The sequence below is a fragment of the Phoenix dactylifera genome, chromosome 1 (genome assembly GCF_051530095.1).
Source record: "Phoenix dactylifera cultivar Ajwa chromosome 1, Ajwa_hap1_PhDact_Kaust_v1.1, whole genome shotgun sequence".
NCBI lineage: Eukaryota > Viridiplantae > Streptophyta > Magnoliopsida > Arecales > Arecaceae > Phoenix > Phoenix dactylifera.
Window position 1 is genome coordinate 72,495,320 of NC_143190.1, and position 72,089 is coordinate 72,567,408.

Below are 72,089 nucleotides of genomic sequence, written 5' to 3' on the forward strand. Positions count from 1 at the left end.
TTAAGTAAATTGAGTATGCTTTTAACTAAGGGATGCGTAGATAAGAGTTAAGCAAGCAATTTATCTAAGTAAGTAAGTGAGCAAGTTAGATAATGACAAAAAGCATCACAAACACAACAAACATATAGTGGTTCGGTGCACCCCAGCACCTACATCCACTCCCCAAGACCTCTTGGGGATTTCACTATAATCCTTCCGATTACAGCCGGTTGTTTTGCAAGCTCACAACCCAACTTGTTGTTTTGCGAGATCACAACAAACTCGGTCGGTTTTCACAGGCTCACTGACTAGAACCAGCCGATTGTTTTTCCGGATTCACAATCAAACCCAGTTGGTTTTCCCAAAGGCTCACCAACCACAACCTTACAACGATTGTTTTCCGGGTTCACAATCAACCCAGTTGGTTTTCCCAAAGGCTCACCAACCACAACCTTACACAGTTGGTTTTTTCTTTTGGCTCACCAACAACCCTTAACCTCTTGATTCAATCTCTTGATTGAATCAAGTTACAAGATATTAGATTAAAAATTTAAAGCAAATACAAGCTTCTTAACTAAGCAAATATAACAAATATAAACAAATAGAGTAAAGAGAAGCCCTCAAACGAGTTTTGAAGATGAAGGAGCTCGGCTTCTTCTTTACTTGACCCTCTTCTGATTTGGCACGAAGTAGAGGATCACCGAGGCAGCACACGGATGGAGAGGAAGCTTTGGGATTCACTTGGATGCTCTTCTTCTCTCTATTTCGCTTTGAATGGTCCTTTTGTGCTTATGGAGGATTTCCCTTGTAATCTCTTTGAGATCTCTTCTCTAAATGTTCTCTCCCACTTCCATACCTTCTTTCCTAGCTTTCATCTTGATTTTATAGCTTTAGATGGCGTGGAAACAAGAATCTAGCCGTTAGAGACAAAAATAGAGCCGTTGGACACAGTCTGTACCTCCTGACAATATTTCCGTTGGGATCGGAGTCGACTCGCGCGATCTGGAGTCGACTCGCCTGTTGCAGGAGTCGACTCGTGCTTGACTGGAGACGACTCGGCCACTGTTCCAAATTTGAATTAATGTGCTCGCTTTGTCCTAGAGTCGACTCGGACCAAACTGGAGTCGACTCGCCAATAGTTGGAGACGACTCGGGCACTTGGGGGTCGGCTCATTCTCAGGAATCCAGAGGACATATTTTCTGATTTTCTTCCTCGAGTCGACTTGGATTCTCTTGGAGTCGACTCGGCTCTCAGAGCCCGAAAACTGATCCTCTGTCTTTTGGGGTTGCGCTGCCTTGGAGTCGACCCGACCTGTCTTGGAGTCGACTCGCCTCTCAGAGACGAAAATACCGTCTTCTATCTTTGGGGTTGCGCTGTCTCGGAGTCGACTCGGACTTCGCGGGAGTCGACTCGGCTCTCAGTGTCTGAAATTGGCTCTCTGACTTTTTGCTTGTTTTCCTCTGGGAGTCGACTCTAGCTTCCTTAGGAGTCGACCTACCAAGCCATCGGAGTCGACTTGAGTTCTTCAGGAGTCGACTCGGCTCTCAGGGTCCAAAATAGCTTCTCTGTTTTTTTGTCTGTTACTCTCTGGAGTCGACTCGTTCTACTCTGGAGTCGACTCGGCAAGCATCGGAGTTGACTTGAATTCTTCAGGAGTCGACTCGAGGACTATTCTTTTAAATTTTTCTTTGAATTTGCTTCTCCAACTTGAATCATTTGAACTTGGAACTTGGGCCAATAAATTGTAGCTTTCTTCCAACTTTTCTTGAGAGCTTTGGAGGCCTTCTTGTGTTCTTCCAACATGCTATGCTCCTTGCAAAATAAATATCTTTCTCCTTGCAACACAAACATTAGTATTTATACTTCAAGGTTTTGTGATCATCAAAATCAATCTTTAAATCAATCTTTGGGTCATCAGAAACCATGATGAATCATTCAGTTAATATGTGCCAAATTGTTAGAGCAAGATTAATACTTCACCAAAGCTTGAGATGGACAGCCATCTAATATGGACAGCTCTCTGTTCCCTTCAGGAAAGATGGGGTAGCTGATCAACTCAACCGTCAGAAAGCATGCAGTGGGCAAATGACGACCCAAACGAACAATCATGCAGCTTTAAACATTCACAAACATGGCCTGGAAAATAACCATCAAAAAGGGAAAAGTGGGGAGGCCTGGAAAATCAACTGTTGTTAGAACTCAGACAAAAATAGATAATAAAAACCTGCTTAAATGTGTTTATTCGGAGCTTAGTGAAAAATAAAAAGCCTCCTCAGCCTTGAATATGTAAAACTTAATTTAAATTACATCCACATTGCTATGGCGCGTACAATAACATTATTTGCAAGCAAATTCTCAGCCTCTCCTATTCTTGTTGCAAATTTCCTACACAGCCTTCAGTTACAGAAGCTATGCTCCTCAACTCATGTTGATGGCTGTCAGATGTAATGAACCAAAAATGAATCTACAGAAGAAAACCAATACATCAGACCTTTAAGATTCACATATTAGCTGAAAACAGATATCAATAACAAAGGCTGACGACAAGTGCTACTGTAAAATTCATATTACTTGTCTACAGATAAAGCAGTTTGTAGACCACTACCAGTGACACAATGGAGCTTGAAATGATGACTAACACAGTAATTTCCTAAAGTTTTTCTAAAAACTGCAGTTCAGTTAACTACAGAATATTTATTTTTCTTAAAAAAAAGTGCTAGCAATATGCCACTCATGCATGGATGATATTGACACCAAATTGTAAAGAATGATATTTATCCATATTGACATAAATATCAGATTCACCAAGGAACTTTTGTTTACCGGATAAAGCATCTGGAGTTCATGGCATTCATTGTGCATCCCATATTTGTCAGAAATGGCTGACTCAGAATTGCCAGTGGAACCAAAAGCATGATCTAAAAGATAGCAAAACTAGCCTCTTCCTTCCCGCAGCAGTTCCTTCATTTGGAAAGAGGTATGCTCACATGCCCCACTTGTCTTTATCTAATATTTGCTGGATGATAGGTGATGGTCACTCAATAGATGTAATGGATGATGCTTGGATTTCTCCACTTCCATTGGCCTTGTGGCTGACCATGATCAACAACCAATATACTATGAGGGATCTTAAGCTTAGAGATCTGATTTGTCTTGACAAGAGGAGGTGGAACGTCTCTCTCATGCAGTTGTTTGGAGAGGGCTTAGCTGATAGAATTCTATCAATTGCAGTGCCTAATAGTGACATGCCCGACAGGTTGGTGCGGGGTTTTACTTGTACTTCCTAAGTCAAGGCCAGTGAGCTTTATAAACTCTTCAATGCAGTCCCAGAAAGTAGGAAGAATTGTTCATGGCTATGGAAGATTTGGAAACATCCTCGAGTGGCATTATGTCTATGGAAGCTTGCATAGGATCGCATTCCGTGTAGTGGTGTTTTGGTAGAAGGGGTTTGAATATCCCTATCTATGACTCTTGTGAGGGAGTGCAGGAGACTGTAGATCATGTTCTCTTTCACTGCCTGAAAGCATTGTAGGTTTGGCAATTATCTGATATTCCATCTGTAGTTTTCACGACACCAGGCCCGACTGAAGCTCTTTTGCTTTATTTGAAGACAAACGGAAATGATGAGGGCACTAAGATCAAATGCATTCAAGCAGCATATATTGTTTATCACATCTGGAATACAAGGAATAGATGGGTTTTTGAGAATTGAGTCTCTGTCTTCGAGATTGATATTAGAAAAGGCAATCATACAAGCTACAGAAATCACTCAGTGCACTATTATAGGAGAACTAGAGAAAACAAGGGACACACGGGCCTCCCCTATCTCTTTATGCATTTAGAGTGGTATTTATTACCTAGGAGCCCCCACCCCGACCTATCTCAAGGTGAACTTTGATGGTAGTGTTACTGAAGATGGTGGTAGAGGAGGAGCTGGATCTATAATTAGAGGGCCTGATTCCCAGTTTTTTGAGGCTGGAGGAGACAGCTTTTTGATATTTCTGTTCCGGGGATAGAGTTGAGGACTGCTTGGGAAGGGATCGGGTATGCTATTCTCACTCTAAGAGCTAACCTTATCCTCCTTGAAAGTGATTCCGCTACAGTGGTTGGAGAGATTTCAAGATGCTCTCCATCAGTGAGCAAACATCCACTCATATTGGATATTTTGAGGCTGACTAGAAGGTGCACTCTCTTTCAAGCATCCCATATTTATAGGAAAGCAAATGGGGCTGTAGACTGGGTGGCATCTATGATGCAAATCATTCTGGCGACACTCTATGGACAAAATTTGCTTCTATCCCTTCTCTCTTCAGAGTTATTTTATTTATTAATTTTGTTAGATGCATCCATACTAGACATATGATTCATTCGTTTCATAAAAAAAAAGACAGTAAAATCCATCATACAACCATAAAAGTTGAGCCTATCAGTGTAATTGAGGCAAATTGATGGGGACATCAGAGCCCTTCATCCAGATGATCCTGAGCCCCCGGATTGAGTCAGACCCGTTTATTTGCATATTTATTTTATTATTTTATTTCTGGGCTTATTTGCATTTTAGGGTTTATTTGTGGTTTATTTTATTTCTGGGCTTATTTGCATTTTAGGGCTTATTTGTGTTATTTGTGGGTTTATTAGGATTTATTTCTGTATAAGGGGGGTTTATGCAAGTTGTGTATTTGGGCCCTATATATAGGGAACTATTTTCATGATTAGGGTTTAATGAAGAATTAAGAATTTCTTTCCCCCACGTTTTCCTCTTCTTCTCTTCTCCTTCCTTCTCCTTCTTCTCTTCTTCTTCCTCCTTCTCTTCCCCTCTTATTCTGCTTCCATTTAAAATTTGGTCCGGCATCAACTTGGTATCAGAGCCGTCGGCTTTGCCCCTGCTGCCAAAGCCACGACCTAGGTTATCTGCCAAAGCCTTGAGGTCTAGCTTCTCTCTCCCGGCTACTTCTTCCGAACCGAGAGCCAAAAAAAAAAAAAAAAAGAGAAAAAGAAATCCTTTCTTCCCTCTCTCAGTTCTCACACAAGGAACAGGGGAAGATCCCGTCGCCAGGTCCACCCCACCCGTCGTCACACCCGCGCCCACCGCCGCCACCAGTCGCCGCCAGCAGCGCCGAGCCACCGTCGGACGTTCTCGCCGCCGCCGCTGCCCAGTGAAGGCCCGAGCCCGCCGTCGGAGGAGCCATTTCCCCACGGAAACGTCGCCGCTCGGGTTCCCGTGCCTGTTGACGCCGCCCGTGGCTGCCGTGGTCAGCCGCCTCTTGCCGCCGCAAGCTCCGCCGCCGCAGCCGCGACCTCCACCCCGTCCCGCCAGCCACCAAGCCTGCGGCCACCACTCCCACGCTTCACCGTCGCTGCATCGCGCCACAAAAAGGCGCCACCGGCCGGATCCCGTGATCGGCCACCGCCCGTCGCCGTAGATCCTAGAGCCCCGGCCACCGCCATCGCCGTGAAGATCGGAGCCCTCTCCCGAAACCATCGGAAAGTTGAAGAAAGGATTAACGGGTAAGTCACAAAACCCGTTAACCCGAATCCGGTAACCCGGGTCCCCAAAAACAGCTCCGCACGTGACCGCACGTGCGTGCAAAAAAAAAAAGAAAAAAAAAAGAGAAAAGGAAAAAGAGAAAAAAAAAAGAGAAAAAAAAGAAAAAAAAAGGGGTACCTGTTCATCTTCCTCCGCGTGAGCACCCTCGCCACCGCCTTCGTCCGCCGCCACCGCCCGCCTTACCGCCTTCGCCACCCCCACCGCTTCTTCTCCGATCGCACGCCGCCCACTGCTGCCTCCGCCTCGCCGCCACCTTCCGAACTCCCATCGCCGTCCCCTCCACCAAAGCCCCTCGCCGCCTCCGGCTTCCCCTCCGTTTGCCGCTGCACCAGACCGCCGCCACCTGCCTGCCGCTTCCTCTGCTCCGCCGCCGGCCGTCCCCATCCCGAACCCCTGTCACCTGCCACCGCCCCTCTTCCCCTCAAACCCATTCCTATCGGGCCGATCCCACGCGCCTCCCACCCAACTTCTAAAGCCAACACGGGCTGACCCCAGGCCCACACAACAGTAGCCTGCCCCGACTTTCTCTCATAAGCCCAAGTCAGCAGGCCGAGCCACTGCAGAGCCCCTTTCAACGGGCCTTTTTTTCTCCAGGGGCCACACCACCCCTCCCTCCTCCGCACTTCGCTCCTGATCGTCGCCCTAGCCCTCGAGCGCACCACTCTGGTCGTCTGCTTTCCGACAGATGATAGGTTTCTACTTTTTCTGGCTTGTTCATTTAATTATGTTCTGGTTCTCTTGCATGATAGCCATATTTTGAAAACTTATATTGCTGTCAAAATTCAGAACATTAAACCTTTCACTTTCGAACCCATCCTATTACCCATTAAATCTTGATATTAAATTAGCACACCCTAGCAACAGGACGTTTCTCAACATTATTCGCTCAAATTACTTTAGGATCAGAACAACTGAACTACTTGATTGCAATCTAATTTCTTAAATTGAATAATCTTAATCCTTAATTCTGAATAACCGAAGTAAAAATTAGCAACATTTAAATTTTAAGTTATTATTGTGAAGACTTGCTGATTTCTGAAATCATAATAGATTGCATTAGTAAGTTGTCCTGCATCAAATTTGGTCTTGCATCATAGTTATTAAGGTTTCATTAGTGACACTGCATTTCACATCATCACCCAGTGTCATCATTGCATGCTAACCTGTAGTGATATGGAGTACTATCTCAATCAACCTAAAACCCCTGTAGCTACCATGAATTCCGACATTTTGAGGTCTATCAAGGAACAGATCGTTGCCATGCGGGCTGGATACAAGGAATTCACACAAGAGATCCGTGAGCTCGTGCAAAATTCTAGGACCCCTACACCGCCAACCCCTGTTGCAGCCCAACCTAAAATCGGTTTGGTTGCACCACCTGTAATCCTTCCCCATTTTCTTGGGCACCAAACCCAATGCTCAAGGTGTCAACAATTCGACCACATAGCATCCCAATGTTTCATTAGGACCTACCTGATTACTGAATCAGAAGCTAGGAGCCAAGAGGTCGAATATGTCGAAGAAGTCTATGAACCAAATATAGAAGACTATGAAGAAGACTTTGAAGACGAACCTATAGAATTAAATTTTGTCCAAAATGATTTCCAAAGAGAGACTATTGATCTAAGTACAACCAAGTCATTTCACATCACTACTGTGGAAGAGATAGTGACAGATATTGAGAGTCAGTCACCTGAATTGGCAGTTGTAGCTAAAGATACCCATGTGGAGTCCAATCTTGAACATTCCCCTATAGTAGTTTCCCTTTTAGAGGAGTTTAATGATATAGTCCATGATGATCTTCTGGATGCACTTTCTCCGATGTGTGATATCCAACACGCAATTGATCTAGTTCCCGGAGTATTTCTGCCCAACCTTCAACATTATAGGCTCAACCCAAATGCATATGCTAGGACCTGAGATTTAATATTACCGACAGTTGAGTTTGCATATAATAGTTCGGTTCATAAGTCCATAGGCATAAATCCGTTTGAAGTGGTGCATGATTACAAATCTAGGCAACCCATAGACCTATTTTTCATGTCTTATCAGTATAGAGTTTTTGAGTCTGCACAATCAATTGCATCTCATCCACATTCATTGCATCAAGAAATCAGCAATTGCAGTCACTTTATTAACTTAAAATATAAATCCCTTGCTGATTTAACCGGACGTTATAATGAGTTAAGTGAAAGAGATTACGTCATGATAAGAATTAGGTTTGAACGACTTTCTTCGGAAACGTTTAAGAAATTGCAAACTTGTAGTGCATAACCGTTCAAAATCTTAAAGAAAATCAGTTCGAATGCATATGTTGTGGATCTTCCTGATGACTATGGGATTAGTGCGACATTTAATATTGAAGATTTAGTCCCATACAAAAAGATAATATTCCTGCCTTCTGACCCCTTTATTGATATACCTGCCCATGTTGGATACCCTGACCTATTACCTGCTGTTGAGCTACCACCTCCCAAATTTCATGCACGCAGAGAACAAATAGAACATATATTGGATGAACAGGTTATTTCAAGCAGGAACGGTGGTTACCAATGTTATCTTGTTCGGTGGAAAGGTCGACCAAAGTCTGATGTGACGTGGATTTCCAGAGCACAGTTGCAGCGCCTCGACCCCGATCTTCTGGAGTAGTACGACAGCCGGCCAGACCTATACTCGACGGGGTCGAGTTTTTCTCACCCGGGAGGAGTTGATGGGGACATCAGAGCCCTTCATCCAGATGATCCTGAGCCCCCGGATTGAGTCAGACCCGTTTATTTGCATATTTATTTTATTATTTTATTTCTGGGCTTATTTGCATTTTAGGGTTTATTTGTGGTTTATTTTATTTCTGGGCTTATTTGCATTTTAGGGCTTATTTGTGTTATTTGTGGGTTTATTAGGATTTATTTCTGTGTAAGGGGGGTTTATGCAAGTTGTGTATTTGGGCCCTATATATAGGGAACTATTTTCATGATTAGGGTTTAATGAAGAATTAAGAATTTCTTTCCCCCACGTTTTCCTCCTCTTCTCTTCTCCTTCCTTCTCCTTCTTCTCTTCTTCTTCCTCCTTCTCTTCCCCTCTTATTCTGCTTCCATTTAAAATTTGGTCCGGCATCACAAATACTAATGTTTGCTAAGCATACTATACTAAACCAAGCCAATCATGAACAGCTTAAGATTGGCTAGATTATTAGCTTGTTCAATCAGTAAACAAGTGATGCTCAAATCCACTTTAGGCTCCATTGGTAAACAAGTCAAGATCAAAACTTAGCCAGTTCATAGAAATAATTATAAGCTCAAGCCAACTTGAGACTTGGCTTGTATATGGAACTTACAAACCAAGCATGAATAGCAATGGTTGAACCCATCACTCACTCGAGTTGAGCTTGACCGGTTGAAAGAAGCCCAGACAACCCAGGCCTCTTATGATGGATTTTCCGTCCATAAGGCCCGTTCGATATTCCTGCATGAATATCTTATAGGAAACGGGCATGTGGGCCCACCCAACCCGGCATCTTCTAAAGGCCCGCCAAAGTCCTAGCCTAAATCTCAGCTTGTAGACCTATTTGTCTGCAGGAAAAAAAAAGACCTATGAAGATCTTTTTTCCTTCCCATAGAATTCAGTTTATAAAAGTGTTAGGTTGGTAAGGGCCCTGCTCAAATGGGCTTCCCAGTTTGTGAATCCATTGGGAAATTCAGCCCAAATCCTGTTGGATTACCCAAAAGGGCCCTTAATGTCTTACAATATTACCTCTTCGTGGACATTATCACAGCCTAAAAGACTAGAGTACTTTATATATTCTAAGGGGCTTTGTATATGATGCATGGATTATTCATAAACTACATTGATTCTTGAATGCTACTTCTTTTGTCTCCGCATTTCTATTTTACCTTACATTCCTCTCGTAATTTTTATCATCTCTCAAAACATTTATACATTTTTCCCTGAAAAATTTGCTAAATTATGTGATCATTTTTTGTCACAATATTCATACTTCAACATTCCATTGGAAACAAGCAAGCATGCTATGAAAAGACATAGCACATAACGTTTCAGAAAAGACATTTAGCATGTGCAATTCATTTGGTTGAGAACAAACATACATATGTAGCAATTCTTAATGTATGCTAGAGTGATACCATGATTTATATGCAAACACTAACTTAAAAAAGAAAGAAAGTAAGAAAGAAAAATTTTGAAACTATAACCAGCATTTGAATCAACTGCATCACATCATGTTTTGTATCAGCCATCTCTGTAATGAACAATATGCACAAAGCATGCTATGACTAAAATTTTGCAGATTCTTTGCTAGGAGAGTGGCAGAAGATAGTCAACATTTATTGTCTATTAAGTCTTTGTAGGTAGGATGACTAGAATACATGAATTTAACCTTCCTTAACTAGACCGCACAAAACATATACTAATGCTAGAATGAAGACTAGCAGCAACTGTGTAAGCGATTCGTTCCAGCTTTAATTTACACAGAAAAAATTTGAGCATCCAAATCAGTCCAATGCACTCAGCTTGCTAAAAAAAACCTTTGATATGAATCTAAAGGAGGCTTGGTGCTAAGTTTATCAAGCAACTCTTTGACCAATACAACTCTATCTTGCCAACTAATCAACGCATAAAGGAACTTTTGCTGAATTTTAAATAGTCACACATCCAAATACTGTAAAACTCCTGCTGAAGAAGTCTATTTTAATTTGACCGCTACTAACCTCTGCCCCAACCAAAGAAAGAAAGAAAAGGAAAGCAAAACAAAAAATCTTCTCTAATGAAGCCCAATAAGATGCAACGGGCTTCAAGGAAAGACATCACTAACAAACAATGTTAAAGGAAGACTAGAGAAGGCATACAAGATCTCAGATTTGAGTTTCAGACTGAAGAGATGACAATCGATTTTTAGCTTCCTTGACTTTATCCCTCATCAAAATGTAAATTTCAAGATGTCAGAACTAATTCCAGCAGATAACTTTATCATGTCTATTAATTTTAGTATTTTCAACTACCTAGATTGTATTTACACCAAAAGGCATCATTCAAATAGCAAGAAAAGAAATTATTCACTGCAGTAGTGCCTGAAAATCCCTTTTTCTAGAAAGTAGAAGGTTATCACCATAAGTGATGCAAATTAAAACTTGACTGAGCTTCAACCCAAATATATGTTGGAATCATAACTCTGGTTAGTTGATGGCTTGAAGACAAAGTTGGAGAATAATGCCGTTTTATTTAGCTTCAATAGACTTGTGAATTTTTCTTAGAGGAGAAACCACCTCTTTAGAAAGGGGTCCCTTCCCAGTACCAGGGAAAGGTAAGTTAACTTGTCCCTAAAAGAATCCCTTAACTTATAATAATGATGACAATGCAAGATACAAAATTGGGATCAACATGGAACTCTAAATAAAAAGGCCCATAAACCACTCATAAGTGACATCTATATAACTCTAGGACTCCACCAACTCAACCTAATACTAGAAAGGGACTGCGATCAAAAACAGAATTCTAAGTCGCTCTTAAAACAATTCCGTGGTTAGTCTCAACCTTGCCTATTCCCAAGTTATAAGAGCGCAGATTAACTTAAGCACTTGACTTAAATTGCCAAAAGAAGGGCATCCTAATGCATGAGACTCCCTCTATTGTAGGATCTGGGGAGGGTCAAATGCATGCAGCATTAGCCAATGTGTCGTTCCATGCAACAAAGGTGACTACATTGACCCAGGGTTATTCTACATTGTAGCACGGATGGCTACAAAGACAGGGGTGGCCTTATGCCTTGCAATGATTGCCATGCTGTGTAGCGAGTTTGCGAAGCATACAAAAAAGATTTCAAAAATTTATAAACATTCGACCCCCTACCCTGGTCATTACTTTTACAGAGTAGTTTTAAGGTCTAAAAACCTGACAAGACTCTTTCTTTCCAGGAAGCCTATCCCTCTTTTTATGTATGATACCAGTTGAGTACAAAAACGTAGCGTAAATTGCTAAAAGAAGGGCATGGAAACACATAGGAACTCTTGAATGAAAATTGAAAAAAAATGTAGCTTCAGTTCCTTCGGAAATGTAAAACGTCGGGCAAAATGCTTGGCTTCCTGCACCAAAAGCGATACCCGAAGGGTGAGCTTCTCGCGTGCGGAGAGGCTATTTCCATATTTTGAACCCGTGACACCCAAGTCAAAATAGTGCAACCTTACCGTCGCGTCTAGAACAAAAATAAGATACACAAGGATTGTAATCAGCAGATAAAAGGAACATGGATTCAGTCTGAGAACTTGGAAATAGTTTAAGAACCCAAACCTCCTGGACAAGTAGTCCTTGACAGATCTATATCCCAGATCTTCATTTAGCTTCAATAGACTTGTGAATTTTCTTAGAAGAAAAACCACCTCTTTAGGAAAGGGTCCCTTCCTAGTTCTAGGGAGAGTGATAAGTGCTTAATAATTTATAATTTAGTTACCTTTCCATAGCACTTATCAATATTTTTAAACTGATAAATACATATTTTACCATGAAATTGAACAAACATTGAAGTAAGTTTAAAATATGGTAATTATTCTCTTAAACTAGATTCTGAACTTGTCTCTCCCTTGGTTGCAATCTTTCATGAAAATTACAAAAAAATATATAAGGAGATTGTGTTGACCCGACTAAGGTTATAACTAAATGGGCTTTGGTCCTGATTTGATTGAAAGTTATAATTGTATAGGAAAATATTTGATTAACTCTTTTATTAAGTCACGGTCTGATCTGGTTGAGTCCAATCTGAAGCAGTTTAGTAAGAATTAAATGACATTGGGCTCGAGAATGAGTTCAAGCCAAATCAACAATCATGACCCACTTCAAACCCAAAGTAACTCCCAACCAATTCTTTACCTGCCTTCATATAAAATTTATAAATTTAAAAAACAAAAAAAAAAAAGAAAATAATAAATATAATAAAATAAATAAAAATAATTTCGGGGAATTCACTGTTCATATGAACAGTGTCCCGTGAAAACACTGTTCATATGAACAGTGTTACAAAAAAAAAAATAATAATGTAAACAAGAAGCCACTGTTCATCTTCTCCCCCGCAGTGCATCCGGGCCGTTCCCCTTCTTCCCATCGATTCCGCCTCGTCCTCCGCCTGTGACGCAGCCCGCAGCCGAGACCCAGCTCCGCCATCAAGCCGCGTCGAGGCATCTCCCCGTTGATCCCGCGGCCACCCACCATTCGGAGCGATCCTCCCAGCAGCCGGAAGTCACCCATCCGTGATCAAGGCAACGCAGCCATCTTCCTTCCTGCCTCTGCAACCACGGATCCATGTTCTCCACTCTTCCGGATCTCCAGCTCCTTTCAACGTCCCCGTGATCCCAGCGATCCTGCTTCCAAGTTTAAGCACCAGTCCAAGTTCCCAGCGTCCGTCTGCAGTGGTCCTCCAGCACCATTTCTTCCGCCGGTGATGCATCCCACGCTTCAAGCCTCCGCGTCTGCAAGCACTGTGACCCAAGGACCCAGCACCTCTTTCGTGATTTCCTCCCGTCGATCAAGCTCCCATTTCTTCCGCCCGTTTCAAATGCAGCTGGTGATCCCACGGATTGACGCCCTCCTTCCGTTTCCAAATCCCAGCCCCCAAGCAATCGGATCCCCAGCAATCACGCATCCTCTCCCTCTCGATGCTTCAACGATTGATCTATAAAAGGGAGAGAGGGAAGAAACAGAGGGAGGAGGCTCGGTGGAGAAGAAAGAAACAGGGGGGCTCTGTTTCGGTGAAGAAGAAGAAGAAAGCCGAGAGAAAGAAATAAAAAAAAGAAGAGAGAGGGGAGGAAAGAGAAGAGTCTTGGATATTTTGGGAATTATGGGAGGTGATCAACTTCATTTGAGGATGGGAGGTCGTCCGGAAGCCATGCTCGGCTAAACATCTAGTCTAGGGCTGGATGAAGCCCTAGCAATGTATCAGGGCATTGTAGTTCTTATTTTTATTATTATTTTGGAGCTTGTTTAAATTCTTATTTTCAATGAAATATTCCTTTATGATATTTAAACTTTGAGCATGCTAGTTACTAATCATGTTTGCTAAAGTAGTCTAAGATGATCCATGCCTAGGAAGATGAAGTGTGCTGCATCCTAGATTAGCATACTTAGGTAGACACTTCATGCTATACCGAAGATGGATCTTCCTAACACTCTTTATGTCTTTATTTTAAAAGGCTTATAGCCAAAATTGCATGCCTTCCAAAAGATAAAGATTAAGAACACAATCCTTGATGCAATGCTATGTGGTGGATTCCAAACCCTAGATCTATTTACTTTGATTAAATTTCAATTCGTACTCATAGATTAATTTAGTTGAATCAAGTTAGCAAATCCTTCTTTTTGATTTATTTTTAAAAGAAAAATAACTTGTCTCCAATCCCTGTGGACCGACACCCGTAATCACTATCCTACAGGATACGTGCTATTGCGTGGTTTATTTTCAAAATTGAAATAACCGATCAATTTTTGGGGTCGTCCGGAAGCCATGCTCGGCTAAACATCTAGTCTAGGGCTGGATGAAGCCCTAGCAATGTATCAGGGCATTGTAGTTCTTATTTTTATTATTATTTTGGAGCTTGTTTAAATTCTTATTTTCAATGAAATATTCCTTTATGATATTTAAACTTTGAGCATGCTAGTTACTAATCATGTTTGCTAAAGTAGTCTAAGATGATCCATGCCTAGGAAGATGAAGTGTGCTGCATCCTAGATTAGCATACTTAGGTAGACACTTCATGCTATACCGAAGATGGATCTTCCTAACACTCTTTATGTCTTTATTTTAAAAGGCTTATAGCCAAAATTGCATGCCTTCCAAAAGATAAAGATTAAGAACACAATCCTTGATGCAATGCTATGTGGTGGATTCCAAACCCTAGATCTATTTACTTTGATTAAATTTCAATTCGTACTCATAGATTAATTTAGTTGAATCAAGTTAGCAAATCCTTCTTTTTGATTTATTTTTAAAAGAAAAATAACTTGTCTCCAATCCCTGTGGACCGACACCCGTAATCACTATCCTACAGGATACGTGCTATTGCGTGGTTTATTTTCAAAATTGAAATAACCGATCAATTTTTGGCGCCGTTGCCGGGGATTGCTAGCATAGTTATTTTTCTTATTAAAAAAAATTATTTAAAAATTAAAAAAAAATTCTTTTAAAAAAAAATTCTATTATTGTTACTTTTCTTATCTTCTTTTTCTCCCTTACTAATTTTTATTTATATTATTTGATCAGGAATCGAGGAAAAAATCTGGGATGATCAAAAGGAGAACTGCCGGAAAAGAAATGTTGTAGAGGTTTGCAAAAAAAAAAAAAAAAAAAATAAATTGCTGGGGAAATTCCCTTTGGTAACCTCTAAACTTTTCTTATTTAAATTAATTATTGGTTTGAAATTTTGTGGTGATTGTTTGATTTTAATTATAGCAAAATTGTGAATGCATGCTTGATACACATACACAAATCAATTTGCACATAGTAAGGGCAATCACCCCAACAAGATAAGAGCCGGATTTCATCACCGGACTCTTGCCCAACTTAGGTGAACTCAATCTCACATAGTGTCATCTTTAATTAAAATCAATTAGACGTTGGCTCCTAGGGACATTCGAGCTCAATAGGACGAAGATCACCGAAAGTTGCACCAATTTCGCTCTGTGGCTTAGTTGATGTCTAGGCAAGCTTTGTCCCTATAAGGGAGACAGTTCATCTGTTCGAGGCAAGTGGGTTTTAAGTGGGACCTTTGCGAACGCATCGTGACCCCTCCACTTACCTGGGAGCTTACCTGGTCAACTCGGTTCATTAGACCGGATTGGAGGCTTAGGTGACCTCTTCAAACCAGTTAGGAGCTGTCTAGTGATTTTAGGACAAAGACTAGGATTGATATGCTTTTCTCTTTTATTGCATGCTTGATTGATCAAGTACTAGTGTATGCACGGTAGTCGTTCTAGAGTACAAAATCTATTACCTTTTGACCCTGAAATAGAACGAACCCTTAGGAACATTCGAGCTAAGATCAAAACATTAGGATCATCCCCACCTCTTAAGATGGCTGAAGAACAACCCAAACTCTTGAGGGAATACTTTACTCCCACTATTTATACTTCCCCATCTTGCATTCGATTACCTGAGGTAGCAGCTGTACAATATGAAATAAAGTCTAGTGTGATCCAAATGCTCCCATCTTTTTATGGGCTCACCAATGAAGACCCATATAAACACCTAGATGAATTCCTTGAGATTTGCACCACTGTCAAGATTCAAAATTTCACTGATGATGCTTTAAAACTTAGATTATTCCCCTTCTCCCTTAAAGATAGAGCCAAACAATGGCTGAATTCTTTAGAAGCTAACTCAATTCGTTCTTGGGATCAAATGCAACAAGAATTCCTTAAAAAATACTTTCCCATAGGAAGAACGAACCAGTTTAGACGTGCCATTACAAGCTTCTCCCAAACCGAGGGAGAAGAATTTTATGAAACTTGGGAGAGATTTAGGGACCTAATCCGTAAATGCCCTCATCATCAAATACCTAAGTGGCAGCTAGTGCAATGTTTCTATGACAGTTTGACGGAACGAAACCGTCAGATGATCGATGCTGCATGCGGGGGGACTTTCATGCTTCGAAATGAGCATGAAGCATGGCAACTATTTGAAAATCTTAATGAAAACTCCCTCCACCATGCTTCATGTTCTCGTCAAGCATCCCCGAATTTTCAAAGAAAAGGGGCCATTTGTGAAATAAGTCATTCTATGGACCTGTCTAGCAAGGTAGATGCATTGTCCCATAAGATTGACCAACTAATGATAGGAGGACAGGTCGTTAGTTCTTCCCAAGCACAAGTGTGTGCTATCTGTTCTAGCCCATCGCATCCTATTCATGAGTGCCCCTCAGCACCCCAATATCCCGAACTCGTGCAAGAACACATCAATGCTGCCCAAACACAGCCCAGACCGGGTAATGATCCATTTTCCAATACATATAATCCGGGATGGCGGAATCATCCAAATTTTTCTTGGAGGCAGCAAGCTTCTAATACCTCCCAACCCTTCCCCCAAAATTTTCAAAACCCTCAGAATTTTCATCTCTACCGTCCCTCAACTCAATTTCAGCATCCTCCTCCTCCAACCCAAAGAAATACAGCCTTTGAGGAGAAGGTGTTGACTGCCCTTCAAGGTTTGGAGGCAAATACACAACTATTGCACTCTCACACACAATCAATTGCTAAGCTAGAATCCCAAATGGGTCAACTAGCCAATGCATTAAATAAACGAGAGGAAGGTAAGCTTCCAAGTCAACCAATGAGTAATCCTAGGGGACAATATGTGGCTCAAGAAACCCGACTAAATCATGAGCAAGCCAATGCTTTGACTACCCTAAGGAGTGGACGTATAATAGATAATAAGGTTGGGGAGGGTAACAATAAGGAAGATGAAGAAGAGGAGAGGAATGTTTCACGTGAAAACCCAAAACCTTCTTCAGCTAGTCCACCATCTGTCACAACCCATACTCCAAAGGCTCCATTTCCTGAAGCACTTAATGCACCCACTCCCTTTGGCAAGAAGGGAACTTCACTAGAAGAGATGATGGAGGTGTTCAAACAAGTTAAAATCAACCTTCCACTTCTTGATGCCATCAAACAAGTTCCCTCCTATGCCAAATTTCTCAAAGACCTTTGCACCCAAAAGCGAAAATCTAGGACACATGTGCCTAAAAAGGTCTTACTTACTGAACAGGTAAGTTCCATTCTCCAATACAACACCCCTCCAAAATTCAAAGATCCTGGCGCTCCCACTATTTCCTGTGTCATAGGAGATAACTCCATTGACCGAGCGCTCTTAGATCTAGGGGCAAGTGTGAATCTTCTACCCTATTCAGTCTATGAGAAATTTGGGTTAGGTGAATTAAAACCTACCTCGGTGTCCTTACAATTGGCTGATCGATCTGTGAAGATACCACGGGGGATGATTGAAGATGTTCTTGTCAAGGTAGACAAGTTCTATTTTCCAGTAGATTTTATCGTCCTTGACATGGAACATGTGCCTAACCTAAAAAAACAAATCCCTGTGATTCTTGGTCGTCCCTTTTTAGCAACAGCCAATGCATGTATCAACTGTAGAACCGGGGCAATGGATATATCATTTGGGAACATGAAAATTAAATTGAATGTTTTTCATGCCGCTGACCAACATGTGAGGGAAGACGAGTGTTGCCTAATTGACGAAATGGATGATCTTGTAGAGGAAGCCCTTCCCTATATCTTAGCAGATGACCCCTTAGAGGCATGTCTGGCCCATTTTGACATTGACAACTTTGATATAGACAAGGCCATAGAAGAAGTTAACATCTTACTTGACAATCAATCTCCAGTGAGTTCCCTTCCTTGGAAGAGCCGACCTGAACCTCTTCCTCCCATTGCCAGCGCGCCACTTTGTCCTTCCATTGATTCACCACCTAAACTTGAGTTAAAGCCACTTCCAACAAATCTTAAGTATGCCTTTCTAGGACCAGAAGATAGCCTCCCTGTAATTATCGCAGCCAACTTATCTACTGAACAGGAGGGTAAACTTTTGAGGGTGCTAGAAGAAAATAAACATGCCATAGGATGGTCTGTGGCCGATTTGAAAGGGGTTGACCCCTCTGTTTGCATGCATCGAATTCATCTCGAAGATGATGCAAAACCTACCCGAGAAATGCAAAGAAGACTCAATCCTAACATGAAGGAGGTAGTCAAGAAAGAAGTGGTGAAGTTATTAGATGCCGGAATCATTTATCCAATTTCTGATAGTAAGTGGGTGAGTCCGACACAAGTGGTACCCAAGAAATCAGGTATTACTGTGATTGAGAATACGGAAGGAGAATTAATACAAACACGCACAACCACGGGTTGGCGCGTGTGCATTGACTATAGAAAACTTAATTCAATGACTAGGAAGGACCATTTCCCTCTACCTTTCATAGATCAAATTTTGGAACGGTTGGCTGGTCAAGGTTTCTACTGCTTCTTAGATGGTTATTCTGGATACAACCAAGTACCTGTCTACCCGGACGATCAAGAGAAGACCACCTTTACCTGCCCATTTGGGACATTTGCATATAGGAGGATGCCTTTTGGACTATGTAATGCACCCGCAACTTTTCAACGATGCATGATGGCCATCTTTTCAGATATGGTGGAAAACTTTCTAGAAGTATTCATTGATGATTTCTCAGTTTTTGGCCTATCTTTTGATGATTGTCTGAACAATTTGACCTTAGTTTTGAAAAGATGTAAGGAGACCAACCTAGTACTAAGTTGGGAAAAGAGCCATTTTATGGTTCAAGAAGGCATAGTTTTAGGACACGTCGTGTCCAAGAGGGGCATTGAAGTAGATAAAGCCAAAGTCGATCTTATTTCCAATCTTCCTCCACCAAAAACTGTGAAACAAATCCGATCATTCCTTGGCCATGCTGGTTTCTACCGTCGCTTTATTCAGGATTTCAGTAAGATTTCCAAACCCTTGTGCAATCTTCTTGCCAAGGACACTCCCTTTGTCTTTGATAAAACATGCGAGGAGGCATTTGAAAATCTTCGCTCGAAATTGACCACTGCACCTATCATACGGCCCCCTAATTGGACCCTTCCATTTGAACTAATGTGTGATGCATCCGACTATGCTATTGGGGCAGTCTTAGGGCAACGGCTAGATAAAGTACCTCATGTCATTTACTATGCTAGTAAAGCACTCTCAGATGCACAATTAAACTACACCACCACTGAGAAAGAATTGCTAGCGGTAGTATTCGCACTAGACAAGTTTCGATCTTACTTATTAGGATCCAAGGTTACCGTATTCACTGATCATGCTGCCCTTCGACACCTTCTTGCAAAGAAGGATACCAAACCCCGTCTGATTCGATGGATTCTTTTACTACAAGAATTTGACCTAGAAATTCGTGATAAGAAAGGAACTGCAAATGTCGTAGCGGACCACTTATCTAGGATTCTTCTTGAGCCCTCTTGTAAAAATACCTCACCCTTGCACGATTCTTTCCCAGATGAACAATTATTTGAGGTACAAAGAATAAAAACGCCATGGTTTGCAAACATAGTGAATTACCTTGCCATAGGACGAATTCCTGATGATTGGTCAACTCAAGATAAGAACCGATTCTTTTCACAAGTAAAGTTCTATTATTGGGATGATCCTGATTTATTCAAGTATTGTCCCGATCAAGTCATCCGTCGATGTGTCCCTGAATGTGAATTTCAAAGTATTCTTTCATTCTGCCATTCACAAGCTTGTGGGGGACATTTTGGGGGTAGAAAAACTGCAGCAAAAGTTTTACAAAGTGGATTTTATTGGCCCACACTTTTCAAAGATGCCCATAACTTTTGCCAAACTTGTGAACGGTGCCAACGGATGGGTACCATCTCTCGTAGAGATATGATGCCTCTCAATCCTATTTTAATTGTAGAAATCTTTGATGTCTGGGGTATTGACTTCATGGGCCCTTTCCCACCATCCTTTGGTTTCGAATATATTCTGGTAGGGGTTGATTATGTTTCAAAATGGGTAGAAGCTGTCGCCACTAAAACTAATGACCACAAGGTTGTGATTAAATTTTTACATGAAAACATCTTTTGTCGTTTTGGTACACCCCGGGCCATTATCAGTGATGGGGGATCTCATTTTTGCAACCGATCTTTCGAGGCTTTGGTTCGCAAATATAACATCACCCACAAAGTTGCTACCCCATACCATCCCCAAACGAGTGGACAAGTCGAGGTGTCCAATAGAGAGTTAAAACACATCTTAGAGAAAACGGTACGTCCCGATAGGAAAGATTGGTCTCAAAGGATAAATGATGCACTCTGGGCTTACCGTACCGCCTACAAAACTCCTATTGGCATGTCCCCCTACCGATTAGTTTTTGGTAAAGCTTGTCACTTACCGGTAGAACTTGAACATAGAGCTTTCTGGGCTATAAAAAAATTTAACTTAGACATGGCAGTAGCTGGTCCTCACCGAAAACTCCAACTAAGTGAACTTGAAGAATTGCGTAATGAGGCTTATGAAAATGCTAAAATTTATAAAGCAAGGACTAAGGCTTTTCATGATAAAAATATTAACCGTAAGTCCTTCGAACCTGGTCAAAAGGTTTGGCTGTTCAATTCCAAGTTGCGACTCTTCCCGGGTAAACTTCGCTCTAGGTGGGATGGACCATTCGTAGTGAAAAAGGTTTCTCCTTATGGTGCAGTAGAGATCCAACACCTCAATGGTGGACATGTTTTAAAAGTCAATGGTCAAAGGTTAAAACCTTATGTAGACTGTGTTGCCGACGGGCAATTGATCGAATCCCTTAATTTAACGAACCCTGTTTATCAAAATAATTAAGGACCCACTGTGTCTGGCTGAAGACAATAAACTTAGCGCTTGTTGGGAGGCAACCCAATTCTCTTAGATTATTTCTTAACATTGAGGACAATGTTAGGTTTAGGTTTGGGGGTATTCATCTTGATTTTCATCAAAAAAAAAAAGTTTTAAAAAAAAATATATAATAAAAAAAAAATCATCTTTAAAAAAAAATTTTAAAATAATTTTTTTTAAAAAATGTGTTTATAAAATAATAATAAAAAATTATTAAAAAAAAAAAGTTTTGTTGAAAAAAAAAAAAACCTAATTTATATACATTTATGCGAGAATGATAAACACACAAGGTATATAAAATCTAAAAGCCCAATGACTAGTGGGAAGTAATACAAATTTAAGTTCTTTTTATTAAGTCTCTCTTAGGGAGTTGTAAGCTAATTAATACTTTGGAATTTCACTACACACTGGCCGACCCTTCTAAGGTCTAGGCTCGACATTATGTTGATAGTATAGTAGCAACCTTGGACCCTGATGAATCATACTTATCTAATCCAATAAAAAAAAATAAAAAAAAAAAAAAAAAAATTCAATAAAAATGGATTTAGTCAGGAACATCGAAAAGGGCTACCTATTGTCAAAGGTCAAGTGGGCTTGTGATGAGGACTCCGAGCATAAGTCCGTAGGGGAGTCTTGATGCCCGACACCTTATGCCAACTGGTGTGAGAGTCGTCGACTGATTGCTCGTTACACGGAGAAATCACCACAAGAGTAAAAGTGCACAATTTATATATCTTTCTTAAAAAAAAAAAAAAAAGAAAAAAAAGGGAAAAAAAAGCTGTATTGACCGAAAAGACAATAGTGTGAAAGCCGTCGTTGTAAAAATTCGAGTAAACTGGAATATTACAGATAAAGCCCGTGAGGTACTAAAGTAAACATCCACAACTCTCGAAATCCTGCAGATAAGATGATTTTGAATCAGTGAGTAGGTTCCTTCGACCAATCCTTGGAAACTACTGGTATTAGCAATATTTTGGAGATCTGAGCTCTTAGCTTGGGTACGGTCCAGATTTCACTGAGCACTCCAGTATAAATAAGTCTTACAACTCCCTAACGGAAACTTAATGACTTCAACTTGAATTGCATCTTGACCTAGGATTTGGGCTGATTTAGTAAATAAAACCGTGTGTGCTTTGAAATTTTCATCATTTATGTATCTTAAATTAGATTTTAATAAAAAAAAGAGAAAGAGTTTTAGAAATTCTTTACTAGTATGCATTTGGAATTCGATTTTCACTTCATAGATCAATCGATCTAAAAAAAAAAAAAAAAAAAAAAAAAAAAAAAAAAAATTAAGAATAACAATAATAATAAATGATTTACTGAAGTTTGTGGGTATCTTCACTGAAAATCCTCACGAGACTACAACTCGTCCACTAGGGTAACCTAGGGGTTTAAAGCCTTGTTACATATGGTAAATGTAACCGCGATGCCTGCGAAAGTGAGTTAGAATTCTTCTTTTCTAGTTTTATTTTGCTCGAGGACTAGCAAAACATAGGTTTGGGGGTGTGATAAGTGCTTAATAATTTATAATTTAGTTACCTTTCCATAGCACTTATCAATATTTTTAAACTGATAAATACATATTTTACCATGAAATTGAACAAACATTGAAGTAAGTTTAAAATATGGTAATTATTCTCTTAAACTAGATTCTGAACTTGTCTCTCCCTTGGTTGCAATCTTTCATGAAAATTACAAAAAAATATATAAGGAGATTGTGTTGACCCGACTAAGGTTATAACTAAATGGGCTTTGGTCCTGATTTGATTGAAAGTTATAATTGTATAGGAAAATATTTGATTAACTCTTTTATTAAGTCACGGTCTGATCTGGTTGAGTCCAATCTGAAGCAGTTTAGTAAGAATTAAATGACATTGGGCTCGAGAATGAGTTCAAGCCAAATCAACAATCATGACCCACTTCAAACCCAAAGTAACTCCCAACCAATTCTTTACCTGCCTTCATATAAAATTTATAAATTTAAAAAACAAAAAAAAAAAGAAAATAATAAATATAATAAAATAAATAAAAATAATTTCGGGGAATTCACTGTTCATATGAACAGTGTCCCGTGAAAACACTGTTCATATGAACAGTGTTACAAAAAAAAAAATAATAATGTAAACAAGAAGCCACTGTTCATCTTCTCCCCCGCAGTGCATCCGGGCCGTTCCCCTTCTTCCCATCGATTCCGCCTCGTCCTCCGCCTGTGACGCAGCCCGCAGCCGAGACCCAGCTCCGCCATCAAGCCGCGTCGAGGCATCTCCCCGTTGATCCCGCGGCCACCCACCATTCGGAGCGATCCTCCCAGCAGCCGGAAGTCACCCATCCGTGATCAAGGCAACGCAGCCATCTTCCTTCCTGCCTCTGCAACCACGGATCCATGTTCTCCACTCTTCCGGATCTCCAGCTCCTTTCAACGTCCCCGTGATCCCAGCGATCCTGCTTCCAAGTTTAAGCACCAGTCCAAGTTCCCAGCGTCCGTCTGCAGTGGTCCTCCAGCACCATTTCTTCCGCCGGTGATGCATCCCACGCTTCAAGCCTCCGCGTCTGCAAGCACTGTGACCCAAGGACCCAGCACCTCTTTCGTGATTTCCTCCCGTCGATCAAGCTCCCATTTCTTCCGCCCGTTTCAAATGCAGCTGGTGATCCCACGGATTGACGCCCTCCTTCCGTTTCCAAATCCCAGCCCCCAAGCAATCGGATCCCCAGCAATCACGCATCCTCTCCCTCTCGATGCTTCAACGATTGATCTATAAAAGGGAGAGAGGGAAGAAACAGAGGGAGGAGGCTCGGTGGAGAAGAAAGAAACAGGGGGGCTCTGTTTCGGTGAAGAAGAAGAAGAAAGCCGAGAGAAAGAAATAAAAAAAAGAAGAGAGAGGGGAGGAAAGAGAAGAGTCTTGGATATTTTGGGAATTATGGGAGGTGATCAACTTCATTTGAGGATGGGAGGTCGTCCGGAAGCCATGCTCGGCTAAACATCTAGTCTAGGGCTGGATGAAGCCCTAGCAATGTATCAGGGCATTGTAGTTCTTATTTTTATTATTATTTTGGAGCTTGTTTAAATTCTTATTTTCAATGAAATATTCCTTTATGATATTTAAACTTTGAGCATGCTAGTTACTAATCATGTTTGCTAAAGTAGTCTAAGATGATCCATGCCTAGGAAGATGAAGTGTGCTGCATCCTAGATTAGCATACTTAGGTAGACACTTCATGCTATACCGAAGATGGATCTTCCTAACACTCTTTATGTCTTTATTTTAAAAGGCTTATAGCCAAAATTGCATGCCTTCCAAAAGATAAAGATTAAGAACACAATCCTTGATGCAATGCTATGTGGTGGATTCCAAACCCTAGATCTATTTACTTTGATTAAATTTCAATTCGTACTCATAGATTAATTTAGTTGAATCAAGTTAGCAAATCCTTCTTTTTGATTTATTTTTAAAAGAAAAATAACTTGTCTCCAATCCCTGTGGACCGACACCCGTAATCACTATCCTACAGGATACGTGCTATTGCGTGGTTTATTTTCAAAATTGAAATAACCGATCAGAGAGGTTAGTTAACTTGTCCCTTAAAGACTCCCTTTAGCTTATAAAAATTACCACAATGCAAAATACAAAAAAAAATTGGATGAACATGGAACTTCACATAAAAAGGCATATGAACCATTTATAAGCACCCTCTCCACAAATCTAGGACTCCATTAACTCAACCTAATACCAGAAAAGGACTTCTCGATCAAAATGGAACTCTAAGTCACTCTTAATTCGATTCCAAGGCCAGCATCAACCTTCCCTATTCCCAAGTTATAGGACAGCAGAGTAGCTCAAACATCTGACCTAAACTGCAAAAGAACAAAAATAAGATAAACAAAGACCGTAATCAGAAGCTAAAAGGAACATGAAATCGGTCTGAGCCGAAGACAAATTAGGACCAACTGATATAAGGAATTCCTGCATCTGCAAGAACATGAACAAGAGTCAACACCTGCTCCGTTTATTTTATAGTTATGATGTCAGAATATTTCGAATGCGTCTCCCGAAAACATTGCTTATACCAACAAACAGAAGAAACTGAAGAAAAAAACAAAAACAGTGCATGCCTAGTAAATGCAGAACCTAATAGTAGATGTATTAACTGCACATTTAGATCATGGAATCTGAACATGGCAAGGGAAAGCAACCATCCACAGTTCCTTTCAGTCGATTAAGACATCTTCAATCTTCAGTTTTCTATGTAACTGGCTTTATTTACTTGGACTAACAATGTAAGGTACACCATAAACAGAGCATTGAAAAAATTTAAAGAAAGAATCTTATGGTACTAATAATTGTTAAAGCACCAGAGCAAGCTAGGCTGAATCAATCTTACCTCACCCGCTCAAGTTATCGGCAGAAACATCAACCTCATCCCCGTCCTCATCATTTTCACTCTCCTCCTCCTCCTCCTCCCCCTCTTCCTCCCTTATCTTTGCAATCTCCGCCTGTGCCCTCTCCAAAACCTTCCTCTTATGCATCTCCAAATCCCTCTGCAATTCCTTCCTCATCCTCTCCAGCTCCACCATCTGCTGCCGTTTTCTGCTCTCCATCTTCTCATATATCTCCCCAAACTTTTGAATGGAATCGGCCAGCATTCTGAACGAAGAATCCGAGCTCCCCATCGAAACCTTCTCCCTCCTTGGACGAAGCCCATCGGACTCATCATCATCATCCTCCTCGTCCACATCCTCCTCCGATCCCGTGCCTCCTGGGCTGTCCCTCGTCTCATCATTACCATTCGAGCGGTTCGGATAGACACTGGAGCTCGCAAAGACGTACTCCCCTGCATCAACCCCGTACGACAGCTGCGGAGGTTGCTGCTGCCGCGCCCCCGCAGCTGGAGGCGACGGAGACGATATCAATTCATCCATTTTCTTGAAATAAACCCACTTGCTGCTAGGACTCGCTTGCTCCGCCATCCTCACCTTCTCTTTCTTGTATTTCTTTTTCAGAGTATCGAGTCGGTTCCGGCACTGGGCGTCGGATCGGGTGGTCCTCGAGAACTGAGCGACCTTCTTGGCGACGTCGCACCACTCGTCGGATCGGAGGCTCTTCCGGCCGTTCTGGACATAGCGATCGCCCCAGGCGTCGAGGAGCACGAAGGTCGAGTCTTCCGACCAATCGGTGGGAGAGCTTTTCGCGGGAAACTTGCCCTCCAGTGTCACGATCGCGGGACGAGGCACGCGGGGGGCGAATTCGAACCCTAGGGCGAACTTGTCCAGCTTCCTCCGCTTCCCGCGGCTTTCCGCCTCCTCCTCCTCCTCCTCCTCCTCCCCCCGGATCTTGCGATGTCTATCGCCACCGTCGTTCTCGTCCTCATCATCATCGTGTTCGTCCACGGCTTCATCCGTGTCGTTCCGATCGTCTTCGTCGTCCTCATCGGCGTAGCTACGGCCGATCGGCGGATGGAAGGAGGATTTCCGAGCGGCGGAGATCTTGGATCCAAGGGGGGAGGAGGAGGAGGAGGAGGAAGAGGAGGAGAAGGGGCGGCGGCAGATCGAAGGGGAGGGAAGATTGGGGAGATACCTCGCGTCGTCCTGGGTGGCGTCCATCTATCTGTCTCACACCCTCGCGAGGAGGAAATGGGAGACCTTAGAAACCCTAGCGTTCGATCGGGGATGCCCTAATATTGGGCTCCTGGGGTTCAATTTTGTGGTGGTCGGCGTTCCGGTGGACGGGTAGGGGATTGGTGGGGCGGGATGAGGTGACGATTGACGGGTGACGAGGAAGGGGGTGACTCGTCCCCGTGACTCGGTCGGCCGACCGGGTCCGAATCGGAGTCGAGGCCCGTGTAGGTGGCTCATTGGTTAGGTTGAACCCGGGTTCCAAACCCGAGTCACAGAGAGAGTGTCCTTGTGGGTTCCCTGGATTAAGTTTCCAGGTGAAAGCAATACAATTAAGTCCAGACCAGCCAATGACCAGGCCTGGGCTCGACTCAGCCCGACCAGGCCCATTTTGGATCTCCGGAGACCACAACGCTAATTTTGCTGACCGTAAGGTGCTACAGGAACCAAGTTACACATTTTGATAACTATTGAGATAAGCATGGTATTTTTCTATTTGGCAGTGACGAAGAAAATATTAGACATCTTGACCTCGACATGAACCAACTTTTTTGATTTCAGCCATAGATGAAGTGAATGATTTCAGTGAAAATCGAGGTGCCAGCTTGAAGTGATAAAGATTGACGGTTAAACTAAAGTTGCGGTTAGAGCATGATCGGCGCAATCATCGCCGCATGCTACTCGTGCGGGACGATTACCATATTGTCAGCGTGCAGCGGACCATTACTACACAGTTAAGGCACATAGCGCTAAATCAAGTAATGAATGCATATTTTATCCTATATAAAGGAGGTAACCTGGAGATCCTTAGGTAAGCTTATTTTGGAGATTTTTCTCTACAATTTTTTTTTCCTTCCACACTATTGCTTAGTATTCTTACTTAAGTATTGGAGGGCCTCCCACCGGAAACTTTTTGACAAGTGAATTTCTTGCAAGTTGGCCTTGGCGGCGACCAGTTCCTACAAACCTTGATCTCAACCGACCTTACTTTTCTTTGGTTCTCATCAGCCTGAGAGCATGCCGAGAGACAACCGATCTCAGCTCAGAATTTAGCGGCAATATGCAGCTGGGTTTAGGGACAGCATGGTTACATTTACCAAACAATTTGCAATAACTAAGTATGAAAAAAGAATAGTTATTTCAACCAAATATCCTTATATCGGATGTAACCATTCTTAAGAAAAACTGTCATACGTTGTTCTAGGCGTGAAGCCTTCAAATCCATACCAATATGATTTATATGTGTTGGGGGAAAATAAATCGTCTTGAAGCATGTGAGCACATCGCCAGCACGTGATTGAAGGCGCCCAACCTGAAGGCGTCCGACCTGGAGGCGCCCGACCTGAACGCGCCAGACCTGGCGCCCGATCTGGCGCCCGACCTGAGCGCGCCAGACCTGGCGCCCGATCTAGCGCCCGACCTGGAGGCGTCCGACTTCAAGATGCCCAACTGAAAGCCCGACCTCAGGGCTCTCGACCTGGCCCTCGGCCAGGCGCTCGACTTCGAAATGCCCGACTTAGGCACCCGACCTCAGCATCCTCGACCTCGGAAGTCCGACCTCGCTATCAACCTGCAGCCGTCACATCCTCCTGCAGCTCGATCAAGGACCACGCCCTGCTACTGCTGTCAACAATTAATGTGTATGGCCTCTGTTGATCTTCGGCTCACTTAACAATTAATGCGCATGGCCTCCACCGATCTCTGGCTCACTCAACAATCAATACGCATGCTGTCTACGGATCTCAAGCTCTCCACGGCAAATAGCTGACCCGCTCGGCTACGTCCGATCAGCCACGACGACTCATTTGCTCCGGCCTGATCTCCTACGACAATGCATTAATTCACACGATCGTGCATTAATTCATGCGACATTGTTGACCCCCTAATGGATTTTGATGAACACAAAACACTAGAGTATAATTCCCTATGTATTAACAATTTATTTGAGGATTTCAGGTGTTTATCTAAAAATATTGTTAAGAAATGTCTAGGCAAGTTCCCTTATTTTTCAAGGATTTATTGAAGAATTTTTGAGATGAAGAAAACAGATCAGGGACAGCCGAGACGTCTTCGGTTTATCCCAGAGACGTCTCCGGCACGAATAGGAAGAATTGGCACGTTTGGAGACGTCCCCGGCACCTGGCGAGGCGTCTCGCAGGGTCGGAGTCGACTCTCTCAGTAGCGGAGTCGACTCTCTCAGTGGCGGCAGAAAGGCTGACTTCAAGAGATGCGCGCGAGTCGTCTCCGAAGGACGCGGAGTCGTCCCCACGCATAAAAAGCAAAGTTTCCGAGACGTCTCCAAAAAGCGCGGAGTCGACTCTCTCAGGAGATTCCAGAGGACTTGTTTTTCGGTGATAAAACTGCGGAGTCGTCCCCGACGTCGCGGAGTCGTCCCCATGCAAAAAGCGCAAACATCCCGAGACGTCCCCGTTGTTAGATGTATGCCCTAGAAGCCAATTTGGCTGACACATTGTTGATTCTAGGGACATAATTTTGTACTTGACTGTTTATTATTGAATAAATAAAAAGGCATCTTTTCATTCATATTATTTATGTGTCTATGAATCGTCCAAGAAATTAATAAGATGATGATACATATTCTCAAGAGTTGAGAATTTGAGCCATGTATCATTGGTGATTAATTTCTAAATGCTCCTGATCAATGGATCATCACGAGGACGGTGATCGATCCGATCAGTGCACAGATCACTTTCCTTCTGGATGGACGAGACTTGAGTCCACAGTGTAGGGATACTGAAGTGATAGTGCAGGTGCTTGTTAGAGAACAAGGGTACTGAGCGTGACCAAGACAAGAAGTCACTTGGATGTCTATCCACTCGTCAGTGACTTGCTTGATGTTGCAGTAGTGTGACTGGTCCTTTGACCTGCGGTGCTTCGGCTACTCACAGTGAGGTTATTGTAGTTTGACTGCACACATACATGGTCTCTAGCCATATGGGTCCATGCAGTGTAGATTGGCTGCAGTAAGTTCACTGTAGGAGTAGGGTATGCACCTATAAGGAATCTATCGACCTTGATAGAAGAGGAGTGATCCTATGTGATTTGTTAGACTGAGTTCTAAGACCTTGGCCAGGGCAGTAATATAAAGTGGAAAAAGAGTTTTCCACTATCGAACTCGAGTCGAATAAATTTTGACATATGACAGACGATGGGGTTTGACGAGTTGTCCATGACCTCCGTCCTGTAGGGATCCACGATAGTAGGACTGTATCACACGTTAACTGCACCTAGAGGTTCATCATTCCATTCTGCTGGGTAGCCACTACATGCTGCTAGGTGTCACTGGTGGATGGTGGGACTTACAGGGATTATCTCGATGATCGATAAACCCTAATGAGTTGAGTTGGAATCGTTCCAACCCATTGAAAGGAGTTTTCAATGATATAGTGATAGAGATCATAATATATCTCACTACCAGTCAGAATAGAACCTATGGGGTCACACACACTAGAAGTATTGACCGATCCGATGGTTGAAAAGTGATTATGAATCACGAGTAATCAATTCGATTGATAAGAAGTTGAAGAAGGAAAGGGAATTAATTAATTGGACTTGAAACAAGAATCCTACTTCAGGTAGGATACCTAGAGTCCTAATTGGATTAGGACTGGGAATCCTAGTTGGAGTAGGACTGGGATTCCTACTTGGAATAGGATTCCTATAATCCTAATGAGATTAGGAATTTTGAATTAAAATTGGATTCCTACTTGGAGTAGGATTCCTAAAAATCCTAATTGGATTAGGACTTCGGATTCAAATAGAGTCCTAATTGGATTAGGACTAAAATTAAAATACATCCTAATCGGATTAGGATTCCTTAAGTCCAAATTAATTATCAATCTAATGAATCAACATGACTCCTAATTGGATTAGGATTGAAGAGTTCAATTGAGTCATGGTTCATTCAAGTCCTAATTGGATTAGGACTAGCATAGATTGAACCCAAATTGGCTAATCCTAATTAGATTAGGATTAAACCATGAGAGAGGCACCTAATCCTCTTTGGAAGAGGATTAGGTTAACCAAGTAAGAGGGGCATCAGCCCCTCTCCACTTGGCTAGGGCGACATGAAGAGAGGGGGCCGGCGCCCCCTCTTAGGTAAGTTGTCATGGAGCTCCTAAATGTTAGGAGCTCCACTCCCTTTAAAAGGAGGACTAGGGCCGGCCCCAAGAGAAAACCTCTCTCTTCCTCCTCCAAGCCGTGGGCATCCTCATCCTCCCTTGTTTCAGCCGCAAGCAAGAGAGAAGCCAAAGAAAGGGTGGCGGCCTCCTTCCCTTCTCTTCCTCCATCCAACGCAGGGAGATAGAAAGAAGGCTGCAGGGATTTGGATCTTCTTCCTTTTCTTCATCCTTCTTCTTCCTCCTCTCAAGAGCAATCAAGAGTTGATTGAAAGAGAGGAGATCAGCCATCAAAAGAAGTCTTTGCAAGGGAGCTAGCACCCCGGGAAGACAAGAAAGATTTGATCGATCCTCTACTTCGTGTGGATACCCGTAGAGGCCGGACGTTTGAACGGCTTCAAGCGAACCCTCTTCCAAAACCACGAATTCAGATTTGCGGTGATCATCTACCCGCGCAAGGTGAAGATTTGATCTTCCTAATGGTTTTAAAAGTTTTAATTCTTACCTAATTACGAAAGATCTCGAAACAACGTTCATGCGATGAACGTCGATCCCGCACATGCCTCTTCCGCTGCCATCTGATTTTTGTTTTGAAATATCAGCGGCATGGGCGGGTTCCCAACAGTGGTATCAGAGCCTAGGCTTCGTAGATTAAGGTAAGAATTAATTATCTAAAGGCTTATTAGATCTGAAAATTGAATGATCATGCATGCTGAAAAATTCTGCATGCAGATTTTTCAGGGGTGCTGATTTTTTGCATGCTGATTTTTATGTGATAAAAAGATGATTCTAAATGCATTGTTAATGGGATTACAAAGTTTAGAATCATGATTAGCATGATCAGCGACCTATGTCATGATACAATCAGTTAGTTTTCAGATCTGAAAATTATAATTGTTGCATACGGTGATGATCATAGGATTCAACCCCTTTTGGTATCAAATGTAATGACCTGCGATGTGATCTGCGATGTCATGTAATTTTTCAGATGCTTGCATGCATCTTATTTGATGTTTTGAGAGGCCTGCGTGCCTCCTAAAAGGAGATGTAATTTATTTTTATTTTTATTTTACATCTGGTTGTATTTCTGTGATGTGATGTACATCAACGGTCAAGTTGAAGCAAAGGCATGAGATGAAAGGTGATCTAAGCGGTTGATGGCGATGGGATCAAGAGTTGATCAAGGATCGAATCAAGGAGGCTTAGAACCAATTCAAGAGTTGAAGACCACTTGATCGATTGATGTGCATGTGCTTGTAATACGACCTAATTAGAATCCATGATCATCACCTATTTAAAGTTTAACTTTATTTGATGCTGCGATTATAACTGCCTGTGATGTACCGTTTGCATGAGATGTGAATGCGAGTCGGGTAGATAGGTTTACATGTGATGTAGCAAACCCAATTGAGACCTAAATCAAAACCTCCTCAATCAAGTCGAGAGTGAACCGACATGAGCAAGTCATATTAGATTAATTGATCTAATTGGTGTCTAGGAAAGCATGAAAGGTGGTTACTTAATTAGGACCTTACTCTCTGAGTAAGGGGAGCCTCCCACCTGCTTACCTGGCCAATTGTTCGATTACCTCTTATGAAGGGCTCAAGTTGCAAACACTAAGACCTGATTAACCAATATTAAGTCAATAGGTCTTCCACTGTAGTAGAGCTGCTAAGGCCTTTCTGATGTTGATTTGTCTCGGCTGGACACAGTGGTCAAGTTGCATCGGGGGGCTGGACCTCTCTATAGACATGAGATGTTGTAGGGTACAGGTGGGGTTGGGCACCAATAACTGTTAGGTGAGGACCCAATGACGACTTTATTCCTACGGTTATACGGTGGGTCTGACTTAACTAAGAAATGGGACCAATAACTGTTAGGTGAGGTCTTCATGGCTTAGAGACCAAGTTACACTGCAACATGCTTGAGAAGTATTGTACAAGAGTTGTACACTCATCCATCTATGTGTCACCAATAACTGTTAGGTGAGGTGGAATGTAAATCAGTGGGACCGCAGTACCCACTAGAAACCCTAGTCGTGTGGGATTTCCGTTTTCCTACCAGGGGAGTGTGAGGGATTCGAGAAAATAGTGGGAGTTACATTTGTTCTAAAAGACCTTAGAACAGATTAGGATCAAGTACAAAAGTCTAACTAGAATCTTTACTCTCTGCAGATACAATGTCAGCTTCAAACCCTTTGACCCGTATTCTTGAGACCAACCGACTGACCGGAACCAATTACAAAGACTGGCTTAGAAATCTCAAAATAGTTTTGGACTGTGAGAAGATAGGCTACATACTCGATTCAGATATCCCCACACTACCAGCACGTCCTACTGATGTTCAGCGTGAATTGCATAAAAAGTGGTTGGATGATGACATTAGAGTAAAATGCTATATGATGGCATCCATGTCTAATGAACTCCAATGCCAGCATGAAAATATAAAGACTGCTAGGGACATACTGGCACACCTGCAAGAGTTGTATGGTGAGCAGAGTCGCACAGCTCGTTTTGAAGTGTCCAAGAGGCTTTTCAAAACGAAGATGCGCGAAGGGCAGTCTGTCCATGATCACGGTCTGACCATGATCAAGGACCTAGAGGAGCTTGAGAAGCTCGGTATGGACATGCACAAGGAATTACAAGTGGATTTGATCCTACAGTCACTTCCTGATTCATTTGGACAGTTTATAGTAAACTACCACATGAATAAGATTGAATGCACTAAGACTGAACTAATCAACATGTTGGTAATTGCTGAGGGAGCCTTGAAAGGTTCAAGGGGCAATGTCCTTGCTGCTGAGTTGACTTCTGGTTCCAAGAGAAAGTCTACTTGGAAGAAAAAGAAGCCTGCTAAGAAGCAGAAGAAAGACAAGAAGCCAAAGAAGGAAGTTCAAAAGAAAAAGGCTAACGACAAAGGAAAATGTTTCCACTGCAATGTCGAAGGCCACTGGAAGAGAAACTGTCCTTCATACCTCGAGAGCCTGAAGAACAAGAAAGGTGACACACCTTCGAAAAGTATAGACTTGTTCATAATTGAAACTAATCTAACGATTTCTTCTACTTCTAGTTGGGTTATAGATTCTGGTTCTAGTGCTCATTTGTGCACTACCATGCAGGGTCTAAAGAAAAGTAGAAGGCTGGCGGAAGGTGCGGTAACCCTTCGGGTTGGCAACGGGGCAAAAGTTGCTGCTGTGGCTGTGGGCACCTACCATCTGCGACTACCGTCTGGATTTAGTTTAATACTTAGAGACTGCTATTATGTACCTGCTGCTAGCAGAAATTTGATTTCTGTTTCATGTCTAGCACAGGAAGGTCATGTTTTTACATTTGACAAAGACTGCTGTTCTATTTATTTAAGAAATAAAATAGTCGCACGCGGTTTCATGATTGACAGTCTCTATCATTTACATATGGATGTATCTGTGAATGTTACCGAGCAAGATGTGAGTGCCAAAGGATCCAAAAGATCCAGAGATGAGATAAACCAAAGATATTTGTGGCACCTCAGGCTTGGCCATATTGGAGAGGACAGAATGAACAAAATGGATAAAGATGGGCTTTTAGGCTCATTGACTTCCGAGTCATATCCAGTTTGCGAGTCCTGTCTTCAAGAAAAAATGGCTAGACTGCCCTTTGTAGGACATGGAGAGAGGACCACTGAAATACTTACCCTAGTACATACAGATGTATGTGGCCCATTCGATGTGCTAGCCAGGGGACGTTATTCTTACTTCATTACCTTTACCGATGATTATTCGCGGTATGGGTATGTGTATCTTATGAGACACAAGTCTGAGTCTTTTGAAAAGTTCAAAGAGTTCAAGAATGAAGTAGAAAAACAAACTGGAAAACCTCTTAAGGCTCTTCGATCAGATCGAGGAGGAGAATACCTTAGTGGGGAATTCCGGGACTATCTCAAAGAAAACGGCATAGTCTCACAATGGACACCTCCGGGTACACCTCAACTCAACGGGGTGTCAGAGAGGAGGAATCGGACCCTATTGGATATGGTCAGGTCCATGATGAGCTTCACTGATCTACCTATGTTCCTTTGGGGAGATGCCTTACTCACAGCGATTTATTTATTGAATAGAGTTCCCTCTAAATCCGTTCCTACCACACCGTATGAGATATGGCATGGTAAGAAACTAAGTCTGGGTCATCTCAAGATTTGGGGATGTCCGGCCCACGTCAAGAGACTACAGGCGTACAAGTTAGAGGCTAGGACCATAAGTGCTCGTTTTATAGGATATCCTAAAGAGTCATTAGGATACAATTTTTACGTCTCAGAGGATCACAATGTGTTTGTGAGCCGTCATGCCATCTTCTTGGAAAATCAGTTTATCCTTGATAGAGGCAATGGGAGGAAAATTGAGCTTGAAGAGAAAGTCTCTGAAAAGCAACGAGTCATGGATCCTATTGAACCCATTCATACAGAGCCAGTACACGATGTCCCTCGACCACCTCGTAGATCTAGTAGGGTCTCCCATCCTCCCGATAGATACTTAGGTATACTAGAAGAGGATACCGAGGAAATGTTCCTAGTGGGAGATAGGGATCACATACAGGATCCCAAAACCTACAACGAGGCGATATCTGATATCGATTCCGAGAAATGGCTGGAAGCTATGAAGTCAGAATTAGACTCCATGCATTCCAACCAAGTCTGGACCTTAGTAGACCCACCAGAAGGTATTGTACCTATTGGATGCAAATGGATCTACAAAAGGAAGATAGGTTCGGATGGAGAGGTAGAGACCTATAAGGCAAGGCTTGTGGCGAAAGGGTATAGTCAGCGCGAAGGCATTGACTATCAGGAGACCTTTTCACCTGTTGCCATGCTAAAATCCATCCGAACATTGCTTGCCATTGCAGCATTTCATGATTATGAAATCTGGCAGATGGATGTGAAAACTGCTTTCCTGAATGGATATCTTGATGAAGATATCTATATGGAACAGCCTTTGGGTTTCACTTCCAGTGATGGAGATCACAAGGTCTGCAAGCTGCAAAGGTCCATCTATGGACTAAAGCAAGCATCTCGGAGTTGGAACACTCGTTTCGATGACGCAATCAAAACGTTTGATTTCATCAAAAACGAAGAGGAACCATGTGTTTACAAAAAGGTTAGTGGGAGTGCTGTCGTTTTTCTCGTACTGTACGTAGATGACATTCTCCTGATTGGGAATGATATTCCCATGCTAACCTCGGTCAAAGTCTGGTTGTCAAAAGAATTCTCCATGAAAGACCTTGGGGAAGCATCCTATATTTTGGGAATAAAGGTCTATAGAGATAGATCTAAAAGGATGCTTGGCCTGTCACAGAAAATGTACATAGAGGAGGTGCTGAAGAGGTTCAGCATGGAAAACTCCAAGAGGGGTCTCTTACCCCTAAGGCATGGAATTCATCTCTCCAAGAAGATGTGCCCCAACACATCTGAAGAGATTCAACGCATGAGCAAGTTCCCTATGCATCGGCAATAGGAAGCCTCATGTATGCCATGCTATGTACACGACCTGATATAGCTCTTGCTGTGAGTGTCACAAGCAGATATCAGTCGAATCTAGGTGAAGAACACTGGACAGCTGTGAAGAATATTCTTAAGTACTTAAGAAGAACTAAAGATTTATTCTTGGTTTTTGGAGGATCATCAGAGTTAAAGGTAGAAGGGTACACAGATTCAGACTTTATGACTGATGTCGATGACAGGAAGTCAACATCTGGATATGTGTTCTTGTGCAATGGTGGTGCGGTAAATTGGAAGAGTTCTAAACAACCGATCATTGCTGATTCTACTATGGAAGCCGAATACATCGCCGCCTCTGAAGCTGCTAAGGAAGGCTTCTGGTTCAAGAAATTTATTGCAGAGTTGGACGTGATGACATCAGATGCCATAACACTCTACTGCGATAATAATGGCGCCATAGCCCTAGCTAAGGAGCCAAGGTCTCATCAGAAGTCTAAGCATATAGAGCGGCGCTTTCACCTCATACGCGACTTTGTGGAGAAGAAATATGTAGAGGTGCAGAGAGTAGACTCCGCGGATAACGTGGCAGACCCGTTCACTAAGCAGCTGAGTCAGCAAAAGACTGAAGCCCACCTTGAGAAGATGGGCCTAAGATATATGACCAATTGGCTTTAGTGCAAGTGGGAGATTGTTAGATGTATGCCCTAGAAGCCAATTTGGCTGACACATTGTTGATTCTAGGGACATAATTTTGTACTTGACTGTTTATTATTGAATAAATAAAAAGGCATCTTTTCATTCATATTATTTATGTGTCTATGAATCGTCCAAGAAATTAATAAGATGATGATACATATTCTCAAGAGTTGAGAATTTGAGCCATGTATCATTGGTGATTAATTTCTAAATGCTCCTGATCAATGGATCATCACGAGGACGGTGATCGATCCGATCAGTGCACAGATCACTTTCCTTCTGGATGGACGAGACTTGAGTCCACAGTGTAGGGACACTGAAGTGATAGTGCAGGTGCTTGTTAGAGAACAAGGGTACTGAGCGTGACCAAGACAAGAAGTCACTTGGATGTCTATCCACTCGTCAGTGACTTGCTTGATGTTGCAGTAGTGTGACTGGTCCTTTGACCTGCGGTGCTTCGGCTACTCACAGTGAGGTTATTGTAGTTTGACTGCACACATACATGGTCTCTAGCCATATGGGTCCATGCAGTGTAGATTGGCTGCAGTAAGTTCACTGTAGGAGTAGGGTATGCACCTATAAGGAATCTATCGACCTTGATAGAAGAGGAGTGATCCTATGTGATTTGTTAGACTGAGTTCTAAGACCTTGGCCAGGGCAGTAATATAAAGTGGAAAAAGAGTTTTCCACTATCGAACTCGAGTCGAATAAATCTTGACATATGACAGACGATGGGGTTTGACGAGTTGTCCATGACCTCCGTCCTGTAGGGATCCACGATAGTAGGACTGTATCACACGTTAACTGCACCTAGAGGTTCATCATTCCATTCTGCTGGGTAGCCACTACATGCTGCTAGGTGTCACTGGTGGATGGTGGGACTCACAGGGATTATCTCGATGATCGATAAACCCTAATGAGTTGAGTTGGAATCGTTCCAACCCATTGAAAGGAGTTTTCAATGATATAGTGATAGAGATCACAATATATCTCACTACCAGTCAGAATAGAACCTATGGGGTCACACACACTAGAAGTATTGACCGATCCGATGGTTGAAAAGTGATTATGAATCACGAGTAATCAATTCGATTGATAAGAAGTTGAAGAAGGAAAGGAAATTAATTAATTGGACTTGAAACAAGAATCCTACTTCAGGTAGGATACCTAGAGTCCTAATTGGATTAGGACTGGGAATCCTAGTTGGAGTAGGACTGGGATTCCTACTTGGAATAGGATTTCTATAATCCTAATGAGATTAGGAATTTTGAATTAAAATTGGATTCCTACTTGGAGTAGGATTCCTAAAAATCCTAATTGGATTAGGACTTCGGATTCAAATAGAGTCCTAATTGGATTAGGACTAAAATTAAAATACATCCTAATCGGATTAGGATTCCTTAAGTCCAAATTAATTATCAATCTAATGAATCAACATGACTCCTAATTGGATTAGGATTGAAGAGTTCAATTGAGTCATGGTTCATTCAAGTCCTAATTGGATTAGGACTAGCATAGATTGAACCCAAATTGGCTAATCTTAATTAGATTAGGATTAAACCATGAGAGAGGCACCTAATCCTCTTTGGAAGAGGATTAGGTTAACCAAGTAAGAGGGGCATCAGCCCCTCTCCACTTGGCTAGGGCGACTTGAAGAGAGGGGGCCGGCGCCCCCTCTTAGGTAAGTTGTCATGGAGCTCCTAAATGTTAGGAGCTCCACTCCCTTTAAAAGGAGGACTAGGGCCGGCCCCAAGAGAAAACCTCTTGTTGCCCAGATAGACAACCCAAGAGGGGGGGGGGGATGAATTGGGTTTTAAAATTAATTTAGATATTTAAAACGTTATGGATGATTAATTAAAAACTATTGCAAGTTATTTAATTAATCCTAAGTGCTGTGAGTGATGTGAGAGTAAGAAGAAAAGAGCCAATCAATCACAAACACAAGGTTTTATAGTGGTTCGGAGCTAACCCTTGCTCCTACATCCACTCCCCAAGTCTCACTTGGGAATTTCACTATAACCCCCTTGGATTACAGCCGGTTGTTTTGCAAGTTCACAACCAAACTTGTTGTTTTACGAGCTCACAACGAACTCGGTCGGTTTTCCCAGGCTCACCGACTAGAACCAACCCCGATTGTTTTTCCGGGCTCACAATCAAACCCTTACACACGTTGGTTTTTAACTTGGCTCACCAACCAACCTTAGTCCCCTTGATTCAATCCCCCGATTGAACCAAGTAAATACAAGTTATAGAAAGAAAGGAAAATAAGCTTCTCAAAAGCAGATGTAAAACAATATAATCAAAAGAGGAGTTTAGAAGCCCTCAAACGCTTTTAAGCTGAAGTAGAGGAATGGCTTCTTGAACTCCGATCTCCTCTCGAATGAGTAGTCGACTTGAATGCAGGAGGAGGAGGCTTTAATTGCTGGGAAGATGTAGTTGGTTGCAGTAAATGCTGATCTTCCCCTTTTTCGTTGAAGAGCACGTTGCAGAGCTTGAAAGCTTGAATACTTGGAGTGGAATAGTTGTTCTCTGCCTTGCTACAGTCTTCTGTGGCTATTTAAGCCAACCCCCACGGAAACTAGCCGTTACACTGCTTTTTCTGTCCGTTCTGCACACTCTGCGCAGCCTGACAATATGACCGTTGGTGGGTTGGAGTCGACTCGCGCGATCAGGAGTCGACTCGGCTGTAGCGGGAGTCGACTCAAGCTTTTCCGGAGTCGACTCGGCAACTGTTCCAAATTTGAATTAAAGTTGCCGTCACGACTGGGAGTCGACTCGTCTTGGCCCGGAGTCGACTCGCCAACTTCTGGAGCTGACCTGGCAATTTTGGAGTCGGCTCATCCACAGAAGTCCGTGGATCCAATTTTGAATTTTGTCCACTCGAGTCGACTCGACTGTCCTTGGAGTCGACTCGAATCTCAGAGCTCGAACTCCCGATCCTCTGTCTTTTGGCTCATCCAGTCTTGGAGTCGACTCGAACTTCCTTGGAGTCGACTCGGCTCTCAGTTTCCGAAAGTTGGTCTTCTGCCTTTTGACGTGAAGCTTGTCTTGGAGTCGACTCGAGCTGTCTGGGAGTCGACTCGAATCTCAGAGGCAGTAACATGGTTTTCTGTCTGTCGATGGTCGCGGAGTCTCGGAGTCGACTCGTGCAATGCGGGAGTCGACTCGAATCTCAGAGTCCCAAAAATGCTCTCTGACTTTTTCCTTGTGTTCCGCTGAGAGTCGACTCATGCTTTCTTTGGAGTCGACCTGCCAACCATCGGAGTCGACTCGCGTTCCACTGGAGTCGACTCGAATCTCAGACCCGAAAAACTGCTCTCTGACTTTTCTTTGTGTACCTCTTGGAGTCGACTCTTACTACCCTGGAGTCGACTCGTTGAACATTGGAGTCGACTCGCGCACTTCAGGAGTCGACTCGTTGACAGGTTCTGAGATGAGGCTTTCTGTTTTTCTTTCTGTTCTCAGTCGGAGTCGACTCGTACTAGTCTGGAGTCGACTCGAGCTCGTGCCAGTGAACTTGATACGCTTGGAGTCGACTCGTGATACTCGGGAGTCGACTCGAGTCTCAGACTTTGGTTCATGCAGACTTCTTAACTTATCCAAAATACTATGAACCAAGTCTAGAGACACTTGGACAGGATTTTCACTGAAACACTCAATTGAATTCATTAGTAATCACAAGATATACTCAAATGCTTTGAGCTCATCAAAATCAAATGGGGTTTTAATCAATCACTCCACAATCTCCTCCTTTTTGATGATGACAAAACTTTGAGTATATGTAAAATGACTTGCTCAATAAATAATGAAATAAAATCCATAAATGAATTCAAATGTCTGATAATTTAATTTATCCAAGTTTGAAAGGAGTGAAACATTAAATTTCGGAGTTAAAGCTCCCCCTTTCATTTGGAATTATATAAGCCTTCATATTATGCAATCAATTGTGTGGCTTATATGTCATTAATGATTTAGTTTGATTAAAATTTAGATTCTCCCCCTCAACATATGCATTCAACTATGTTTTGATTCTCTGAATTTCCTTTTAATGCTTTGAAGTTTTTGAACTGAATTTTTTGTTTTTAGAGGGAAAATCTGTCAATTTGTTCTTGAGTAGGATTCAGCTAATCTCCGAATATCTCTTGAATAGATTCTGGAGATTACTCCATTAGAAGCCCCAAACGAGAGATAATGAGCCTCGAGATACCGAATCCACTTAGAACAAATTTGTGTGTGTTTTTAAGAGTTTATCTTTTTATTTATTTCCATTGATTTCTTTTACATATTTTTTCATATTTCTCCCCTTTTACACATTTTATACATATTTCTCCCCCTTTTTGTCATCATACCAAAAAGGAGAAAATCAACCACAATCAATGGCACAACCACTCATTTGGCACATATTTGAAGATAAGATGTCTACTCATTGTATTGATATGAATTGAAGTAGATTTGAGCATACAATAAGTAAAGTAAAACAATACAAAACAAAACTCAAACATATCTATGTCCTCCTCGAGGATGAAGCTCCCCCTCTCGAGGATGCATCTCCTCCTCTGGAGGATGTGGCTCCTCCTCTCGAGGATGTGGCTCCTCCTCTCAATCGGCTCTGCTCCATGAGGAGGGTGACTGCATCTGTGACATGGCCAAGCTGTGTGATGATAGACGTGGTGGCTCTGCTATGTGTAGTGGAGAGCTCTGTCACCGACGCCTGAAGCCCAGTCACCGATGTCTGAAGTGCGTCCAGCTTGTCGATGAGTACATTCGACAAGCGCTCGGCCCCCTCGGTGGTGGTGTGCATGTCACGACCTATCTCCTCTCGCATCTGTCGAGTGGAGCTCGTGACCTCACTCATGCTGTGGAACTGGGCCTGGACCAAACTCCGGACATTGTAGATCTCTTCCCGTACATGAGCCGTCATGTCAGTCACGGCTGTCAAGGAAGGGACCAACTGAGAAGATACGGGTGCAGGAGTGGGAGCAGGCACCGCACCTCGGAGCTCCCGAAGCAGCTCATCCCTCACCTCTCTGACTATCTCCTGTCGCAGCTCCCGGAGCTGCTCAGGATCAATCCGGACCGCCATAGAGGGTGGTGCCGAGGAGGAAGGTCCAGCGGAGGTGGTAGGAGCAGGAGGAGTGGATGGAAGGTCTGGATGGTCTGGAAGGTCTGGGTAGTCTGAATCGGGCTCAGGACTGGGTGAAGGTCTGGTGGTCTGAGCGGTGAGGGTAGACTTCCTAACCCATACCCCCTCTCTCTTTCGAAACCCCATCCTGTGCATGGTCCCCGTACACAAGCGATCTGTCCATCGCAATGCACGAGAGGGTTCCCTCTCAGGAATGAGAATCTCGTACTCCCTAAAGAGAAGAGTAAAAATCATGCCGTATGGGAGGTTGAGCCTAGGTCTATCTAGGGGCTCACACATATACCTATAGATGTGTTTGGGGAAGTTGACCGGGGTGTCCTGAAGAATGTAAGACATAATAGCTAGGTCCCTCTCATTTACAAAATCAAATCTTCCTGTCTTAGGGAAGATGGACCTGGACAGAATACTCAAAAGGATTCTCACTTCAATAGGAAGTGAGCTAGCAGATACCTCGTTTAGGGGGGACTGAGGTGGATGCCCTAAGACGACCGTAAGGGCCTCAACTCTATCCTCAGGGTGTGCGGGAGCCACCCCTACTAATGGAAGGTGGAGGATGTGGGCAATGAGATCCTCCGTGACACGCACAGGGACACCTACTACTGTGCCCTCGATACCTCCATCTCCCCGATGGACGGTACTATAAAACTCTTGAACAAGGCCAGGGTAAGTGGGAAGGTCCAAAGTGAGGAAGTACTCTAGGCCCTGGGCTCTAAGCCTATCACCTATGGTGAACCCTTCCCGGGAGAGATAGTCAAAGTCGACATACCTCCCGGTGGTGACGGCCTTCCCGGCCAACGGTCTTGCGGGAACCGCCCTAGGCGGGGAACGAGCCGGAGGTGGTTCCCTCGCGGGATCGTGCCGCGCCTTGGAGCGCCGCTCGGGACCGGCCTCGGGACGGGACCTCTTCCTAACCACGGTCTTACGAGGCATCTTGACCTAAACGGGAAGAAACACCTAAAGGACGGAGAAAGGTCGACGGAGAAGACTCGGGACGGACAGGAGACGACCTAGGAACGGACGAAAACCCTAAGAACCGGTGAAAAATCGACCGAACAGAGGTTGGAGACGATCGGGGACGACCTAGGAGTCAGCTCTCGGGCTTTTTGAACAGTGGCGGCTTGAAAGAAAAGTGTTTGCGAAACGACAAACCTAGGGTTAAAAAGTCGGATCCCGACTGCGAGTCGACTCCCTTGAGTCGCGAGTCGACTCGACCTCGAGTCGACTCCAGAATATGCGCGAGTCGACTCTCCTTATACGCCTGTAGACTTGGAGTCGACTCCCGACAATGTGCGAGTCGACTCCCCCTCAGCTGCCATCTTTGCGAGTCGACTCCCGCAAATGCGCGAGTCGACTCCCCCTTAGGAGCCGGCTCTGAAACTTACTCGAGTCGTCTCTAACTTTGGCACGCACCTAAAACTCATGCTATAATCGTGCCAAATGAGGGAAAATCACCTAATTATGATCTGATTTGATGATCATTGAAAAGAAACTCTATTTTAACCACATTGTAATCATCAAAATCAATTATTCTAGTGAAAACCACCACTAGGATGGATCAATCACTCCTAATCCCCTCCTAAGCACACTAAACCTCTCTTCACTTAGGGATTTTGTAAAAATATCTGCTAATTGATTATCAGTACAAACAAATTGGAGTGTCACATCACCATTCAATACATGATCTCTTATGAAGTGATGTCTTATCTCAATGTGTTTAGTTCTTGAATGTTGAATTGGATTTTTAGTTAGATTTATGGCACTTGTATTATCACAATTAATGAGAATTTTATCTTGTTTAATGCCATAATCTTCTAATTGTTGTTTAATCCACAAGATTTGAGCACAACAACTCCCGGCTGCCACATATTCAGCTTCAGCAGTGGATAATGCAACCGAGTTTTGTTTCTTGCTAAATCATGAGATAAGGTTTTCTCCTAGAAATTGACAAGACCCGCTGGTACTTTTTCTATCAAGCTTACATCCAGCGAAGTCTGAATCTGTGTATCCTATTAAGTTTAGGCTAGATTCTTTAGAGTACCATAGCCCTATGTTCTTAGTTCCTATTAAGTATTTAAAAATTCTCTTAACTGCAGCTAGGTGTGATTCTTTAGGATTAGCCTGATATCTAGCACACATGCACACACTAAACATAATATCAGGTCTACTTGCAGTAAGATACAGTAAAGATCCTATCATACCTCTATAAAGTTTTTGATCTACAGATTTACCTGATTCATCTTGATCTAATTTGCATGATGAGCTCATGGGGGTGCTGATTGACTTGTTTCCCTCCATATCAAACTTCTTGAGCATCTCCTTGATATATTTTGCTTGATTGATGAAGATTCCTCCTTCAGATTGTTTGATTTGTAGCCCTAGGAAGTAGTTCAGCTCTCCCATCATGCTCATCTCAAACTCACTCTGCATCAAATCAGCAAACTCTTCGCAGAGGCGATTGTTAGTAGCACCAAAAATGATATCATCAACATAAATCTGTACTAATAACATATCTTTGTTTTGCTTTTTCAGAAATAATGTTGTGTCTACATTTTCCCTAGAGAATTCATGTTCTAATAGGAATTTACTAAGTCTCTCATACCATGCTCTAGGTGCTTGTTTTAATCCATAAAGTGCTTTGTTCAGTTTATACACATGATTAGGGTATTGATGATTTTCAAAACCAGGAGGTTGTTCTACATACACTTCCTCATTAATATACCCATTTAAAAATGCACTTTTTACATCCATTTGAAATAGTTTGAAATCCTTAGAGCATGCATATGCTAATAATAGTCTAATAGCCTCAAGTCTAGCTACGGGAGCAAAGGTTTCATCAAAATCTATGCCTTCTTCTTGATTATAACCCTTTGCCACTAGTCTAGCCTTATTCCTTATAACAATTCCATTTTCATCTAGCTTATTTTTATATATCCATTTTGTACCTATAATTGGATATTCAGAAGGCCTCTCTACTAGATCCCACACTTTGTTTCTAGTAAATTGGTTTAGTTCTTCTTGCATTGCATTTATCCAATTTACATCATTTTCGGCTTCTTCTATATGTTTGGGCTCAAAGTGTGAAACAAAAGCTAGATGGTTATTCAAATTTCTAAGTGAAGCTCTAGTCCTAACCGGTTGAGATGGATCATCTAGAATGAGTTCCTTAGGATGCCCGTGAGCATACCTCCAAGCTTTTGTTAGCCCATGATCCACAATAGGCTCTTGGCTTGATGATGTTTCTTCAATCAATTTTTGATTATCATCTTGTAATCCCATCTCATCTATCTTTTCTTCAAGTATTTCAACATCATCATCAAAATTAACCTTCTTACTAGATGAGATGTCACTAGAGTCATCAAAAACAACATGTATAGATTCTTCTATAACTAGGGTTCTTTTATTAAAGACTCTATAGGCTTTACTAGTTGTAGAATAACCTAAGAATATTCCTTCATCAGATTTAGGATCAAATTTCCCTAGATTATCTTTTCCATTATTATGTACAAAACACCTACATTCAAAGGCATGAAAGTAATTAACTTTTGGTTTTCTGTTTTTCCAAAGTTCATAAGGTGTTTTCTTTATAATGGGTCTTAATAAAACTCTATTTAATATGTGACAAGAGGTATTAATGGCTTCTCCCCAAAAGTACTTAGGGAGGTTACTTTCACATAACATAGTCCTAGCCATTTTCTCTAGTGTTCTATTCTTCCTTTCCACAACTCCATTTTGTTGTGGTGTCCTAGGTGCAGAAAAATTATGGGTTATCCCCTTTTTACTACAAAATTCGTCAAATAATTGATTTTCGAATTCGGTACCATGGTCACTTCTAATGGCTATGACTGAAGACTCTCTAGCATTTGTTACTTCCTTATGGAACTTCTTAAACATAGAAAATGCTTGATCCTTATGTGCTAGAAACATGACCCATGTGTACCTAGAGTAATCATCTACTATAACTAGACCATATTTATTTCCACCTAGGCTTGTTGTTCTAGTTGGACCAAATAGGTCCATGTGTAGTAATTCTAGAGGCCTAGAAGTAGAGACACATTTTATGGATTTAAAAGAGTTCCTAGATTGTTTGCCAAATTGACATGCTTCACATATTTTGTTCTTTTCAAATTTTAATTTTGGCAAACCTATCACGGAGTCTCTTTTAACTAGTTTAGTTATTGTGTCCATGCTTGCATGACCTAACTTACGGTGCCATAACCAACTAGCATCATTGTCTTTAGTTTCATTTACAACTAGACATTGGTTATGTTTTGCAAGATCTTCTAGGTCTACAACATATACATTTCCACGTCTAATTCCTTTAAAAACTAAACTATTATCATTAGGATTTGTTATAATGCATAGTGATGGTTTAAACATAACATCATATCCTTTATCACATAATTGACTAATGCTTAACAAGTTATGCTTAAGACCATCAATATATCTAACATTATCTATAAAAGTAGAAGGGGTGATTTGAACTTTACCAATACCAATGATGTGACCTTGGTTGTTGTCTCCAAACGTCACAGCACCTCCCTTCTTAGCTTCAAGGGTGAAAAATTGATCTTTATCACCCGTCATGTGCCTTGAGCAGCCACTATCCAAATACCAGCAGTTTTTGTTGACTTTGGCTGCAAGACACTCCTACACAAGCAAATCATGTCATCTTAGGTACCCAAGTTTTCTTGGGTCCTTCATGGTTAGTCAAGTTGGTTCCTTTTGGAACCCATACCTTTTTAATTTTTCTTTTAGTTTTACTTTTCCTAAAATTACACACATTTGCTTTATGACCTACTGTACCACAACAAAAGCAAGTTATTTTCTTAATTTTAGTTTCTCCAGCTTTAACAAAGAAGTTACTGAGAAGTTTTTGTTTATTTCTTGGTTTATATCCTAAACCCGCTTTATTAAATACGGCTCGTTGATTATTAAGTATCATATTTTACTTTTCAGAACTATATGTAAACCTTTCAACTAAAGGTTTGTATCTTCCAAGTTCTTTAGTTAATGTTTGATTTTCTGCTTTTAAATCATTTAGTTCTTTTGTGAGATCATTGTTTAAGATTTGTTTATGGTTTTTAAGTTCTGAAAGTTTCTTAGTTAGTTTTTCATTATCTTTCGTTAAGTTGTTAGTCTTCTTAATTAAGAGTTGGTTGCTTGTCTTAAGTTCTAGATTTTCTTTGGTAAGATTATCTTTATCCTTAATTAATGAATCATGCTTATGAATGTAAGTTTGGTTAGTTACTTTTAGTTCTCTGTTTTTAACATTTATATTCTTATATTCAATCATTAATTCATTAAACGCATCATAAAGTTCATCAAATGTAAAATCAAAATGCGTATCGGAAGTTACCTCGTTTTCGTTGGCCATGAAGCAGAAATTGGCCTTCTCTTCTTGTTCTTCATCCGATGATGAAGATGATGCGTCGGAGTCCGATAGGGTGGTGACAAGGGCTTTCTTCTTCTTCTTGTACTTGCTGCCCTTCTTTAGTAAGGGACACTCAGCTCTGATGTGTCCCGTCTTTTTGCACTCATAGCACCCAATCCCCTCATTTTCTCTTTCCTTACCTTTGTCCTTGCGGTAGGAATTTGAGGGGCCTCTCCTTTGATGATAGGACTTCTTGTGGTTGATGAATTTCTTGAACTTGCGCACAAGAAGTGCCTCACCACCATCTTCCTCATCTTCTTCTTCTTCACTACTGCTACTGCAAGATAAGTCTTTGTTAGATGAAGTAGATTTTAAAGCTATTACCTTTTTCTTATGGGAGGACTCTTCCTCGTTGTGTTGTTTCATGGTGAGCTCGTGCGTCATAAGGGATCCAAGAAGCTCCTCAAGTGGTAGCTTGTTCAAGTCCTTGGCTTCTTGGATTGCCGTCACTTTAGCTTCCCACGACCTTGGTAGACACCGAAGGATTTTCCTGACAAGCTCACTGTTAGTATAGTTCTTGCCAAGGCTTTTTAGGCCATTGACAATATCAGTAAACCTAGTGAACATGCATGTGATTGTTTCATTTGAATCCATTTTAAATAGTTCATATTTATGAACCAAGATGTTTATTTTGGATTCCTTGACTTGATTCGTGCCCTCATGGGTCACTTCAAGTCTGTCCCAAATTTCTTTTGCAGAATTACAAGTTGAAACCCTATTGAATTCATTACGGTCTAAGGCACAATAAAACACATTCATAGCTTTAGAGTTTAATTGTGCCTTCCTCATGTCATGTTCATCCCAATCCTTTTCTAATTTGGGTACCTTAACACCCTCTACATATGTGGATGGGATGTATGGGCCATTCACTACAATGGTCCACATCTCATAGTCTTGGGCTTGGATGAATATTCTCATCCTAGCCTTCCAGTATGAGTAGTCGGATCCATTGAAGAAAGGGGGTCTTTGGGTGGACTGACCCTCAATGTGAGAAGATCCAAATGGGGTTGTCATTTTGATCTTTTAACTCTTGAGTGGAAGAGTTTTTGGCTCTGATACCACTTGTTGCCCAGATAGACAACCCAAGAGGGGGGGGGGGGGTGAATTGGGTTTTAAAATTAATTTAGATATTTAAAACGTTATGGATGATTAATTAAAAACTATTGCAAGTTATTTAATTAATCCTAAGTGCTGTGAGTGATGTGAGAGTAAGAAGAAAAGAGCCAATCAATCACAAACACAAGGTTTTATAGTGGTTCGGAGCTAACCCTTGCTCCTACGTCCACTCCCCAAGTCTCACTTGGGAATTTCACTATAACCCCCTTGGATTACAGCCGGTTGTTTTGCAAGTTCACAACCAAACTTGTTGTTTTACGAGCTCACAACGAACTCGGTCGGTTTTTCCAGGCTCACCGACTAGAACCAACCCCGATTGTTTTCCCGGGCTCACAATCAAACCCTTACACACGTTGGTTTTTAACTTGGCTCACCAACCAACCTTAGTCCCCTTGATTCAATCCCCCGATTGAACCAAGTAAATACAAGTTATAGAAAGAAAGGAAAATAAGCTTCTCAAAAGCAGATGTAAAACAATATAATCAAAAGAGGAGTTTAGAAGCCCTCAAACGCTTTTAAGCTGAAGTAGAGGAATGGCTTCTTGAACTCCGATCTCCTCTCGAATGAGTAGTCGACTTGAATGCAGGAGGAGGAGGCTTTAATTGCTGGGAAGATGTAGTTGGTTGCAGTAAATGCTGATCTTCCCCTTTTTCGTTGAAGAGCACGTTGCAGAGCTTGAAAGCTTGAATACTTGGAGTGGAATAGTTGTTCTCTGCCTTGCTACAGTCTTCTGTGGCTATTTAAGCCAACCCCCACGGAAACTAGCCGTTACACTGCTTTTTCTGTCCGTTCTGCACACTCTGCGCAGCCTGACAATATGACCGTTGGTGGGTTGGAGTCGACTCGCGCGATCAGGAGTCGACTCGGCTGTAGCGGGAGTCGACTCAAGCTTTTCCGGAGTCGACTCGGCAACTGTTCCAAATTTGAATTAAAGTTGCCGTCACGACTGGGAGTCGACTCGTCTTGACCCGGAGTCGACTCGCCAACTTCTGGAGCTGACCTGGCAATTTTGGAGTCGGCTCATCCACAGAAGTCCGTGGATCCAATTTTGAATTTTGTCCACTCGAGTCGACTCGACTGTCCTTGGAGTCGACTCGAATCTCAGAGCTCGAACTCCCGAGCCTCTGTCTTTTGGCTCATCCAGTCTTGGAGTCGACTCGAACTTCCTTGGAGTCGACTCGGCTCTCAGTTTCCGAAAGTTGGTCTTCTGCCTTTTGACGTGAAGCTTGTCTTGGAGTCGACTCGAGCTGTCTGGGAGTCGACTCGAATCTCAGAGGCAGTAACATGGTTTTCTGTCTGTCGATGGTCGCGGAGTCTCGGAGTCGACTCGTGCAATGCGGGAGTCGACTCGAATCTCAGAGTCCCAAAAATGCTCTCTGACTTTTTTCTTGTGTTCCGCTGAGAGTCGACTCATGCTTTCTTTGGAGTCGACCTGCCAACCATCGGAGTCGACTCGCGTTCCACTGGAGTCGACTCGAATCTCAGACCCGAAAAACTGCTCTCTGACTTTTCTTTGTGTACCTCTTGGAGTCGACTCTTACTACCCTGGAGTCGACTCGTTGAACATTGGAGTCGACTCGCGCACTTCAGGAGTCGACTCGTTGACAGGTTCTGAGATGAGGCTTTCTGTTTTTCTTTCTGTTCTCAGTCGGAGTCGACTCGTACTAGTCTGGAGTCGACTCGAGCTCGTGCCAGTGAACTTGATACGCTTGGAGTCGACTCGTGATACTCGGGAGTCGACTCGAGTCTCAGACTTTGGTTCATGCAGACTTCTTAACTTATCCAAAATACTATGAACCAAGTCTAGAGACACTTGGACAGGATTTTCACTGAAACACTCAATTGAATTCATTAGTAATCACAAGATATACTCAAATGCTTTGAGCTCATCAAAATCAAATGGGGTTTTAATCAATCACTCCACACCTCTCTCTTCCTCCTCCAAGCCGTGGGCATCCTCATCCTCCCTTGTTTCAGCCGCAAGCAAGAGAGAAGCCAAAGAAAGGGTGGCGGCCTCCTTCCCTTCTCTTCCTCCATCCAACGCAGGGAGATAGAAAGAAGGCTGCAGGGGTTTGGATCTTCTTCCTTTTCTTCATCCTTCTTCTTCCTCCTCTCAAGAGCAATCAAGAGTTGATTGAAAGAGAGGAGATCAGCCATCAAAAGAAGTCTTTGCAAGGGAGCTAGCACCCCGGGAAGACAAGAAAGATCTGATCGGTCCTCTACTTCGTGTGGATACCCGTAGAGGCCGGACGTTTGAACGGCTTCAAGCGAACCCTCTTCCAAAACCACGAATTCAGATTTGCGGTGATCATCTACCCGCGCAAGGTGAAGATTTGATCTTCCTAATGGTTTTAAAAGTTTTAATTCTTACCTAATTACGAAAGGTCTCGAAACAACGTTCATGCGATGAACGTCGATCCCGCACATGCCTCTTCCGCTGCCATCTGATTTTTGTTTTGAAATATCAGCGGCATGGGCGGGTTCCCAACACCCGTAAAGTACCGAGTCGACTCCAACATCGTCAAAAGATTTCTTATATAGCCGAGACGTCTCGCGTTCAAGCGGAGACGTCTCCGGAGCGCCTGGGACGCGACTGACACACTTTTTCAGGTTTGTTTGAATTTCAAACGGCTATATTTTTGTGTCTAACGGATCTATTGCTTGTAGGGCTATAAAAGGGAGCTTTTAAGTGCCTTTAAAACATCTCTTACAAGCCAAACATAAGATCATTCAAGAGAGAAGAAAGAAGAAGAGGTTCAAGGGAGTTGGTGCTTTAAAGAGGAGAAATCAAGTGCATTCAAGCCTTCTTCATCTGATTTCGTGCTCATCTACTCACTCCCACTTGGCAATCAAAGCTCGCATTCAAGCCAACGTGATCCACATCGGAAGAACCACCATCATCCACGCTTCCAACGGCAAAAAGGGGTCTTCCGATTTTGTTATTTCTCATTGCTATATTTGCTTTCATAAGAGCTTTTAAATCTTTATAAAACGTTTGAATATTGTGCTTGTTCCAGTCAAGGAACTTGGAACAAGGGATAGGCGTCCCAAGCCTAAGTTAAGATTGGGGAATTGTAGGGTTCGTTGTTAGCCCGGGGTAAAACAACGAGTTGGGTAGTTCACTCGAAAAACTACCGAATTGTAGGGTTCGTTGTTAGCCCGGGGTAAAACAACGAGTTGGGTAGTTCACTCGAAAAACTACCGAATTGTAGGGTTCGTTGTTAGCCGGGGGTAAAACAACGAGTTGGGTAGTTCACTCGAAAAACTACCGAATTGTAGGGTTCGTTGTTAGCCCGGAGTAAAACAACAAGTTGGGTAGTGCACTCGCAAAACTACCGGACTGTAATCGCTGATTATAGTGAAAATTCCCAAAGGTGTTTGGGGAGTGGATGTAGGAGCAGTGGAAGCTCCGAATCACTATAAACCTTAGTGTTTGCGATTGACTGTGGTTACAACTTTAGTTTCACTTTTGCACATACACTTGTGTATTTTCTTTTAATCAGACAAAAAGTTTTTAAAACACCCAATTCACCCCCCTCTTGGGTTGTATCTACTGGGCAACAAGTGGTATCAGAGCAGGTGCTCTTCTATTAATTATAGTCTTAACCGACTAGAGCTAAAGATTATGACAACCCTACATAACATATTATTTGCCGAGGGACTTTCCATAAACAGACCTCCACTGTTTGATGGAACATATTATATTCAATGGAAAGCTAGAATGAAAATTTTTGTTCAATCACAAAACTATAGAATATGGAATATCATTATAGATGGACCTCACACACTCTCTCAAAATGTCAATGAAAAAGAGTTAGCACAATTGAATGCTAACGCCATGAACTTTCTATATTGTGCTATCCATGAATCTATATTTCATAAGATTTCTGCATGCTTATCTGCTAAAGAAATCTGGAATGCTTTAACAATTATTTATGATAAATCTCAGATTAGCTCACATGTGCTTCAATTGCGTACTAACAATGAGATTGCAGAATCTTCCACATTAGCCGAGTCGACTCCCAATTTGTACGAGTCAACTCCTAGAGAAGAACAGTCTGAAAGACAGATCAGTTCAAAAAATAAAGAGTTCGGTAATGGAAACAAGGATCCATTCCCGAACACCGAAAGATTCAAAAGCTTCCTAAAGACAGAGAAGAAGAGGAAGCAAGAAGAAAGAAAGAAAGAGATAAAAAGGAAGAAAGTTTTGACCAAGGAAGAGTCAAGCAAGAAAATGAAAGCTAGGAGCAACAACGATGATTTTAGCTCCAAAGAACTACAAGAGGTGACTAACTTTTGCTTTATGGCACAAGAAGATAAGGTAAAATCTGAATCTACTTTTACATCAAATGATTTTCAAGAAGAATTTTCTTATGATGAACTTTTAAATGCTTTTCATGATTTGTATGGTGAATGTAAAGAATTAGCTATGAAAAATAAAAATCTTAAAAAGCTTAATTTGAAAATTTCAAAAGAAAAAAATTCTATTGCTGAAATACATGACAAACTAAATTCTGAATATAAAAGCTTAGGGTTAATTTCAGAAGAATTGATTCAGAAAAATCATAGCTTAATCAAAACAAATCAAAACTTAAGTAAAGAAATTAATCAATTAAAATCTTTTATTAGCAAATTTACTGTAAGTTCAGAACGATTAAAAATGATGTTTGAAAGCCAATATGTTGCTTATGATAAACCAAAACTTGGCTTGACTCCTTTACTTAACAATAAATCTCTAGAGAAAAAGGTTATCAATGCATCAAGCAAACCATTAAATAAGATAACTTATTTCAAACATGAAAAGAATGGACATAACAACTTTACCTATCATTCTAACATAATTAAATCAAGTGGTAAAGTTATTACAATTAAACAAATTTGGGTTCCAAAAGGAACCATATGTCCTAACTCTCAAGGACCCAAGCAAGCTTGGGTACCCAAAATGAAAATATGAGGATATAGATGTAGGTGTGCCAAGATACCCATGGAACAAATAGAACTTTCATACAAATGGGTGTTCTAGACACACGTCAAAAAAAAAATGAAACTTAAAATATAATTATGAAAAGTGATTAAAAATAATAATAATGAAATCAGTAACCCTTGCATCTCATCATTATTTTTGCTTTAGTATTTGATTAAAATATGAATTGCAAGTATTGATCAATTTTGTGATATGGAAAATACTTTTGGAAATATAATCAAATCACTTCATCTTATAGTATGATTTACTCACTATTGGATAAGTTGCTAAGAATAACTCTATGAATTCTCTATATGCTTGATTGAGAGTTTTTATCCATGGTATTATTGTTTATCGATCATAGATATGAAAATATGCACTCGGTATGCCTTTGAATATATGCACTATGAATACCAAGATTAAAGAAACCATCCTTGGGATATAAAATCAACTCAAGTTAGTATGTACTTAATCTCAAAAGATCTTGTCATTGGTTTACTTAGATTATCTTCTGCAAGGTCAAAGTTTGCTATGCATATTAACTAAGGAAACAAACAAAAACCAATCTCTAAATCTAAAGATGTTGTTTCCAACATTAAGTTTTCAAAAGCTTACATTGGCCTTGTTCTTGGCACTCAAATTGAAATATTTTCTACATTGGTACAAACTCACAAAAAGGGTTCAAATGAAAAAGGTTTGCAAACTATGAAAATAACGAAGTATCATGGCATAGTTTTGAAAACCAATTTTGTATTAAGTTGTGCATAGAAAATAATATTGAATACAATTGTTTCTGCACCAAGAACACCATAAGTAAAATAGGATTAATAGAATCCTTGAAGAAATAAAAAAGGCAATGTTGTATGATAGTCATCTACTTAATTTTTTTTTGTTAAAAGCTATCATCATTGCTTGTCATATATATGGTTTCTATTAGGTCTATTTTTGATGAAAACTCTATTTGATCTTCTGAAAAATAGAAAATGAACTATTGCATATCTTTCATATTTTTCAGTCATACATGTTATGCTTGATATGTTCTTATGAAAATAATGCCAAATCTGATAAAGATACTTCTATCTTTGGGTATCATTCATCAAGCAATGCATATAGAATATTCAATGAAAAGATCCTAGTTGTAGAAATATCAAGTCATTTTATGAGACTAATGATCTTTCATCAAGTCACTAAAATCAGATTATATATGTATATGTTAATCTTTTTTCTTACATATAACAATCTAAAACTAAAACACCTTAAGAAGAATGAACAAGATTAGAATTGGTCAAGTTAAACTAAATCATTTTTAAAAGAAAGAGAATTTGAAATCTTGTCGATAAAATCTGAAAACTTGTTAATAATTAGAACCAAATTGAGTTTTCAGAAATGCACTTAATGAAGAAAAATTGGTGACTACTAAAAGATTCAATCAAAAAAAGATGAATTAGATCTTGATGAAATTCTTGCATGATTAGAAGTAAAGATCACCATTATCATTTGCTTGCTTCATGAGCTTTATAGTCTGTCAAATGAATGTGTAGAAAACACTCATTACAAATATGATAAAGCAATATGTGATTTGGAACATGCACCAATATACATGACATAAAAGCTTGAGTAACTTTTTGATAGAAAGTAATAGTGATAAATCTATGCATCAAAAAGAAGAATTTGTGATATCTTATTTGCTTAAAGTATACATTGATGATATCACTTTTTGGTTCTACAAACGAGGATTTATATGAAGATTTTACTAAGCTCATGCAAGGTGAGTTTGAAAAATGTATGATGAATGAATTAACATCTTCTTTCAAACTCCAAATTAAGAGAAACAAGAAAAAGGATCTTCATTGACCAAAGTTAGTCCACAAGAAAACTCTTATAGAAGATTGGCATGAAGAAGGTATCTATGACCTCATCTTGTAGAATTTGAAAAGAATGAGCAAGGTAGATTTATTGTTTTTAAAGCTGTATTGAAGCATGATAGAATACTTATTTTATCATACAGCTAGTAGACCAGATTGTATGCTCATCATGTGCAAGATTTCAATCTAACTCTAATGAATCATAATTTATTGATAACAAATAAATCATAATCTAAATTTTGATAGAAACAACTGTTTAAGATAAGTTGATTAAAACTTAGCTAGCGTGTCTTATTGATAATTATCTTAAGCAAATAAAATCTAAACTAAATTAACTTTGAAAATAAGAAATTGATTTGACCTTGATAAATCTTCCTATTGCCTCACATGCTTGTCCTTGAACCATCTTGGTTAATGAAACTATCTCTTTAGTTCAAGTGATATGTGCTTGCTTATACTTAGGCAATCTCTTGAGTAAAGTGACTCAACATTCAACTAGTGTCATATCGTGTATTGAGTCATCTAGTTAAAGATATGGTAGATGAATGTTTTGTATCTTGAAGAAACTAATGACTTTCTTTCAAGAAAGAAAAGGAGTTTGCAGGATCCTTGAGCAAGAAAATGAGAGATTTCAACTTGAAGGACACCTCCATAAAAGGTACAATAAACATTCACATGCAAACAAGAGAGAGGACTTTCTTCAGCCAAAAGGTTACACATAAGAAATCTAGTAGGTATTTGACTTGAAGAATGCAGAATGATTCGATAATTTTAGGTACCTCTCTCATAAATTAGCTGAGCAAAGTCATTAACTTAAATCTTACTATGGCATGATTAAAGTCTTTAATTATTAATTTCTTGATATCATGTCTATATATGTATTGATTGACTTGTGCTTTTAGAAATTGTTTCATGGTTTGCCCAAACTAAAATATATCTTTACCTATGTCATAACCATGAACTACACAAGTTTATGCTTAAAATTTTGATTTAAAATGACTTGTGAGAAGCTATGAATTCTTGAGCATAATGAAAATGTGTTTGCATGATATACCTCTATATGATACATTTGATTATTTCTTTATTCTGCTCTTTCAAGAAAATTACTTGAGAATAACAAAAAGAAAGAGAGATAAAGAAAAGATAATGGATATTAGTCAAGAGAAGTAAAATCTAAGTAAAGGCAAATACTCCAATCTTAAGAAAAAGCAAAACAAGCGTAATATATTCAGCACATTTGTAAGACTTGTGTGAGCACTCTTTTGGAAGAATAAAATCCGTAATGAATTACACTTAAATAGAGGGAGAGTTTAAAGTAAATATTTTAACCTTTCTATATTGCTCATCATAGGGATGGTGCCAATGGGGAGGCTAGTGGTAGTATTCGGCACTATTTGACCCAACTATTCGGTGTAGGGCATATTAGGGACGGCACAAGAGGGAGGCTAGTGGTAGTACCTCGTGCCCCTTCCAACTCCACCGGATAGGGAGCAAATAGAGTATAGAGCATAAGAAAGTAAAAATGAATGACAAAGTAAATGAAAGTATATAAGAAGAATCAAGTCAAGCTTTAATCACTTGAAAACACATTTCAAGGATGAAATCAGTGCAAAATTATATTTAAATAGGAGAAGTTTATTTGAAAAGAATTGATTTTGATCCTTGACATTCTTTTTCTTATTATTTTAATGCATGACTTAACACATAATATATTTTGCATGTGGCATGATGTCTTGAATTATGAGTTCTCAATATTTTGTAATGCTCCATGCTTGGACAATTTGATTGAATGTTTGGAATACTACATAAAATTTTTGTTTGGTAATATTGAAAAGAAATTCCAGATTTGTCGTACACAATCATCGTCAAAATCTGAAAGTTGAATAAATTTGTAAAAAGGAGAAGAGAAGGATATCTCTATTTAGGCAATGACTTTAGTATATAATGTTCTAACTCATACCAAAACTCAACATAAATACAAATATTCTGAATATGCTCTTGTATGTTTGAAATATGTATTTTCAATCGTAATGATTTAAGATGAGCTACAATGTGGAAGATACATATCTCAAATTATGACTTTGAAAGCCTTTATTGAAAATCTTTATGAAATTCAGAATCTGATTTTGTATAAAAGCTTAAACTCAATGTGATTTCTAAATAAAATCTTAATGTAAGAAAAACAGAACTAATTTTGATGCCTTGGTTGATTGCTCCGATACGCATCCGAAACATATCATTTCTTATCTTTAGCATGTACCAATATTGGTCCAAATGATGTGTCTTTCGATGATCTTGATTGCAAACAAAAATTTCTAAATATATGACTTTATTTTGATATTAAAAAATTTATTGTGTTTCATGTATACATTGCTGAAAAATTGTGATTAAGAAATTGAGCTCTATAAATATATATACCCCAATGGTAATCTATATGTTTTTCTCTCTTACATTCTTAAAGACTTCCATCAGAATATATATAGAGTGAATGATCTTAAAGCTAGAAATATTTCAGCTCACTCAAACGAGTCTGAAAGAAAGAAAATGTAAATGCTTTTGAAAGAAACTGAGCTTCAAATGAATCATTTTCTGATTAATATTTCTATACATTTTTTCTAAGATTAAGAGAAAGCATAACTTGTTCTTGAAGGATTAGAAAGAGTAATTGCTACAAATTTTGAATAATACTAGATTACTCTACATTCTCGATATCATAGAATTTCAGTTTTATTCACGTTTATCACTAAAATCTGAAATTCAACAATAGAAAAGAATGATTAAAGAAGAATGCATCTTTTGAGGGGGAGCTTTAGATATTCAGTATCTCATACCTTGATTTTTATGGATTGATTTTGATGAACCTCCTTATATTGCAAGACTTGCTTTAATTATATAATAAGTTTATACCTTGAGATGAGTTCTATAAAGGCTGTCTTATCTCAAATATTGAGTCTTATAAAAATAAGGTGAAACTTATAGAAAATATATTTTTTTTAGATTGACAATTTTATTGAACATTATCTTCAAATTCTAAACTCTTAAATGGAATGATCAATTGAGGGGGAGAAAGAAAATCTCAGAAGGAGAGATCTTATGGAACTTAATCGCATAAATCTATAACTAAAGGAGAGAGAAAGCATACTAAATGAGAAATGATCCTAATGCTCTCCAATATGTATCATCTGAAATTTAAATCTGAAAATCCTTATGATACACCTTGAGGCTTGTTATTGGATTAGTATATCTTATGCATCAATCATGAACCAAGTTGCAATTCAAATAGTTGATCTTAAGAGCCTCTAATTTAATGAAAAAGGAGGAGAATGATAAAAAAAAAAAAATGCATGAATACATATTTTGGTATTTGTGCCCCAATGCTCTTATTATCATAAAAGAACTTTGAAGTCATTAAGAATTAATGATCCAACATGATGATATGTTTTTCAAGTATATAAGTTTTGATCTTATACTCAGAAAATTAATTAAATTGCTCTCATGTTGATAAAATACTTAATATATTGGGCAAAAGATCTTAAATGAACAAGCTCTCATACTTATTATTGAAAAGAGGTTAGATTTCCATTCGTGCTTTCCTTGAATATCATTTGTGGTACTTCTTGAATTAACTTAAGAAAGATTCCATCTACACTTGAGTTGAAAACTATCCTTGGAATCACATTAGATGTGCTCTCATCATAATTTGCTCTGAAATTATCCGAAATGGCTCTGATCTATGCTCATTTATCTTTTTCTAACATTATTGCCTTGAGCATTCTTATCTTTGTGCTTAATGTTTCACTATTTTTTTGATGTTGTCAAAAAGGGGGAGAAATATCTGAGTATATGCTCATAATGCTTTATGTGTTGCATTTACTCCAAGTTTTGTCAAAAAGGGGGAGTAGAACCAATATGGAATGCAAAATGCAAAATTTAAACTCATACTTGAAATTTTAATTAGAATCAACAAAATGTAAAGATAAAATTGAAGAATATTGGCTTTAAGACAATTGTCCTTCTGGAAAAGAAAGGGAGAGTCAAAAGTATTTGGTTTTTAATTGTTGTTAGCATCAATATTTCATTAATTTACATCTTAACTTGATTCAAATTCAGTTGATATGCTAAAATTGCTCAAGAGCTACTAAGATCAATACTTATGCATAAGGATAGAACTGAAAGTTGACTATTTTGAATTATGCACACTGTATCTAGCTCTAACCAAAACACAATACTTGTACATCTGATCAAATACTGTGTATATGTTTAAATTTCGAATTTTACATATACTCAGTGTTTTGTCATCATCAAAAAGGGGGAGATTGTTGACCCCCTAATGGATTTTGATGAACACAAAACACTAGAGTATAATTTCCTATGTATTAACAATTTATTTGAGGATTTCAGGTGTTTATCTAAAAATATTGTTAAGAAATGTCTAGGCAAGTTCCCTTATTTTTCAAGGATTTATTGAAGAATTTTTGAGATGAAGAAAACAGATCAGGGACAGCCGAGACGTCTCCGGTTTATCCCAGAGACGTCTCCGGCACGAATAGGAAGAATTGGCACGTTTGGAGACGTCCTCGGCACCTGGCGAGGCGTCTCGCAGGGTCGGAGTCGACTCTCTCAGTAGCGGAGTCGACTCTCTCAGTGGCGGCAGAAAGGCTGATTTCAAGAGATGCGCGCGAGTCGTCTCCGAAGGACGCGGAGTCGTCCCCACGCATAAAAAGCAAACTTTCCGAGACGTCCCCAGAAAGCGCGGAGTCGACTCTCTCAGGAGATTCCAGAGGACTTGTTTTTCGATGATAAAACTGCGGAGTCGTCCCCGACGTCGCGGAGTCGTCCCCATGCAAAAAGCGCAAACATCCCGAGACGTCCCCATAAAGTACCGAGTCGACTCCAACATCGTCAAAAGATTTCTTATATAGCCGAGACGTCTCGCGTTCAAGCGGAGACGTCTCCGGAGCGCCTGGGACGCGACTGACACACTTTTTCAGGTTTGTTTGAATTTCAAACGGCTATATTTTTGTGTCTAACGGATCTATTGCTTGTAGGGCTATAAAAGGGAGCTTTTAAGTGCCTTTAAAACATCTCTTACAAGCCAAACATAAGATCATTCAAGAGAGAAGAAAGAAGAAGAGGTTCAAGGGAGTTGGTGCTTTAAAGAGGAGAAATCAAGTGCATTCAAGCCTTCTTCATCTGATTTCGTGCTCATCTACTCACTCCCACTTGGCAATCAAAGCTCGCATTCAAGCCAACGTGATCCACATCGGAAGAACCACCATCATCCACGCTTCCAACGGCAAAAAGGGGTCTTCCGATTTTGTTATTTCTCATTGCTATATTTGCTTTCATAAGAGCTTTTAAATCTTTGTAAAACGTTTGAATATTGTGCTTGTTCCAGTCAAGGGACTTGGAACAAGGGATAGGCGTCCCAAGCCTAAGTTAAGATTGGGGAATTGTAGGGTTCGTTGTTAGCCCGGGGTAAAACAACGAGTTGGGTAGTTCACTCGAAAAACTACCGAATTGTAGGGTTCGTTGTTAGCCCGGGGTAAAACAACGAGTTGGAACACCCAATTCACCCCCCTCTTGGGTTGTATCTACTGGGCAACAGACATGCTCAATCATGACGGTAACTCGTTCGTCCCGTCACATCACAGGTAATCCTGTGCCCCTCTATAAAAGGGGAACCCCTCTATCTTAGAAGGGACTGGACTCTGAATCTCTGGGATATATTTTCTCTCCCTCCATACACTTGCCCCCTCTGACTTAAACATCGGAGGGTCGGTGCTGGAAACCTCAGCCACCGACTTTTTGCAGGTCTCCTGGAGGACGCCGATCGCCGACGGACCGCCATCCGCCATCTCACGCCGGAGCCCCTCCTTCTCAGCTAGTGGTCGCCCCCGGGTCCAATTTCCAGCAACAGTTGGCGCTAGAGGAAGGGCCCGAGTTGTGGCCATGAAGTTGAGAAGCAAAGGAGCCTCCAATGCCTCTCGCCATCTTCCACCAAGTCCTGGACACTCTGTCCAGAATTCACCATCTCCGGCTGACCCAGTTTCCCAAGTCCAGCCGGAACAGTTTAACATCCCGGTGTAGCAGGTTCAAGCCTTGGCCGCAGCCGTCCAAGGCCTGCAATATGAGGAAGCCCCACCTATGCCGCCTCCACAGGCCCAGGTCCAGCCAGTGCTTCCTCTAACGGACCGGTGCCCCAGGGCCAAAATCTCCATGGCTCCTCGAGGGCCAACAATGAAGAATGATGCTGTCGCCAAGGCTCAGCCCGAGCATCTCCTCGGAGAGAACTACTAGGAGGGAGCATAGACAGAAGGCCGCATCTCTCGGAAGCTGAGTCAGCCCCGGACCGACACGAGCCGGAGCAGACTACTGTGGTAATCCCCCAGGCTGGGAAGCTCGACAGTAAGGTTGAGAAGCTTGAGCGCCAGATTGAAGCGCTTCACAGCAGGAAGGCAAGGCACGAGGGTGACTTCGAGTTTACCACTAAGTTCCTTTTTTTCCGCCAGATCGAGGATGAACCAGTCCCACCGAGGTTCAAAATGCCCCAGATGGAGCCCTACAATAGATCTGCCGACCCCCTCGACCATTTGGAAAGTTACCGAGCCCTCATGGCATTGCAGGGGTCCTCGGAAGTTGTGCTCTGCAAAGCCTTTCCAGCAACTCTTCGAGGAACGGCTCGGCTCTGGTTCTCTGGACTGAAGCCGAACACGGTATCCTCTTTCGAGCAGCTCGGCAGGCAGTTCGCTACCAACTTTGCTGCCAGCCGACGTCAGCGATGAACGTCGGATTCCCTCCTCGATATCAAACAAAAGGAGAGAGAGTTCCTCAAAGACTACCTCGACCGTTTTACCGCTGTAACCTAGAAGGTCCGCGAGCTCGATCAGTCGATAGCCATGTCAGCACTAAAGACTGGGGCTCGCTCCTACAGGTTCCTCTTCTCCATCGAGAAGAGCTTTCCCGCCGACTTCACTGAAATGCTGGCCCGAGCTCGAAAGTATGCGAAGGCTGAAGAGGCTATCGCCTCCAGACAGGGCACGACCGAGCAAGCCTCAAAGAAGCAGAAGAAACGCCGCGAGGAGCGCAACCGCTTGAGGAGCCGGTCTTCTCGCCGAGATAAAAATCTGTCTTGGCTAAGGAATCCACCTTGACAGCGGGGGCAGCTTCGACCAAAGTCCCCGCCTCGACCGAGATCTCCACCGCGGCCGCAAGTGCCTTCGGGAAAGTACGAGAACTACACTCCCCTCAATGTTCCCCGAGCAGAGATCCTAATGGAGATAGAAGGTCGAGACTACTTCCGACCTCCACCCCCGATGCGGGATACAGGGGCTCGGCGCAATCCTAGGAAGTATTACTGTTTCACCGGGACCACCCACGATACGGAGGATTGCTTTCAGCTCCGAGATGAGATCGAGGCGCTTATCCGCCGCGGAGTACTCAACCGGTTTGTGCGAAACCGGCGTGAGGAAAGGAGGCCAGGGGAAAATGCCGCACTGTCTGAAGATTCAAATGATAATAGGCCTATCGTCGGCACCATCAACACTATCGGAGAAGGAAGCTCAGTTGAAGAATCAACCGGGGGGAGGACCCCTCCAAAGCGCCCGCGCACCTCCGAAGCCATCTCATTCTCAGACAAGGACTTGGAAGGAGTTGAGACTCCTCATGATAACGCTGTGGTCATCTCCATGATTGTAAATAAATTTGATTAAAGCGTGTCCTAGTTGATAATGGAAGCTCGGCAAATATTTTGTACTACGATGCCTATCAAAAAAATGAGGATGACGAAAAGCCAGCTTCGGAGAATGAATGCTCCACTGGTCGGATTCACCGAAGATTCGGTCTCGATAGAGGGCGAGATCGGTCTCCTTGTCACAGTCGGGCTCGCTCCCCGAGAAAGTACGGTGAGGACGAACTTCCTTATGGTTCGTCTATCTTCGGCCTACAACGCCATTCTTGGACGACCAGGGCTGAATGCCCTCCGAGTTGTGGTCTCGACCTATCACGTGCTTATGCGGTTCCCCACCGACCGAGGAGTAGGCAAAGTTCGTCAGGACCAGTCAATAGCTAAGCGATGCTACATGGCGACTCACCAAGCAAAGCAACCAGCTAAGTCACCAAGCTAAGAGGAGCTACCGGCCAAGGCGCCAACTCAAACGTCAGATCAGACGCTACCCATCAAAACCTTGAAAGTGTGAATGACCCCCGAAAGGAACGGGTAAAATCTAGTGAGCTTCTTTCTCAGATTCTTTTACAAGAAAATTGCCCAGAGCTAACTGTGCAGGTCGGCTCCGGCCTGAACTTCCTCGAAAGAGACCGCCTGATCGAGTTCCTTCGGTCCAATATGGACGTCTTCGCCTGGTCGCCTGCCGACATACCAGGAATAGACCCTGAGGTCATGGTTCACTGACTCCAGGTGAAACCGATCTGTAGATAGCAGAAGAAACGGGGCTCCGTCCCGAAATGACAACGAGCAGCGGCCGAGAAAGTGGACAAACTCCTCGAGGTCGGCTTCATCCGGGAGGTCTTCTATCCAGACTGGCTCGCCAACGTGGTCCTCATGAAGAAAGCTAACGGAAAGTGGCGCATGTGCGTGGACTACACCGACTTGATCAGAGCCTACCCAAAGGATAGCTTTCCACTCCCCAGCATTGACCAGGTTGTGGACTCCACCTTAGGACACCAGTTGCTGACCTTCATGAATGCCTTTTCGGGATACAATCAAATCCGAATGGCACCAGAAGATGAGGAGAAGATGGCCTTCATCACCGACAAGGGCATTTATTGCTACGAAGTAATACTGTGGAGTGATTGATTGAAACCCTATTTGATTTTGATGAGCTCAAAGCATTTGAGTATATCTTATATTTTACTAATGAATTCAATTGAGTGTTTCAGTGAAAATCTTGTCTAAATGTCTCTAGACTTGGCTCAAGATATTTTGGATAAGGTATGAAGTCAGATTAAACCAAAGTCTGAGACTCGAGTCGACTCCAGGATATTATGAGTCGACTCCAAGCGTATCAGAATCACTGGCACGGGCTCGAGTCGACTCCAGACCAGTACGAGTCGACTCCGACTGAGAACAGACAGACGAACAGAAAGCATCAACTCAAAACCTGTCAGCGAGTCGACTCCTGAAGTGCGCGAGGCGACTCCGATGCTTACCGAGTCGACTCTGGAGTAATATGAGTCGACTCCAAGAAGCTACAGTCAGAAAAGTCAGAGAGTGTTATTTCGACCCTGAGATTCGAGTCGACTCCGGGGGAACGCGAGTCGACTCCGATGGTTGGCAGGTCGACTCCAAAGAAAGTGAGAGTCGACTCTCAGTGGAACACTAGGCAAAAGTCAGAGAACCGTTTTCGGACTCTAAGATTCGAGTCGACTCCCGCAATACACGAGTCGACTCCGAGACAGCGCGACACCAAAAAGGCAGAAGGCCATATTTCGGAAACTGAGAGGCGAGTCGACTCCCAGACAGCTCGAGTCGACTCCAAGGCAGCGCTCCACCAAAAAGACAGAAGGCCAAGTTTTGAAAACTGAGAGCCGAGTCGACTCCAGAGAAGTTCGAGTCGACTCCAAGACTGGACGAGCCAAAAGACAGAAGATCGGGAGTTCGGGCTCTGAGCGCCGAGTCGACTCCCAGGATTATCGAGTCGACTCCAGTGGGCCAAGTTGAAAATTGGCTCCGTGGATTTCATGAGATGAGCCGACTCCGAAAATGCCAAGTCAGCTCCAGAAGTTGGCGAGTCGACTCCGAGTCAAGACGAGTCGACTCCCAGTCGAAGAGGCCACTTTAATTCAAATCCGGAACAGTTGCCGAGTCGACTCCAGAAAAGCATGAGTCGACTCCCGCTACAGCCGAGTCGACTCCTGATCGCGCGAGTCGACTCCGACCCCCCAACGGACATATTGTCAGGTTGTGCAGAGTGTGCAGAACGGGCAGAAAAAGGTCTCTAACGGCTAGTTTCCGTGGGGGATGGTTTAAATAGCCACAGAGGACTGTAGCAAGGAAGAGAACGACCATTCCATTCAAAGAGATCAAGCTTTCATTCTTTTCAACGAAAAGAGGGAAGAGCGGCATTAACTTCATCCAACTTCCTCTTCCCAGCATTTAAAGAAGCCTCCTCCTGCATTCAAGTCGACCAGACATTCAAGAGGAGACCCGAAGCTCAAGAAGCCCTACTCAACTCCAACTCAAACGTGTTTGAGGGCTTCTAACCTCTCTTCAGTTTATATTGTTATTTATCTGCTTTTGAGAAGCTTTGTTTTCCGTTTGTCCCTTTTATTTACATCTTGTCTTTGCTTGGTTCAATCGGGGGATTGAATCAAGGGTGTAGAGGTTGGTTGGTGAGCCGAGTGTAAAACCAACGTGTGTAAGGGTTCGATTGTGATTCCGGGAAAACAATCGGGGTGGTTCTAGTCGGTGAGCCAGGGAAAACCGACCGAGTTCGTTGTGAGCTCGTAAAACAACAAGTTTGGTTGTGAGCTTGTAAAACAACCGGCTGTAATCCAAAGGGTTATAGTGAATTCCCAAGTGAGACTTGGGGAGTGGACGTAGGAGCAAGGGTTAGCTCCGAACCACTATAAAACATTGTGTTTGTGATTGATTGTCTCTCTCTATTTCTCTCATTTCATTCACAGCACATATAAACGAATCAATCATCACGCTAAAGCATTAATTAGTCATCCACAAACGTTTTAAATAGCTAAGTTATTTTAAAACCCAATTCACCCCCCCCCTCTTGGGTTGTCTATCTGGGCAACAAGTGGCATCAGAGCCTAAACTCTTCTACCTTAGAGTTAAAGATCAAAATGACAACCCCATTTGGATCTTCCCACATTGAGGGTCAGTCCACCCAAAGACCCCCTTTCTTTAATGGATCCGACTACTCATATTGGAAGGCTAGGATGAGAATATTTATCCAAGCCCAAGATTATGAGATGTGGACCATTATAGTGAATAGACCATACATCCCATCCATCTATGTAGAGGGTGTCAATGTACCCAAACTAGAAAAGGATTGGGATGACCATGACTTTAGGAAGGCACAACTCAATGCGAAAGCAATGAATGTGCTCTATTGTTCACTAGATAGGAATGAATTCAATAGAGTCTCTACTTGCAATTCTGCAAAAGAGATTTGGGATAGACTTGAAGTGACCCATGAGGGCATGAATCAAGTCAAAGAATCCAAAATAAATATATTGGTTCATAAGTATGAACTATTTAAAATGGATTCTAATGAATCAATCACATGCATGTTCACTAGGTTTACTGACATTGTCAATGGCCTAAAAAGCCTTGGCAAAAATTATACTAACAGTGATCTTGTCAGAAAAATTCTTCGCTGTCTACCAAGGTCATGGAAAGCCAAGGTGACGGCAATCCAAGAAGCTAAGGACTTGAACAAGCTTCCACTTGAAGAGCTCCTTGGATCCCTAATGACTCACGAGCTAACAATGAAGCAGCACAGCGAAGAAGAGTCCTCCCATAAGAAAAAGGTAATAGCTCTTAAATCTACATCATCTAACAAAGATCTGTCTTGCAGTAGCAGCAGTGAAGGAGAAGATCATGAGGGAGATGATGATGAGGCTCTCCTCGTGCGCAAGTTCAGAAAATTCATCAACAACAAGAAGTCCTATCATCAAAGGAGAGGCCCCTCAAATTCCTATCGGAAGGATAAAGGTAAGGAAAGGGAAAATGAGGGGATTGGGTGTTATGAGTGCAAGAAACCGGGGCACATCCGAGCTGAGTGTCCCTTACTAAAGAAGGGGAGCAAATACAAGAAGAAGAAAGCTCTCGTCACCACCCTATCGGACTCCGACTCCTCATCATCATCATCGGATGATGAACAAGAAGAAAAGGCCAATTTCTGCTTCATGGCCAATGAAAATGAGGTAACGTCCGAATCACATCTAGATTTTACATTTGATGAATTGTATGATGCATTTAATGAACTAATGATTGAATATAAGGCCATAAATCTTAAGAATAAAGAGCTAAAGATAGCTAATCAATCATACCTGTTGGGAACCCGCCCATGCCGCTGATATTTCAAAACAAAAATCAGATGGCAGCGGAATCGGCATGCACGGGTTCGACGTTCATCGCATGAACGTTGTTTCTAGACCTTTCGTAATTAGGTAAGAATTAAAACTTTTAAAACTATTAGGAAGATCAAATCTTCACCTTGCGCGGGTAGATGATCACCGCAAATCTGAATTCGTGGTTTTGGAAGAGGGTTCGCTTGAAGCCGTTCAAACGTCCGGCCTCTACGGGTATCCACACGAAGCAGGATCCGATCCAAGCTCTCTATCTCACCGGGGTGCTAGCTCCCTTGCAGAGATAGCTTTTGATGGCTGATCTCCTCTCTTTCAATCAACCCTTGATTGTGCTTGAGAGGAGGAAGAAGAAGGATGAAGATGGGAAGAAGATCAAAAGCCCCTGCAGCCTTCTTCTTTTTCCATGCGTTGGAGCCAAGGAAGAAGACCAAGAGGAGGGAGACGCCTCCTCTTCTTTTCCCTTTGCTGATGGCGGCTGAACCAAGGAGAGATGGAGAGGGGGTGGCCACGTGATGAAGAGGAGAAAGGGTCCATCTAGGGCGCCGGCCCTAGTCCTCCTTTAATAAGGATGAAGGGCTCCTACAAGTTAGGAGCCCTTGACTACTTTCCAAGAGGGGGCGCCGGCCCCCCTTCTCTCTTCATGTCGCACCAACTAAGTGAAGAGGGGCTGATGCCCCTCTTACTTGGTTAACCCAATCCTCTTCCAAAAAGGATTAGGTGCCTCTCTCATGGTTTAATCCTAATCTAATTAGGATTAGCCAAATTTGGGTTCAATCTACGCTAGTCCTAATCCAATTAGGACTTGAATGAATCATGACTTAATTGAACTCTTCAATCCTAATCCAATTAGGAGTCATGTTGATTCATTAGATTAATAATTAATTTAGACTTAAGGAATCCTAATCCAATTAGGATTTGTTTAATTTTAGTCCTAATCTAATTAGGACTTTATTTGAATTTGAAGTCCTAATCCAATTAGGATTTCTAGGAATCCTACTCCAAGTAGGAATCCAATTTTAATTCAAAGTTCCTAATCTCATTAGGATTGTAGGAATCCTATTCCAAGTAGGAATCCCAGTCCTACTCCAACTAGGATTTCCAGTCCTAATCCAATTAGGACTCTAGGAATCCTACCCAAAGTAGGATTCTTGTTTCAAGTCCAATTAATTAATTCCCTTTCCTTCTTCAACTTCTTATCAATCAAATTGATTACTTGTGATTCCTAATCACGATTTCAACCATCGGATCGGTCAATACTTCTAGTGTGTGTGACCCCATAGGTTCTACTCTGACTGGTAGTGAGATATATTGTGATCTCTATCTCAATATCATTGAAAACTCCTTTCAATGGGTTGGAACGATTCCAACTCAACTCATTAGGGTTTATCGATCATCAAGATAATCCCTATGAGTCCCACCATCCACCAGTGACACCTAGCAGCATGTAGTGGCTACCCAGTAGAATAGAAAGATGAACCTCTAGGTGCAGTTAACGTGTGATACAGTCCTACTATCGTAGATCCCTACAGGACGGAGGTCATGGACAACTCGTCAAACCCCATCGTCTGTCATATGTCAAGATTTATTCGACTTGAGTTCGCTAGTGGAAAACTCTTTTTCCACTTTATATTACTGCCCTGGCCAAGGTCTTAGAACTCAGTCTAACAAATCACATAGGATCACTCCTCTTCTATCAAGGTCGATAGATTCCTTATAGGTGCATACCCTACTCCTACAGTGAACTTACTGCAGCCAATCTACACTGCATGGACCCATATGGCTAGAGACCATGTATGTGTGCAGTCAAACTACAATAACCTCACTGTGAGTAGCCGAAGCACCGCAGGTCAAAGGACCAGTCACACTACTGCAACATCAAGCAAGTCACTGACGAGTGGATAGACATCCAAGTGACTTCTTGTCTTGGTCACGCTCAGTACCCTTGTTCTCTAACAAGCACCTGCACTATCACTTCAGTGTCCCTACACTGTGGACTCAAGTCTCGTCCATCCAGAAGGAGAGTGATCTGTGCACTGATCGGATCGATCACCGTCCTCGTGATGATCCATTGATCAGGAGCATTTAGAAATTAATCACCAATGATACATGGCTCAAATTCTCAACTCTTGAGAATATGTATCATCATCTTATTAATTTCTTGGATGATTCATAGACACATAAACAATATGAATGAAAGGATGCCTTTTATTTATTCAATAATAAATAGTCAAGTACAAAATTATGTCCCTAGAATCAACAATGTGTCAGCCAAATTGGCTTCTAGGGCATACATCTAACAATCTCCCACTTGCACTAAAGCCAATTGGTCATATATCTTAGGCCCATCTTCTCAAGGTGGGCTTCAGTCTTTTGCTGACTCAGCTGCTTAGTGAACGGGTCTGCCACGTTATCCGCGGAGTCTACTCTCTGCACCTCTACATATTTCTTCTCCACATTGTCGCGTATGAGGTGAAAGCGCCGCTCTATATGCTTAGACTTCTGATGAGACCTTGGCTCCTTAGCAAGGGCTATGGCGCCATTATTATCGCAGTAGAGTGTTATGGCATCTGATGTCATCACATCCAACTCTGCAATGAATTTCTTGAACCAGAAGCCTTCTTTAGCAGCTTCAGAGGCGGCGATGTATTCAGCTTCCATAGTAGAATCAGCAATGATCGGTTGTTTAGAACTCTTCCAATTCACCGCACCACCATTGCACAAGAACACGTATCCAGATGTTGACTTCCTGTCATCGACATCAGTCATGAAGTCTGAATCTGTGTACCCTTCTACCTTTAACTCTGATGATCCTCCAAAAACCAAGAATAAATCTTTAGTTCTTCTCAAGTACTTAAGAATATTCTTCACAGCTGTCCAGTGTTCTTCACCTGGATTCGACTGATATCTGCTTGTGACACTCACAGCAAGAGCTATATCAGGTCGTGTACATAGCATGGCATACATGAGGCTTCCTATTGCCGATGCATAAGGAATCTTGGTCATGCGTTGAATCTCTTCAGATGTGTTGGGGCACATCTTCTTGGAGAGATGAATTCCATGCCTTAGGGGTAAGAGACCCCTCTTGGAGTTTTCCATGCTGAACCTCTTCAGCACCTCCTCTATGTACATCTTCTGTGAAAGGCCAAGCATCCTTTTAGATCTATCTCTATAGACCTTTATTTTCAAAATATAGGATGCTTCCCCAAGGTCTTCCATGGAGAATTCTTTTGACAACCAGACCTTGACCGAGGTTAGCATGGGAATATCATTCCCAATCAGGAGAATGTCATCTACGTACAGTACGAGAAAAACTACAGCACTCCCACTAACCTTTTTGTAAACACATGGTTCCTCTTCGTTTGTGATGAAATCAAACGTTTTGATTGCGTCATCGAAACGAGTGTTCCAACTCCGAGATGCTTGCTTTAGTCCATAGATGGACCTTTGCAGCTTGCAGACCTTGTGATCTCCATCACTGGAAGTGAAACCCAAAGGCTGTTCCATATAGATATCTTCATCAAGATATCCATTCAGAAAAGCAGTTTTCACATCCATCTGCCAGATTTCATAATCATGAAATGCTGCAATGGCAAGCAATGTTCGGATGGATTTTAGCATGGCTACAGGTGAAAAGGTCTCCTGATAGTCAATGCCTTCGCGCTGACTATACCCTTTCGCCACAAGCCTTGCCTTATAGGTCTCTACCTCTCCATCCGAACCTATCTTCCTTTTGTAGATCCATTTGCATCCAATAGGTACAATACCTTCTGGTGGGTCTACTAAGGTCCAGACTTGGTTGGAACGCATGGAGTCTAACTCTGACTTCATTGCTTCCAGCCATTTCTCGGAATCGATATCAGATATCGCCTCGTTGTAGGTTTTGGGATCCTGTATGTGATCCCTATCTCCCACTAGGAACATTTCCTCGGTATCCTCTTCTAGTATACCTAAGTATCTATCGGGAGGATGGGAGACCCTACTAGATCTATGAGGTGGTCGAGGGACATTGTGTACTGGCTCTGTATGAATGGGTTCAATAGGATCCATGACTCGTTGCTTTTCAGAGACTTTTTCTTCAAGCTCAATTTTCCTCCCACTGCCTCTATCAAGGATAAACTGATTTTCCAAGAAGATGGCATGACGGCTCACAAACACATTGTGATCCTCTGAGACGTAAAAATTGTATCCTAATGACTCTTTAGGATATCCTATCAAACGAGCACTTATGGTCCTAGCCTCTAACTTGTCCGCCTGTAGTCTCTTGACGTGGGCCGGACATCCCCAAATCTTGAGATGACCCAGACTTGGTTTCTTACCATGCCATATCTCATACGGTGTGGTAGGAACGGATTTAGAGGGAACTCTATTCAATAAATAAATCGCTGTGAGTAAGGCATCTCCCCAAAGGAACATAGGTAAATCAGTGAAGCTCATCATGGACCTGACCATATCCAATAGGGTCCGATTCCTCCTCTCTGACACCCCGTTGAGTTGAGGTGTACCCGGAGGTGTCCATTGTGAGACTATGCCGTTTTCTTTGAGATAGTCCCAGAATTCCCTACTAAGGTATTCTCCTCCTCGATCTGATCGAAGAGCCTTAAGAGGTTTTCCAGTTTGTTTTTCTAC

General features: G+C 41.8%; 1 protein-coding gene and 1 non-coding gene across 2 annotated transcripts; both read right to left on the reverse strand.

Annotated features, from left to right (window-relative positions):
* Positions 1-2,190: 2,190 nt before the first annotated feature.
* On the reverse strand, positions 2,191-26,702 carry LOC120107641 (uncharacterized). The gene is made up of 2 exons (XM_039120991.3): positions 25,345-26,702; positions 2,191-2,444 (listed from the first exon to the last, which is right to left on the reverse strand). Exon 1 carries the CDS (start codon positions 26,561-26,563, stop codon positions 25,346-25,348), a length of 1,218 nt encoding a protein of 405 aa, XP_038976919.2. The 5' UTR covers positions 26,564-26,702; the 3' UTR covers positions 2,191-2,444; position 25,345.
* Positions 15,974-16,079, reverse strand: LOC149768848 (small nucleolar RNA R71). The gene has a single exon (XR_016398518.1). It is a non-coding gene; the product is annotated as a small nucleolar RNA R71 (small nucleolar RNA).
* Positions 26,703-72,089: the final 45,387 nt, after the last annotated feature.

Coding starts and splice junctions, on each gene's coding strand:
- LOC120107641 (XM_039120991.3), bottom strand. CDS start 26,563: ATGGACGCCACCCAGGACGACGCGAGGTATCTCCCCAATCTTCCCTCC.